Below are 72,089 nucleotides of genomic sequence, written 5' to 3'. Positions count from 1 at the left end.
ATCGTCTGCTCTACCAAGGTGATTTATTAAGGATAATGAAGCATATGATTTAATAGCTGCCACAAATCCTTTTTCAAGTAGGATGGGTATAAATAATACAAAAAGATGGTCCAATAATAGCCAAATCCCAACCTAAGAACTATTCTGTATGCTAGGTCACAGGAAATTACATGAACTCAATTAACTGCAGAGCAAAGTGAAAAGTGGCTGTGCCCATAGCTAAAGATCTAACTACTCTCTCCTATCCCAGTAATCATCACTATTATTATTACTTAGAGGGACTTATGAGCTCTACTAGCATGGTGGAATCTGAGTAGTTTTCCACATGACAACACAAAGCTCTCCAATTGAGAATGAAAATTATACCAGCATGCATTTTCCAAAAAATCCAGATCTCTGAAATTTGCCAATGCAAACTGCAATTGGCAGTGCTCTGCTCATCCTTACATCCACACAGCACCTTGAATCCAACAGTGTTGACTGTAATGAATGTTTAGTGGGGGAGCAGGTGAATGAGTAAAATAAGGCCTCTGAAATCCATGCAGGAAAAAAAAATGACAGATTATATATATATCTCACAGTCCTGGGTTCCTATGCAATATTTGTATTACTAGTTGTCAAGAGGTTATTTCCTTTGGTAGCAAAGCTTTCCTTGGGTGTACTTCCATGAAGCATGAAAACAAAGTCACAAAATCATATGCACCATTTGAATGCAGTATCCAGACATTAGCTCTTGTTTGAAAACTGACAAGCTCTTCTCGTGTCTCTCTCTGCAAATAGTCAGGTCTTCACAGGGCCTTATGTAACCAGTGAGGCACATTTTTAACAACAGGAAATACGAGCAGTCTTACATGCCAGCTGTTTAGCATGATCAGACTGCCTGGCTGTGCCTTAGAGGCATGGCACAGTCATTCATTGATAAGCTGGCACAGCCAGTCCTGTCCCCAGGCCACCCAGTGAGTCCATCTAAAATAAGATTAGATGCTGCAAATTCTAGTGTTCAAGTAACACCGGGATTCAGAAATGTCCAAGGCTCAACATAAACAAGGGGCTGATGTGTGGGACATATGTTGCCTTCTCAAAAATGCATGTTTCACCAGATGCATTTACCATCAACCAGCATATTTCCACACTGCAGTTCCTACTGCTCTTGCTCTTGTGAGCCTGGCTTGCCAGAACTGAGATCAATTTTATTAGATACCATTAGTCTCTGTTAGGGCGGTCATTTGAATAACAACAGATTGGCAAGTATAAAACTAAGGCACCTGTTGTACATTTGGCAGCCTGGATGAGGCCCCTTAAAACGAAAACAAATAAGAGCTACAATCATGCCAGGCAATGGCTTTTGGTTCAATAATGACCATGTGTCAGAATTAAGTGCATCTGGGAATTCCTACCACAGCCAGATGTAAAGGCAGATTTGTCTTGTCTGGTGGCATATGAGTAGATATACACAGTCTACTCAGATTTGGCTTTGTCTTGGTTTGGTAAGAAACTAGGTAAGTGGAACTTAGGCTCAAATAAAATTAAATTAATTACTCAAGAGAATCTGATGATAGCATCATAAACTGTAGTGCTTAAAAATGTATGGGGTGTAAGATTTGGGCCATGAACTAACCACCTGACTCTCCTGGGTATGCTGACTCCTTCACAGAACACTCAACTGCATTATCCCAAAATTACTATTAGGTGGATCCAGGCCATGAACTAAGGGCTGGAGATAACACTGTAAATAAGACATTGACCTTGGCCTCAAGTACTTGTAATGAAACAGACCATAAATAAGCGACTGCAATACACTATAACACATGCTATGTGTAGATGTGTAGAATTCATTCAGTGCTCTTTTTGCACACAATGTAGGATATCTGGACCCTGGACAAAGGAAAGGTTTCCTAGAAGAGTTGTCGGCTGTCCTGCAACCTGAAAGAAGAGAAGTCAGGCAGAAATGGAAAACAAGGGGACATTCTCCTGAAAGGACAAGAAACTAGAGAGGTGCATCTGAGAAACAACAAATGTTTTAGTGTGGCTCTAACAGATGTCTGTTGGGTGGGGGAAGATGAATGAGAATGGTAAGGTGGCTAGAGGCACAACAGGAGACAGGACAAGGGTCGGGTGTCCCATGCTAAGGAATAGTTCATGCTCTATACAGAGAGGAGTGGGGAGCCATTGGAATATTGTGAAAATCAAATTCAGTTTCGGTTTGGATAATAATAAAAATGAGATTCAGGGCTGGGGGTATGGCTCAGTGGCAGACAGCTTGCCTCACACATGTGAGGCACTGGGTTCGATCCTCAGCACCACATAAAAGTAAACAAACAAAATAAAGATACTGTGTCCATGTATAACCCTCCAAAAGTTAGATTCAAATAAATTTAAGCAGTATGTGACTATGCACAGCAGCATTTATTAAATCGGTCATTCTTAATTTACAGGTATCATTATTTAAAAGCATTTAGTAAGAACCTGTGAAAGAGTCCTCAAGACAACATGACCCACAGAAGGTAGCATATCCCGCTCCATGCTTCTAGGAGATTATAGTGAGAACTCAGCTTGTAGAAAAGTATGTGGCTAAATAGGCCAGCGTTTGCATGTGAGAAATATTTTAGAAAAATGGAAAATGGGGGGGGGGGGTTAAATGATAATATAAGTGCCATAAAAGAAAAAAACTTTTTCCATGTACCTTTATTTTATGTACCATGTCTGATTTAAAACTTCAGGGTGCCTTATTGTTGGAGAAAAGATAATTTTCCAATTCATCAAACAAATATAACATCCTGTATTTTATTATTTATAAAACCATAATTAATCAGAAAGAGTCCTCTAAGACCTTAACAACAACAACAACAAAAAATAGGTTAAATGAAGAAAAAAAATTAATCAAATCCCACATCTGCTATTGATAATGAAATTATCAGGTAAACAAAATATTTTGGAAGACATGATAATGGACAAAAGTTTCCCAGATAAAACTGCATAGGGCAGGCTGCCAATAAGTAGGATGCATATATTTCAGTCACTTGGCATGATTTCATTTATTTGATGAGTAGGCACTCTTCAGATATTCCTGCTGGATCTATGTTTCTCTTTTAAAAAATGCTTTTGATTTCTTACCTGTTGGATAACTAGAAAACACAAGCCTTTGAGATCTTAAAGAATGTTTTTGGTGGAAATACTCATTTTAACCCCTTTTGTTCCAAGACTGACCAGAGCTCAGCCAGTTGTATCACTGACCTGAAAACATAAAAAGTTAGCGCTGGAAAGCAACTGCAAAAAAAAGAATCATCTAGTCCAAGCCCCTTTGGTAAAAAGATGCATTTCAGTGCCTCAAGTTCCAAACAGAGAAAGGAAAAGAAGAAACTTCAGAAATGATCAGTGCCTCAAGTTCCAAACAGAGAAAGGAAAAGAAGAAACTTCAGAAATGATCAAAAGACAACCTACATAATGCTTAAAATTTCTCCTAAATTTGTGCCAAGAAAACTACATGCCATTGAGTATATTTGTCTAGTATATGTGAAATACACTTAAAAAAATTTGGGTGTTTTTTTTTTGTTGTTGTTTGTTTGTTTGTTTTTGGTTTTGTTTTTTTGTCAGACAAAAGAATGAGGAGGTTCAGAAGAGAGACGATAAAAATTGGGGTGCTAGCCAGGCAAAGTGGCACTTGCCTGTGATCCCATGGACTCTGGAAACTGTGGCAATAAGATCACAAGTTGAAGGTCAGCCCCAGCAACTTAGCAAGAGCTTGTCTCAAAAAATAATGATAATAATAATAATAATCAAAAAAGGGGTGGAGATGTAGCTCAGTGTTAATGTCTCCCTTGGTTCAAACCCCAGTACCAAAAAAAGGCTGGGAATGTAGCTCAGTAGTAGAGTGTTTGCCTAGCATATGGAAAGCCCTGGATTCAATCCCCAGCACTGCAAAAATAAATAAAATAAAAGTTAGGATGTTAATATTGCTTAAAATCTTCACCCTAAGTCCCAACTTTATTTATTACATCTATATATTCAATAAGACATTTTCAATGTACGCAAGGTTGATAAAGAGAAAAAGGGAAATCAACAGTCATGGTAGAACCAAAGAGATGACCAAGAGCAGACAGACTCCTCAGTGATAGCACAGAATGCAATACTGCACAATCACAGAATGAGAAGGCTGATCAGGCAAATTAGGGTTGGGCTGAAAGGGTTGAAACTGAGGGGCTGGGTATTAAGCACTCAATTATGTAGTTTTGACAAAATCTGCAATACAGAAAGCAGGTTTTTAATAAGAATGAAAGAGAAGAAATAAGAAACACAAAGATCACACAGGAAGCTATACAAGGAGTGCTGAGCATCTAAACACAGAGTAAAGTTAGAAAGGGAGAGGAAGTGATAAAGTGAAGAGATTACAGGAATACAGCCTACAAAACCAGAGCGGAGTGAAAGGAAGGAAAGAGAAAGACAGGACACCAGGGATTCTAGTTAAGGGATAAGTTACATACTGAGGCAGGAAGAAGGGGGAAGTAGACCTGACTATGGATGCTGCACAACATTTTGGATTTACAAATACAAAGCAAACTCTGAAATGGAGAGTTTGCCATACAGAAGAGTCTTCTACTTCTCAATCATCTAACAAGCTGATAGCATTTCAGGTCTGGAACTCCAGAGAGATGCCAGGAAACTCATTTTGGGGGTCCTCTATGGAGACATTATTAGCTCTATGATAAGTGGCTAGGACTATCCCAGCAGACAGTACAGGCAGAGACTAGCAGAAGGCTACAAACACAACCATAATGGAAGAGTCTAGAAAGAAGATGGAGACCTAGAAGTCAAAACAACACAGGAAATGGGAATTCAATATTGATGAAGAGTCGAAGAATGAAGTTAGAAGGATCAACTTGCATCCATGGGATATTTCCAAAGGAAGATGCTTCCAATATATTACTCTTCTAGAGAAATACAACTCTTTCCAACCCCCCAGGGAAAAAAACAATTACATGACAAATGAGTACTCAGAATATTTAAGATTTTCCAATAGATTATTACTGCCAGCTAGCCTAATAATCTCAATAGACCCAACTAAAATAAAATATAGAATCACGAATCTAAAGAATCGCACTAAACTATTTCAACCAGAGAAGTGTGAATTGGTAGCTATTGTTTGATTTTCTTTTACAATTCTTTAATAATTTTTCAATTAAGTTCCTACTACAGTAGTTGGAATATGTTTTCATGAGAAGTCCAGCCTCTACTTGTACAGTAAGAAACAATTAGCATGTGTTCAATATGTCCCTTTCATTGGGATGGGCTTCAGAAAGGGGATAAAGAAAAACTTTATTTTAAACATTGAAAACAAATGTCTTTGGGACCTATAATGGGATACTGGGTCAGCACTGAGGTGTGTAGTTTAATTTCTTCCTGTGATATTGTACTGGCGGGTCTTAGGGAGAGACAGAAGGCAGTAAATTCCTATCCTCCATCAATACATTTGACCTCAGAGCAAACCCCACAACTGGCCACAGGCACCCACCGTCCATCATTGCTCTTGAAACCTGATCCTTCAGGAAAGGACAGCTGCACTGGGCAAAGGGCTAAGCAGCTTTCTAAGATGCACTATCAGTGAAGGGCCAGGGAAGGTACTTCTTTCTGCTTCAATATTTTCATTAACTGCTTTTCTAAACATTTCTTCCCCCAAATTGCATCTTCACATCACATCAACTGTTTTCAGGAATCTATGAATACATTCCTGACTTCTAAAAGAAATTCTGTGTACATTCTAGGTAAAATCATTTCTAGCTCTTACTTTGAACACTGTCTGAGATAAGCAGTGTACTGTGGCATGCTAACATGCACAGACTTCAATAAACACGTTGGGCTAGAAAAGATTGTTCCAGAATCTGTAGTAATTATAGCAAGTATAAAACAGAGTGCCAGTAAGTAAGTATACACAAGCACCCATATCCAACAAATATTAATTTTAAATCAGGTGGCAGTAATTTAGAGCCAATAGTTGAAGACAGCAGATCTTCATTATAGAGACCAGTGTTTCGAATATAGTATGTCCACCACAGACTACTACTATGTTTGGAAAGCTTTTAAAATTTAAAATACAAAAGAAGACAAATTCTTATCATCTAATTTAATCTTCACCCCATGTACAGTTATTCTCTCCATTTCACAGATGATAAAACTGAGGCTCTAAAATATGCTATCACAAGAAATAATAAGGTGAACATACAGATCTTCTTTCAGCAAATTTATATTCTTTTCACTGAAGCATAAAAAGAAAATTGGCCGATATTGTACAAAAGAAGTTCATCCACTAAAGCTTAAAAAAGAAGTTTCTTGTTACCTGTGACCCAATGATTACAGATGATCTTTGTATACATCTTAAAGTACAATTTCTCCAAATCCCAAAGCCATCCTGAGAAACACTGTTTTCTAAACACAATTCACAAATCTCAATTTAGGTAGCTACTGCTACATTAAAAAGCTCAAAGGCCATTAAAAAAAAAAAAAAAGACAATTAAGAATTTATAAATTTAATCAATCTCATGAAACTGACAGATTTACGAAGGTTAAATCCAGTAAATAGCAATGTGGTAAAGGTCACAATGCTCCTGACATTGTTATCTGAATGTCAAAGAAGAACCAAAGTTAAGTAGCATTTCTGTTTAGTGAATTCAAAGAAGTCAAAGAAAGCCTGGGCTCAGATGGTGCTCTGGCTCTTACATTTTGTTTGGAAATGCTAAAGGAGCCAGAGGGGCCTGCCATATAAATGCAACCATTTTACAAAGGAAAGCAAGGTTTGTCTGCTGCAGGTGGAAAGGGAGGAAAATCCAAGTTGCCTCAATTACTATTCGCCTACCGATACCCTTGACCTACCAGCTTACAGACAGCACAAACTTCCTTACCTTTCCAAATATTCAGCTCTTTCATTTAACTTATTGTCTATAACATGTAAGAATTTGATCTGGACAACAGAAGAGGTTAAAAAGCCATAAAAAGGCTTTTTTTTTTTTTTTTTTTTTTTTTAGTTTTCAAAAGGCTGTACACCAATTGACTAGATTTGATATAGTCCTATTAAATATATATAAGCATCAAACAGAAAATAATGAACAGAAAGCTACTGAATTAATTATTTTGAAAGGGAAGTGGAGGAACATTGTAGTTGTTAATTTAGTCCTTTTTCCCACTATGAGTTTTTTAACCCTTCTAGGAGTGTGGTAGTATTCATAAACATAATATTTTAACATCTAAGTATTAAAGATATTTTATAAGTAAAATATTAAAAGAAGAAAATGCAAAGTGATTGTTGATTATAGGAAAGCATAAGTAATTTATTAAAGGTGAAAAGAGAGACATAAGGTTTAAATTTAATTTTATGAAATATGTGTTGTAAGAATGCCGTATCATTAATGCTTCAGCCTCAGAGTGTTGTCACAACATTAATATTTAGGTTACATTAGGTCAGAGATTACTGTAACATATAAGCATTTATTCTTTGACCTTTCCAAGACTTATGACACAAAGGAAGTACTGAACTTTTACATCTGAGGCTATGATTTCATATAATGAACAATCAGTGAGCACACGTCATATATTCTTCTAGCTCTTATTCTTAAGGGCTTTGATTGTGGAGAGCTAGAATGCACTTCTATTTATATTTTAAAAAGGGAGATTCTGGACACTTTCATTGTCAAAACAAATGTAAGCCAAGGATGGCATTTTAGTAAGTGTGACCAACTCATGATTAGAAGCAAATGAGATTATCCATATAGAAAATATCTGCAAACAAACCTGTCCTTTGGTAGAAATGTCACTGTGCTACAAAATTACAGCTTCTTAAACAAGTGATGCTTGTTGGAATACAATTTACTGACAAATCCCTTCTAAGCAATCTTCTTCCACATTATCAGATTTCTTCAGTTGATGTGCTATATGGGAATCCTCAATCTTTGAGTTCAGAGAGAGAACTTTTCTCTTTGCTCTTTCTTGGCAAAACACTGATAATATAAAACAGAATGTTTTTAAACACTGATTTTGCTCCAGGCTGTAATTTGCCTCTATACCATCACACAAGTAAGTAGCTTTCTTCAAAGATTTTCTCAAAGAAACTACACAGTACCAAATTTAAGCAAAGAAAAGCGATGAAACTCCACAAGGCAATAAGAGATTCACAGTAAGACAGGCTTAACACATTAACTCATTTGCTCAGGCTCACCTTCAAGCAAAAACTACTGTCCCTTTAAGAAAATAGGAAAAGATAAAGCATTATTTGAGTAGTCTGGGTAAACTTAACAACTGTATTTTTATATTTAGCACTTTATATATCTGAACTTGTAACACAAATCCTAAAACTATATTTTTTGTTCACTAAACTAAATACACTATATCAAAGGCAAAGTGCATTTTCAAGATTCCCAGAAACTTTAGGAAATTAAAAGGTACCATAACCAAAGGTTATATGTACAGCTTTTGAAGATATTAACCTTAAGTCTGATGCTCTCAGGATCACAAATTAAGAGTCTAGAGGCTTCAACTCTGAACTACTCCCAAACATACAATGAAACTAGCAAAGGATGATTTTAAAATAAAATCACCTTGAGGAATTCATCTCTCTTTAAGTGGAACTTTACATATATAATCATGCTAATGAATTCTTATTTATCCATAGAATCTTCTTAAATACAGAATTGTTCAGTGGCTTGATATATCAAGTTTGGCCTGAAGGAAATCCAATATGCAAATACTTTTAGTGTGCTCTTACAAATAGTCACCTTGTCAGTTTGAAAAACTGAAAATCAACAAAAGAACATTGTAAGTATACTTGACCTTATTGCCCAATGTCTATCAAGATTGGCACAGCTGGTCGATTTCAAATTTGTGAAACTGACACTTAAAAATGTATAGTGCATCTTCGGTCCAGGTCCCTCAAGTGCTGACTAAACTGTAGTCACAGTGTCAGATTCTCCTTCCCTACAAACTTGCACAGCACTTACAAAGCTAGTTTAATCACACCATCAATCTATGACTAGATTTCCCTTAAAGTAATCTTGCTTCATTTATCTTTTAAACCCTACATTATGCAAATAACACCGTTATCAATCCAATAAGGAAAAGTTATTAATGCTCTTTCTTACCATACACTGAGAAACTGGGGTCACATAAGAATCGCACAAATAACTCTTCTGTTTTACCCTGTCTATGACAAATCCCCCTTGAACCACCATAGTGTCTGAGAAGCCTTAAATAATATTCTTGAAATATCCTTCAGTTTCTATGACTGAGATCAGAGCAGGAGTTCATGTATTAAAAAGAAAACAACAAAAACTTGAGGGATGGTCTACTTGAAAATTTTTTTAAATATCTCTCTAGGAAGGGTTTGCATTTGCCATACCAGGATACCTCCTGGATATAAGAACAGTTATACAGGCCCCTAGTGGCTTACCAAATAGCAGCAGATGAGGGAATTCCAATTGAGTTCTCCACTTTGAGATATTTTGGTTCTAAATGAGTGTCAATCTTAAAAAGCAAACCAAAGCATTGCATTTAATACTTCAAACAGCTTTACATCTGTAGTTATCTGTCATAATACATAAATATTAAAATATATTGCCACATTTCATTACTTTACTAACTATACAATTGCTCTGGCCCAAGTAGAATTTGTGTTACATAACGTCCACAATAAAATGATTAATCCCTCTACCTCTTTACATGTCATTTTATTATAAAAGCAATACATTACTCAAGTATATTAAAATATATTAAAGAGAGACATTTTTTCTATTTAATTGCATTCCTATCAAACCATTATTACTGCAGGCTTTATGCTAGTGTTCACTCTTTACAATGAGATATAGATAAAAACTAAATGCCACTTTTACAGTGGTAGAAACCTAAATGTATTTCCCAAAAAGAGCCAGTGATAAAACTCATTTTGTAGTGTACCTATTTTAAAAGATATACAATTATTAACACCCCTAAAGGCCCCCATCTTCTCGCTGTCTTTCCTTCACAAAAGAAAATTTCAGGCAGGCACATTTACAGCTTTTAGCAATTTTTAACTGGACACAATCTGACAGCTGAATTCATGAAACTGACCAGCTTGTCAATTTCACACTTTGAAAGTACAATAATAGCTGATAGCATGAGGGTGAATTTAAGAAATCTGTCACAGAATTGCTGGCTCCATTGAAAAGCAAAGTACAGTACATAATTATGGGAGGTGGGAGGTAGGGAAAATTGTATTGTCCATTTAGGATATCTGTTTCAAGAATTCCGACCTGAGGCACTGAAAATCTGTTCTCTCTTTGCTATAATAACTGTCTGAGGCATCTAATAGAATTTGTTTTGAAAATAAATACAATATCTACTAAGCATGTTCCTGATCATCATCATATTACTTATAACATAATCTTTAAATTGGTATCATGGAAAGATTCCTTTAAATCAAAAGGTTGTATCTTGGTACATCACCCTGGTTTTTACTCAAGTTGAGTGGCTGGTGGATACACTTTGAAACAGAAAGAATAGTCCAAATGGTTGTTCAGAACTATCTATGGTGGAACTAACTCCCCATAGGTGAGCTACAAGATGGTTATAAAGAATACACCAAAGGGTAAAGTCCACATTAGTAACTCTTTAAATCCAACAGCCAATGTGTCTCAAAGTACTAGCAGTTACTAGTTACTAAGAGCTCAAAATGTGTGAGCTGCCCTTTAAGTAACTGGCACTGTGTCTCTGACATGTATAAGAAATAATAATAATAACAACAACAACTTTAAGAGGAAATACAGGGAGAGCAATCTCTCAGGGATCTTCCTAGGTACTTAAGATGCAAACTGTAGACTGGGCTGGGGGATCACTCTAGTAAATTTAGAAAACAGAGGAGACATTTGACAAGTAGTGTACAGGGAGGTGAACTGGAAACAATACAACCGGATTGTGATACTCCCGGTTTTGAAGAATAGAATTACTATCTGGAATCCTGGAACACCCAATTAATGAAAGCCAAGCTCACAGTTAGTGTTCAAGATTCTTTTTAAGCATAAGAAAACTGATTTCACTTGTTAGTGTTTTTAAATTAGAATAAATGTCGAAGAGAAGCAAGTTTTCTACATGCCTATGTAAAAGCTACAATAAATCTAAAGGAAGCAAAAAAAAAAATTATTTGGTTTGTTTGTGGCTTTCTTTTCAAATTGTTTCCTACAACTTTAGCTCTTCATTATAAATTAAGCGTCCCCTTCCTTGTGAAATAAGTGTATGTCTAAGTACACCAGATTCCCGTGGCAGAACTACAATCTTTGATTCTGCCATGGAAAGGTCTCCAAAACAATCCCCCTCCTCTACGGCAGCCGCGTAGACTTTAATTCCTGCTATTTCTCCTTCTCCCCACTAGTTCAGAGGAAAGAAAGAAAAAGAAATCGCCCCCTCACCATAATCAGCCCTCCTTAAAACAGTAATCTCCGCCTTTAAAAAATTATATATCTAATATGCGGTGGCAAAATCCCTGAGTAAGGTCGGAATGCCCCACCGCTCCCCGTTTTCCCCCAATACTACGCCCACCCTGGGAGGAGAGGAGGAGGGTCGCACAAATACACGTACCCGGACACCCCTATTCTCTAGAATCGCCTCTTTCTGGAGTCTGAGGTTTAAGGCGAGAAGTGAACCATGCAGGGGAGGACCTCTGCCCGAGGAGGTTCAGGAGAAGAGCAAACTGTGTGCGCTCGGGTGCCCGGGCGCGGGGCTCGTGGACGCGGGAGCATGTCGCTCCGGCCGGGGAGGCGCCGGCAGCCCGGGCTGGGCGCAGGGCGATCCCGGCGCGGCTAGAAGGGAAGACACAGAGGGGCGGACTGGTCAGGCAGGGGACTTACCTGGTCATGTTGGCTCCGGGCAGCCGCCGCCACCGCCTCCCGCGCCGCCACCAGCACTTTGCTCCAGCGCCTTCGCGCCCCGCCACGGCCGCGCAGCCTGCGCCTGCCCGCGCCGCCGCCTCCGGGCGGCCAATTTAATCCCGCCGAGCAGCGGCCGCCGCCGCGGGAGCCCCCCTGATCGCCGCCGCAGCCCAGTCCTGGTGCGGCCAGCCCAGTCCAGAGCGAGGAAGTGGAGGAGAGTCAGCGAGTGAGTCCAAAATCCCGAAATCCAGCATCCAAGGGAGCGCGTCCCCCCGCCCTCCCTCCACCCCTACCCCTTCTCCTCCTCCTCCGCCTCCTCCTCCTGTTCCCGGGCCGTCCTCCTGGCCCTTCAGAGCCCGCGGCTTCGCGGCGGTTTCTCCTCCTCCCGCTCCTCCTGCTCGCCCTGCGCCCGCTTCTCCGGCTGCCGCTGCCTCCGCTGTGTGGCTCCTCTCCCTCCTCCTCCTCCTTCTCCTCCTCTTCCTCCTCCTCCCGCTCCTCGATGCTCCGCCGCTCGCGGCTGGGGGGTCCGGGGCCGCGTCTCCTCTCCTCCCTCCGCCTCTCCTGTTTCCTCCTTCCTGCTGCTGCTTCTTTTAAAGCAGATTCTTTGGCCACAAATAGCAACTCGACTGCCCCCCTCAGCGCCTCCCCTCCCTTCTTCTCTTCTTCCCCCCAAAAGTGAAGCGCACGCGAGGTAACCAGAAACTGAGGCCCACAGGGGGAAAGGGGAGGCGGGGAGAGGGGCCTCGGCGACGCCTGGAGGAGAGCCGGAGCGAGCGGAGTCCAGGGCCAAGAGGTGGGATGGCCAGCCCAGCCCAGACCTTGGACCCGGCGTGAACCTAGTGGTTACTGTTGCAAGCGAGGTGGTTTGGTGGGGAAATTAAATGAAAAAGCTCAGGAAAGTAATTGGAAAGGCTTCTCTCTTTGTTTCCTTGAATGGGTGATTTCTAAAATCCTCATAACGTGCTGGGGATCCCACGGAATCGTTGTGCCCCAGCGCTAGGGTGTTGTGTGCGCCCGTTGCCTGCGCGAGAGTGTGAGTGTGGGTGCGTCCGGGCGCAGGGAGAGCCAGGCCCGCTGCGCCCGCTGGCGAATCCCTGAATCTGGATCAGTGACCCACTGAGAGGGCCAGAGGGCTGGACGAAGGAGGGGCAGGCAGGAGTGCTGGGCGAAGGAGGCACCATACCACACACACACACACACACACACCTCCCTCTCTCTCTCTCTCTCTCTCTCTCTCTCTCTCTCTCTCTCTCTCTCTCTCTCTCTCTCTCTCTCTCTCTCTCTCTCTCTCTCTCTCTCTCTCTCTCTCTCGAGGAGGGGGCGGGGTGACGTCACTCTTCAGTATCCATCCACCCGGTCAGAAAAGACCCTCTCTCATAGATTCACTCATCTCCTAGAGAGGCACACCCGGGCGCTTCCTACTCTGCGTCCTGGCGCACCGGAGGAAAAAATTCTGGTCGCACCCTGTTCAGAGCTTTGATAATAATATAAGGAGCGCGCGTTGATGAGACACAGTTTGTGTCCGCCCCAGTTCACCTTGGCAGCCTCGTTCGGGGATGCTTGTAGGATCCACTTTGGCGGCAGAGAAGGAGAATGGGAAGCACTGAATACAAATCCTGGTGTAACAACTCTTGTTTTGCTTTCATGCTATTTGCTTTTATGATATTGGAAGTGCAGTGCTCCCCAGCTTCTGTGAAGGACAATATAAAACCCTCTCCCCAGACAGGAGCCCAGTTGTTGGCATACACATTCTTTATCCACAGAACGCAAGGGTGGCTAAGGTGCCCTGTGTGGATTGATAAGTAAGGGATCTCCATAGGATCTCCAGCCCCGTGGAGAAAGTCAGCAGCTGGAAGCCACCGTTGGCAATTGACCCGTCAAATTTCGTTAGAAACTTGGTCAGAAAGGTTAAATAAAGTAAAGCCAGGGCCTCCATCCACCTCCATTGCTCATCCTGTGTTCAGGCTAGCACATACAAACAATACTTACTCCTGCAGACTCCAAGCTGTCTTCAAAAGAGCAAAGGTAAGCAGACCTCCTTATATTCAACCTAATGATCCTGTTTCCTGACTGTTGTCTCAAGCCACCCATGTGTTTCTACCATCTGCATGCTGTGCTCCTGAAAAACGCTGAAGGATTGGTCAGTAATCCTCTGCCTCCTGTGTGTTCTAAAAAGAAGGCACATAGTTTTGGAGTCTTCAATTAAATGAAGTTTAGTTTTCCAACAAGTTAGGGGTGAAGGAAGAGGATCCTAGCATGACTCTTTTTCGTTTTTCCTTTTTAATGGTTAGCCTCATAGTGAAAATCAGGAAGATTTTCACCTTCCAGTCAGGTATACCCTCCAGTCTGTCTGATGATACAAGCTGAAAGACTGAGCAGGTATGATGAACTTCTGCTCCTTGTGCCCTTAAGATAGATTTGGAAATCTGAGCCCCCTGATAAATGATTCTCATCTAAGATATAAACTCCACCATGGCTTTCTCATTGCCACATCCTCTCCCATCCCACTTTCTTCATCCAAAGTAGAATATTAGAGGAATAAACATTTAAAATCCTACTACTCTACTTCTCTGCTGTTATCTTGGGTGGAGCAACTCACAACCCACTGCCTGCACATCTGACTTCATTTGAGAATAATGCATCTAAGAAGACTGACTGCTCTCTGGGAGCGTAGTCTAGGAAATATCATTCCTCTGGTAGCAAGATAGACTAGCTATAGAAATCAGCAATTATTTTTTACCAAGGTGAGCAACAGCAGGTAAAAAAGGGACCCAGACATCAAGGAAACACAGGAGAGTATAAGTAAAGGACACAAGCCCAACTTTTCTGTCACCACGAGGTCCTCAATGTTCATTTCCCTACTACAACTGAACATCTGAGACAAAGAGGTAAGGATCTAGGGCAGCAGCTAGAGAGTGTGAGCTATTATTATACAAAAGAGACTGAGAATTATTCAGGGTGATGCTGCTGAGGAAGGCGAGATAGACAAATAGAGAGCCAAACTTTCTCTGCACATCCGAGTAAAAGTGGGAGGAAGACTGCAGCCAGATACACATATATTAATACAGACTTGTAACCAAAGAGCACCGTGATGCTGTAGCAACTTATGTAACTATTTACCCTTAGGAAATTTTAAATCAAAGAACACCAGAAGTAGATTAATCATCTGTTGAAATTTTCTCGTTTTTATAGGTAAGGAACCTGAGTCCCTGAGGTCACCCTCCTCTTTGGTGACAGAAGTAGAGTAAAAACTCAGATATCATGACTCAGTTTCTCCTATCACATAAACTATTCCTTATCACTTCTAAGCTCTGGATCAAAGAAACCATTTTTTTCCAACTTATCAATGAGCAATAAATATAAAATGCCTTAAAACTATAAATACACGGAGGAAAAAGAAGCAATAGGACTAGGCATTTTCTTAGCTCCCTTCCAGCCTTAACATTTTGTGATGAATAGCACACAGGAGCTTTGCTATAGCACAACCCCCTCTAGTGCATAATTCAGCATACGATGAGTATGAGTCTGTTTTGGACCCCATCCAAGGGAGTTAGTTCCTAGAAGTACTCGAAAGATTTCATTCTCATTTATCATGAAGCATCGTAAAAGAAGACTAAATATAGTCATGATGACAATAATAGTAATCAATTGTTCCAGTTACATTATGTGCTAAGCATGTTATCCTGCTTTTTTTTTTTTTTTAAGACACATTGTGACCTTTATTGGCTCACAAATCTAGTGGGTTATGAACAATTTTTGGAAAGAAATGGTTTTGGTCATATGGCTAGTGATTAAAGGAGAAAGTTTGAAAGCCACTGCCTCCTCTCAGTCTTTACAATGCCTTGCTAGTTAAGTATCATTAGTTCCATTGTGTAAGTGAGGAAGGAGATCAGAGAGGATATTTTGGTCAACCTGGCAACAAGCAAGTGACCAAACTAGAATTGAACTTAGATCCATTTAACTTCAAACTCTTGTGTTTTTACTTCTGTAATGATGATAAATTATGAACTGAGGGATGGAATAAATTGTTGTTCATCATATTTTCTTTGTGAGGAGTATAGCGGTTTTTATTAAATTCAGCTAGAATAGAGAAACACAGAACAGATCCAAATGACATGTTCTGAAGATAGTGAGTGGCGTCTTAAGGTAATGAAACTCATATCTGAGACCCTCTCTTGCAGGTGCTAGGTGGTACTTAACATTCTTCTTTAATTTGCTGCTAAATGTAGAAATGAAATAATAGTGGTTTGAATAAATCTTTACCTCTTAAAGTGTTAAAATGTTTGAGTTTTAAAAATTAATTCACACAAAGACACTCCCTACACTGAACAATATTTTGCTTACTTGAGTGACATAAGATACATGCATATAAAGATGCACAGAAATAAAGTAATCACTATAATTCCACCTACATTACAAAGAAGAAAGGAGGATCCAAGAACTCAGGCACCATGCTAGCTTTTTTGACTCATATAGTCCTTTGAATCCTACCTATAACATTGTACATTTTGGTGTATAATTCCCGTTCTTCAGATTTGAAAGCTCAAACTCAGCTCCAGGAGATGACTGAAATGAGTGTCTAATCCTGGTCTTTCTGATTTTAGTATCCAATATAAACAGGTGGACTTCCAGGTGTTTAGAGGTTTGGAGACTGGCTCTGCAAACATTCACACTTTTCTGCATATGAAAGAAGTGCAGTTTCTTTTTCTCCAGAGCAGCATCTCTTTTTGCTGACAGGCAACACTATTCTCTTTAAGAAAAGATATCCCTATCTTTCTCTAAGTAAAGGCCTAGAGAAGCCAAGCCCTCTCTCTTGACTGCTCAGTTTGGCCTGCTGCATTTCACCCTCACCTGCAGTGTATAGAGGACATTATGGTACGATGCTATTTTCCATTGGCTCTGCTACTGGAGATTACAGCATGCGACTGTGACAAATGGATATTTCCATTAAATTCTTTAGTAGAGTGGGGCATTCCATTAACCATTGGCACCATCCCAACCCAAGTGAAACATTGGGTCATTTTTTTCTTGTGAGCAATAAGTGAAGGGAGAAAACAAAGGATATACTCTAATTACCTTTCCTATTTTTTTTTTTGTTGCATGCATTATGATAGCCGTATATTACAATTATTTATAATTAATATATGACAAGCTGTCAGCTAAAATTTAACAGGTGATTTGTCAAGAAGCCCCATTAATACATGCATTAACTATTGGCTTTCAGTGTTTCCTAACAATAAAATTGTGTCTTTTTTTTTTTTTAATCTATACAGTTTAGACATCAGATTCACATATCTTTATATATTTGCAGCATCTTTTTTCAAGCACAACTATTTCTAACCTAAATGAGTGTGTTGTTATTAATGTCAGGTATAAGCATTTTTTATCGCTTTGTTTTAAGTGTCAATGTTTTAACTGAGAAAACCAAGGGCTTCTTGTTTGTTTTATTCCTTCATGATTTTAAATACATTGTTAACTGATATCCTTGAAAGAAAAGGCAAAGCTGAGTGGAAGGAAAGTAAGTAACTGTACTCTGTATTTGTATCTTAACATTAGAGAACTTTGAAATGAAGAAATATTTTAAAATACAGAAAAAGATTAAGAAGTCACCAAAAAGCTAGTAATTAATCAACTGAATAAAGGAAAAGTCAACAGAGACGAAAAACTGATGAAGTAGGCTGCGTTTTGCTGAGTGATACAAGAATGGGGCACACAGTGGAAATGAATTACAGATAGTTCCTGGGACAGGGAACAAGAGTCTTTGAAAGTAGGAATATCTTGGTTTCAGTATCTGTAAGACTGTCCAAGACATAGGACATAACCTGAGATGAAGTTAAATTTTATACTACAATTTCATTAGTGGCTCCACAGCCAAGCAAAGCTTGCACTTCTTAAGAGAATGATAGAAAAGTAAAGCAGCATTTGTTTAAAATTTCATTTGCACAAGCCTGACTCTTATCTTTTAAGACTAGGACATGCTGCCAGCTTTTAATGACTAGCAATCAACTACTGTAGAGGGTGCTGAACCTCCTTAATGAACAAATGTGCTTCAAGATTCAATGGTTAGGAAGAGAGAAAAAACAAGAGTCAAATCCAAAGCACAGCAGCTTTTCAAGCTAATAAGACTTCTGTGCCCACCAACCAAGTGCAGGTTTCATGTTTTTAGCAAGAAAGCACTTATACAGAGCTGTGAAATTTTTATTTTATTTATTTAGGTACCAGGGATTGAACCCAGAGGCTCTTAACCACTGAGCCCTATTCCCAGCCCATTTTTATCTTTTAATTTGAGACAGGGTCTTGCTTAGTTGCTGATGCTAGCTTTGAACTTGTGATTTTCCTGCCTCAACCTAACATATTTAGTGTAGTGTTCTCTCAGCCACTGGGATTACAGGCATGTGCCATCTGGCCTGGCCTGTGAAATTATTTTTAAAGACTTTTTCTAATAAAGTTTCAGAAAATGCTTTTCAGACACTCAGAAGCAAAATACCACCAGTTAGTCTCCATGTAGCAAGAAGTGTATCTCCATGAAGTCTGGGAATTATAGATGACTAGTGAGAAACTAGTCATTATATCCTGAGTTACCTTATCTCACCTTGTTTTCCATATGCAACACTGTCAGCATCTATAGCTGTGGACAGTTCCCCATGCATTCAAGAGCAGTTATCAAAACAGTGAATACCAGCAAAGATATCAAGAATACTATCTTCCAGCCACCTTTTCTCGATCTTGGTCTTATATTTGTATACTTGTCTTATACTTCAGTTATGCCACTTAATTTCTCCTTGGTGTACATACATGTAGTGTTCTCTCAGCCGTTTTCTCAGAGTAGGATTCATGTCTGATTGGAACTAAAAGCACCTATCAAAGTGCTTTAAGCATTCTAAGTACTTCATAAATATTTGAGAAAATAAAGGAAGGGAAGGATGGAGACAGGAAGAAAAAAAAAAGGAAATGAATTTGTTGTTAATTGCCTATTTCATGTGAAATATCACATTCTTTACAAAGCTTCCTGCAGTCCATTAAATAGAATAAATTTGCGGTGTCTCTGGGTTCTCATTCTCTTCTTTTTTCTTTTATTTCCTATCTCTCTGTAATTTTATTGTATATGTGTGCACCCGATTAAACTCTGAGCATCTCCACACTCTTTATATCACCATGGCTGTAAGAAGATATCAAAAAATGTCTATTGAATGAATCAATGAGTGGTAACATGTGCCTGGATACCACTGTGGCTGGTTAGATATCACTTTCCTATCACCTCTCACTGTGACCACACTGAAAGTCACAATTACCTATAGTTTGGTCAGAGTTAGGTCTCACCAGTCATAACAAACACCAAAATGTCACAAAGAATAATAAAATATGAACAGGAGTGTGTGGATTCACAGCTCCAGAGATATCTGGATGAGAGTAATTAGAAAGTTTCATGTATTCCTATAAGATGTCAAAATAATTGTTCCGTCTGGGGCAGGGGGTCAGGGGAATCCTTCACATGGCTAATGGTATTTGTAAACAATGTTTTCTATCTGATCATATGTTACCACAGGTCATCCTGACTTTCCAAATTCATTGGCCACATCTCCAAAATCACTAGTGACATTAAACAAGCCTAGAGAGATTTTAAAATGAGAATCAAAGACTATTTTTTCCCACTAGTATGATTACCTCAAATACTCTATTCAAGTCAGGGCATATTTTAAACATGGACGAGTACCCAACCTGCTCAGTTATTTGTATTCAGTTCTTTAAGACCATGTTTAGTCACCTTTTCATACCACAGAAAGTTCGTTTTTATAATACAAATAGTCTTGACTCTATCCTGGACTGCTACAGTAATAAATTTTTGCATGTTCTGCTGCTCCCAATCCTCTCCCTACTGGCATCAATCCATTCCCCACTATGCTGTCCAATTAACTTTAATAAATCTCAAGTTTGATTATATAACTCCCATGCTCAAAAAAATTCAGTGGATCATGATTAAGTACATTCTGCACAACTAATCACAAATGTTCTACCAACATTCAAGACACACCACAAATGGAATGCCGCCTGAGCCCATTATTCCATTCTGTATTTCAAACCTTTACTGCCAATATCCTAAACTCCAGCATTGTCAAAATAGAATTGTATGGGTTTTTTGTTTGTTTGTTTGTTTTGTTTTGTTTTGTTTTCCTTAGCAGTTCCCCTATGACAACTTGAGGCTGACTACCCCCACCATTCCTAAAGAATCATTTCACTGAATACTCTTTCTGATGCCTCTACCCACATATGAATGATACTTTGAAACTTCTTACAATCTCTATCATGCTAAACATTCTACTGAAATTGACTAAAAGCTCATAGAAAACACACCACTAAGGTGTGTTTCATGGCTAGTGTTATTGGTTTAGATCCACTAATTGGAATGGCAAAATGCTACAATTGTACACACACACTGGATGGAGTTAGTGGGAATTTATGCAAACATTTATGTAATAATATCTTGTAGAGATATCTTAGTTTACTCATGCCTTTGAAAGTTCTTGTGCCGGGTTACAATGTTTGTGAGGAGAACAAAGAAATTCTAAAAATTCTGAGTTGAGACCAATATGAAGAGCAACTGACAATGTGAACTTTTAACAATTTTTTTCTTCTCTCTCTCTCTCTCTCTCTCTCTCTCTCTCTTTTTTATTCCTAACTCAACTATGCTCATTATCAATGCAAGAGATGAACTGACCTGGGACTATTAACAGTCTTTGACCTTGAGAAGCACAAAAGCCAATCAAGTCAGGCAGATTTTCTTTTCTGCTTTTCCTTAGGCAAAGACACCAGGGCCCAGGTACCTGGGACAAGTCCTGATAAGGGCTGGTGTTCATGTTTACTTTTTTCCTCTCCTTCAGAGGGATCTCCTGAAGAGGAATATTTTTAGGTAGTTCTGAAAACCACCTTGATAATTCAGATTGTCAAACCCTGGAATGGTGGTTCACAATCCTAACTGTGCATCATCATTTATTGAGAACCAAACTCTAAGAAATATCCTACTTGCCCCAATACCACTTGCCTATGTTATTCTTCCTTTTTATCCCTGCACACCCCTTTCCCCCAAAATAAAATAAAACAGGCTGGATGTCAAAACTGCTAAGTAGAGATAAGAAATTAGAGCAAGTGCTGAAAGCTAGAATATTTTGTGAGATTCAGTCCTATCTGTACCATTCATAACACATTAAAGTTATACTTGTTTTTCTCTTCCTATACCTCTGCTACCGGCCAACCCCTCTGCCCATGTTTATTTCTAGATTGCAAGGCTGTAAGGTCTTGATCAGAAGGACAGGGTCTTACTATTCTTTATGTTCCTTGTCTACCTGCACAATGTCCTGTCCTAAGAGTGCATAATAGAACTTTGTACTATTGAGTTTTTTTGGAACGCAGTGTTTTCTTTGAAATTAATGAAAACTCTATAGGGCAGGAGCTTATCACAGTTTTCCCAGTTTAATAAATTCTATCATGTTGTCTCCAGGATCATACTCATATGTATCAAATCATGAGTCCAAATGTTTGGATTGTCAAACCCCTGGAATGGTGGTTCACAGTTCTAACTGTGCATCATTATACATACAAATTTTTTAAATGTATGTCTATGGCCCACTCATACTAGCTAAATTAGATTCTCTGGGAGAGGGGCTCTCATATCTTTACTTTTAAAAGCTTCTCAATGGATTAATCTGGTTAGCCAAGGTGGAGCAAACTTAACTTTACAGCTGTAGGAAACACAATTCAAAAATCACTGGGCTAGATTATTTCTAAATTTTTCTTTTTCCCCCCCAGCGGTAGGATTCTTTGTGAAAGTGCTTTTATTTTTTATCAGTGAAAAAACACATGACCCTTTGACCGAATTCCATTTTTAAGTAGTAATTGCAAGTGAAATGCAGCCCAAATTTCTTACAGTCCTGCAGGGTTTTCAGCATTTGTTACTACTTAGTTTTCACGCATGCCCATTTGCCTACTGCTCATTCTTCAGACCTCCACTGTGTGCAAGGTATGTGAACTATGCACTATCAAGCCTTGCTAGAATGTGTGCTGTGAGCAGGACACACATGCCAGGGAAAACCCTTTTATCCAAATACAATAAAAACATCCCCTGATGATTTTCATTCTCTGCAGTTCAATTAAAAGAGGAAACCGTGCCATCAAAATAGCTTAAATTCCAGCCCACCCCCAAATGAGTCTGTGATTACAACAAGAAAGGAGGAAAAAAAATAGAATGAGGGGGAAAGATTAAAATCCCTTCCTTGGAAGCAAATTGGAACTAGTCTAAATACCTGCGAGTTATTTTCAGAGTTAAGTCAGGAACAACAAAACTACTACTTCTGAGAGAGAAAGATGTTGCTCCCAATTTTTGCCTTAAGGAATTCATTTTCTTGAGAAGGAAATATTCTCGATGAACTCTAATAATAGAAACTATCAATATGCAACTAGAACGGACTTCTTATTCCGAGACTTCCTAGCAATGTCTAACAAATACAGGGAACACTATCTACACTTTATTAAACATTAACACATATGTGGCACTTTATGGTTTACAGAGAACATAAAGGACCTGTCTTTTTAATGCCTCAAATAATTTTGTAAGTGGCAAACACCTATTTAACCCAGGGGCCAGACTTATTAATTTTCCCAGATCTACAAATCAGAAAGTTGTTGGGAGTTGTTGGGAGTCAGAATTCTTGGCAAGCTTTTTAGGTAGTTCTGAAAACCACCTTGATAACTCAGTTCAAGTCCAGTTCAAATTCATTAATATGTACTTTTATTCTTTCTTTCTTTTTTTTTTTTAATCCCAGGAAAATAACTCAGTGTCTCTGAGTGGATTTCAGCATTTCCTAAGAGGCTAGTTGTCTTTTTCCAGGACTTGCCTTTTTCTTTCCTCTATTCTCTTTACAGGTGGGGGAATCACCAGTGGTACTATTTTACCTAAATCTACAAGCTTTTTAATTCTGCTCTGCACAGCTGGCTTATTCTAACAGTGGTCTGTACTCTGAAGGATGCTTCTAGCTGCTAGCACTAGTTGGCAGTTGGGGGGTAGGATTGAATCCTACCTACTACCCTTCCAACCATAACTAAGGTCGTAAGAGCCTGCAGATACCTCAAGCCTTCTTCAGCAGGAAGCTGTAATTATAGGAAATTTAGTGGACATTGAAGTGCAAACGTAGTAGCCTGCTGGGACATTTCAGTGGACTTCAACATTCTGTTTAGGATGCTTCTAGTTCTAGCTATTTTACTCGGAATTGGCCATCAACTATTTGTGTTGCTGTCTGTCTTTTCCTGTCAGTTTTTAGAAAAGCTTTAAAAGATACACACTTAGCTTGCTTGCCCCCCCCCCAAAAAAAATTTTATTACAACAGCATGAAATAACCACCCTGGAAATACCATCTCATATATCACAAGAAAAACAAAAACAACAAACAGATCTCTCAACAAACAAACAAAACAAAAAACAACAACAACAAAACCTTCTTAGAATAAAGCTGCACATTTCAAGGGAGGAGACAATGTTATTTTTATCTTGGAATTAGTCCTAATCCATGCACAGAATGGAGAGAAGAGGATTTTTTCTATATCTGGGATGAAATACACTTGACTGAAATTGAAGATGCAAGGGAAAAAGAAAAAAAAAAAAACCTCAAGAATTAAAGGAAAAAGAAAGTGTGTGTCAACCACCCCAATCTTCGTGATTCTCAAACTCTCCAAATTCTTTTGGTTCACCACTCTGATCTTAGTAATGCCCTCGTGGGTAACAACCCTCCAGCTCTTCTGGTTACCATTTCTGGGAAACTTGTCTGTCAAAAGGAGAGGTTCCAAAGAGTTTGGCTTTTTCCCTTTTACGCAAAAGAAAGCAATAAGGGTTAGAAGACACAGGCGTGAACACACACTCTCTCCAGGAGTTCAACACCCTGGGATGTGCTGGCCTTTTTGACTTTGAGAGAAACTTTGCAGGAAGAGGAAGAGGAATGGTGCAGCTGCCCCATCACCTGACATTAATGACCACTCTGCCTGCTTCAGGACTTTACCCTCATTCCTGATAGTGCCTGCAAGGGAAAAGATACTGGGAAAGTACACAAGGCAGTTTGCCATATCTTTGGGTAGCCAAAAGGGTAGAAAGTCTTTATGCTTTTTATTTCCTGCCTGCTAAATATTTAAAGCAGGCATCCAGTGAGAGGCTACCAGGTGCCCCCCCTCCTGCCCTTAAACTATCAAATAAGTACACATGTTGCTAGGTTCATAATTAAAGTTGTTGGCAATGCCTGTTCACTTGCTTTCAATTTCATTTGTACAAATGTTCCCATCACTCTCTTTAAAAGCCCTGGGCACATGTTCAAAGCATACAACCCAAACAAATAAACTGTATAACCTAAGCCAAACCCACAAACAACTGGAACATCCTTCCTATTTGGAAAGGCCACCCTGCAAAACTACTTAATTGCAGTATATTCTCAGAATCAAAGTTCACAGTGCTGAAAAAAAAAATGGAAGTTTTTATGTTAGCATCTTATCACCAAAGAAAGGTGGGACACATATATAAGCTACAGAATCAGCTATTTAAGATTCAGTGAAGCAAATTTTACATTGTGTGATGTCTTTAGAAAATACATTAGGGAACAGCAGAGTTCCTGTGGGGAATTTTAGGGTAGAGTTAGACTTTAGCAGAATTTACTACTCACAGTGTTGAGGAAGAGGTTATATTTAGAACTAAGTTCTCAATCTTATGTTCTCAATCTTATCCAGTGATTGACTCTTCATGGCCTTTGGAAGTAACTTTGATAGCAATATTCCTGTTTGTCATTTACCTGTAAAGCTGACATGATCATCCCAAATGATCAATCACAAGAGCCAAAAGTTTTTGCTTCCACTTTCCTGACAGAACATATGGCTCGAACACAGCTCTAATGTCCACTCATAGCTCCTCCATCAAAAACTAAAAAAGTTTAGAACAAGTGGTACCACCTGTGCTTATGTCTCAGCCTAGCCAAGATAATTTCCTGCCCTGATCTAGCTATGGCAGTGGGCGAGGAATTGACAGTGAGAATGCCAGGAGGAAGAAAGTTCCAACGTGGGCCTGTAAGGCCAGTGGAATATCTTTACCTGTGCTAGCACAGAGATCAGCAAGTCTGTTGCCCCTGCTCTGGAGAAACTATGTGTGACCTGATCTCCCACCCGCTACCAAAAAGTCCCTACCTTCAGAAAACAAAACTGCTCTGTTCAGTGTTGTAACCCAAATGATTGAGTTCTCTTGTTAACAATGTTACATTATTACAACTTTTGTAAAACTGAGGATATGGAGTTCCTATTAAAAACACAATGAAGAAAATAGCTTGCTTACACTAGCTAGTATTTTGACCATAATTATACTTTTCTCTGTATTCTTGATGAATAATGAAATTTTGAGCCAGGTATCTGCACAAAGCACTATAGAAGTGGGACAGACTGGGACATCACCCAGGATGTGACCTATTCCTTGTAAAACTTGTTGATATAAAGTTCTGTTATCACTTTTTATTTTTTTAAAAAGTCTATTATTCTTTAATTTTAATGAAAACCATCTAGGGACAGTCCAAATTTTTTCAGAAAGAACAAATTTTTCAGTACAGGAGGCAGCATTTGCCAGTACAACAAGAAACCAGCCAAGTTGCTTTGGAGGAGCTAAGCATGTACATTTCAATAAGGACCCAAACAAGCCTTGGCAACCAATTGAAAAAACAAGTCATAGTTGCATTAAGGAAGCCCTCAAATATGAGTGCTGTCGGTGGAAAATAGAGTTACTCACCAACTGAAAATGTTTACTTGAAGTCAGAATTATTTTATGGAAACCACTGTGAGTTTTGGAATACTTACAATCTGTTCAAATTGGTCACTGTGTACAATGTTACTGCAGCAATATGCCCTAAGACTTCTAATCTGTCTGCCTAATGGAGCAGGTGGCGAGATCCTCCAGTGAGCTGTCGGCTGCTGGAGGGCAGGGCCATGTCTTATTCATCTTATAGCCCACACAGGACCCAACACTTCAAAGGAAGTCAATAAATATTGAATGAAGGAATCTTTATATATATGGCCACACTCCCTGACCCCTAGCATATCACCACCCCTTCCTGCCAGTCCTTTTATCCTGTTTAATTTTTCTTTTGAATGATTATTGCCAGATGTCATGGTACATGTGATTCTTTTTATTAGTTATTATTTTTATTTCTCCACTAGCATATAAGCTTCCTGAGGGTAAGAATCAAACAGGTTTTATTTTCTCTGTAACTCTAGTTCCTAGTATGGTACCTTGCACATAATGGGCCAATTATAAATATGTGTCAATATTTCTAAATTTTTTTTAGTAGTAGATGGACACAATACCTTTATTTTATGTATTTTATTTTTATGTGGTGCTGAGGATTGAACCCAGTGCCTCACACATGCTAGGCAAGTACTCTACCACTAAACTACAATCCCAATGTGTTGATTTTTTAATGAGGGAATGAGTGATGAATGAATGGTAATTTCGGTCTCTTTAATTTTCTTCCTTCTCATCCTCACCTATTTGATCTTAATGAGGACTTGAAATTATACTCTGAACTTTAGTCAATAATATCAAAAGGAGGATTTCTTTATAAGTGGTGGTTTCTAAAGCATAGAAAAATTAGAGTCTAGCTCTTTCTAGTGCCAGGCACATGGATCTATATCAGCGAAGAGAAATGTAAGTGGCAAGAAATAAAAAGGAGGAGGCAAGACAAAATATGATCTGCTAGAGGACATCAGTCCTAGACTCCATATGAACTGACAGGCTGCCCCATGTGAGTACTTGTGAGCCATCTTCTAGTTTTGTAAGTACATTTCGTTATTAAAACATAACACTGGGTCTTTATCATGCTGAGCAGTCTTCATACACTTCTAGGATTTGAGGGTGACAACTGAACGTATCTTTTTAAAATATTTATTTAGTTGTAGATGAACACACAGTATCTTTATTAATTTTTATTTGGTGCTGAGGATCGAACACAGTGCCTCACACATGCAAGGCGAGTGCTTTACTACTGAGCCACAGCCACAGCCCCAACTGTACCTATCTTGAGTACTCACAATATGTAACTTGTGAATGTAGGATAAAATTTTGATAAAATTATTCAACACTTGCTTCCCTTGGGCATTTCTGTATTGTCTTTGTGAACCGATGACAATTCACAATCCAGCGAGAAGTTTTCATTTTACTGCCCATATTTCATGGTTGATGACTGTGGATCAGTGAGTTGCCCATGACTTGCGTGGTGATCCTGCCAAATAGAAAACCTTCATTGGTAAACTCAAATGTTCTTTCTTTTCAAGCCAACACAGCAAGAAGCTCTTTATTCCTTGTGGAGGTGTATAAGATGTAATGACAGTTGAACAGACTTGTTTTTGCAATTTCCCTACTTGGGTATCACCAAAAGATTCTGGGATAAATAAGAATATGGCCTAACTGCAGAATCTGACTCTGGAAAAAACAAACAAAGAATCTCTCACTGGCCTTCCTGCTCTTGTCCCTTCTGTCCGCCCTGTGCCTCACTTGAGCAGCTCATGCTCTCCACCCTGATCCCAATCCCTTCAGAGCATCTGTCCAGAGCAACACTGGGTTACCTTGTTCTCCCAATGACTCTTATCTCCCTCTTAATTTATCACAGTGGAAATTGCACTGGAGTTGAGAACATAATTCCTAGCTCAGTTAAGAGTTGTGTGTCACAGGGTGAGCTGTTAAAAGCCCCAGGGTTCTCGTTTCTTTATCTGTATAACAGAGATAATGATATTTATTTCATAGGGTTGTTGTACAGACTACATAAAATTGTGTCCTTGAAACTGCCATGAAGAGCTTAGCTCTTACGAAACATTGATAAATGTTTAGGACACAACGTCTGGAGATTTTTCTGACCTACATGGGTAATGCTAATGAAACTTTTAAAACAAAAAATGAAGAACATTTTTTTCTAGGGGGTGGTGAGGGGATTCCCTCAGGTGGAGTATAAGTAACATGGGGGGAGGGGAAGTGGACTATTTAGAGCTCTGATATACAGTGGAGCAACCTTTAACCCCTACAACCATATATCGTTGCACTCAAAAAAGAGTCATCTATTTGTGAAATGGAGATAAAAATAATTTATTTTTAAGATTTTTTTTAGGATGGTTACATTAAACAATAGATGGCCAATCACTTATATATTAAAGTTGATTATGATAAATAACATAATTGCTAATCCAGCCGGCTCTTTGTACTGGTCATGAGAACGTTCTCTAAAAATTCTAGTATAATCACAATAAACATAACTCAAAGCTAGCAGAATGACTTTAGCAACTTTCATTCAATTCATATTATCTCTAAGAGTTTATGACCAAGGACTGGGGTTGTAGCTCAGTGGTAGAGGGCTTTCCTTGAATGTGTGAGGCACTGGGTTCCATCCTCAGCACCACATAAACATAAATAAACAAAATAAAGGTATTGTGTCCATCTACAACTAAAAAAAATATTAAAAATAATAGTGTCTAATCATTGACAACCCTATTTCACGCCTAAGGTAAACATCTCAAGGTGTACTTACAGAATTATGTAGCAGAGACAGGGAATTGACAGTTATGAAATAAGCAGATCCAGTTGTAGGACTGCTTGTGTACATTGCTACACTTAATAGTAGGCATTATCTCATTTCCTTAGGTAGTGAATCTATAGTGTATCTACATTTACCATATTTCATGATGTTAGAACATTAGGGCAACAAGCTTTAGATCCAAAGTGGCCCAAATTCTGCTAGGCCACTTAACTGAGTGACTATATGCATAAGCCGTAGCCTCTCCGAGTTCCACTTTCCTTGGAAAAGGAGGAAATCATAGGCCCACTTCTTACGATTTTATGGAACATCCAGAAAGATGTTTTGATGTTAAACCACTAAATTAACCAATCCCGCTGTCCTGTGCCTGGGTTTATTATGAAATAGTAAGTGTCCTTATTGTTTAAATAACACTCTTATTGGATTTGACTCTTACTTGGATCTCACAGTGTCCTAACTGGCCCATCCCTTCATCTTAATACTTTAGCAAACGGGTGTATAGAACAAAGCACTGAACTGTCTGTCCACTTCTGCTGTAAAGCTCTCTACCAAACTAAAATAAAGCAAGAGAGCCCATTGGTGCATGCATGCTGAAAAAATCAACTCAGACTGGTCTTATCTGTACTACTCTTGGGGTGTGTCTTGGGGAACCGTCATCAGGCCAGACTAGCTGATGAAAAGCTTGTGGCCAAATGCCATCAGTTCACTGTTCCCTCTAAACTCTGGCAATAGACCAGGAACCTGGTTTTCTGTGGGAAAAAATATTCTGAGTCCTGAAAATTCCTTGCACCTATGCGTGGCCTTTGTAATGCTCATGCAGTATAATATTACAGGATAATCACTTTACTACAATATCCTCAGAAGAATTTGGAGCTTCATCATTTCCTGGTTAAAGATTTCAGTATTTTCTCCCTGCAGAAACCTAGTCAGAAAGAATTCATTAGTTTATAATTCTCAGTTAATACACTCTGACCATTTTAATCTAGGAAATTTACTTGCAAAAATAACTCAGCGCATTTGGTGTTCTTTAGAATTGCAGTAAAACTTTACCCAGTGACCTGGTACCCTCTACAAACAGGAAGTAGTTTTTAATTATTGAAAGAAAAATGCAAGTATGTTTGTAAACATCTTTAAAAGTTACAAAGTTCAAGGTCATGGCCCAATACCATGCTGAGGACAGAGTGTTTTAAAAGGGCACTGGTTGGCCCTTTCCTTTACTATGCTGTTTCACACTTAAATAATTTGTACTAGCCAAATAAAAAGAAGAAACATAATCTGGGCCTTGTTCCAAGGAGTCAAACATGAATAACCCAGGGTAACGTCTATGTCAAATTAATGATTCATTAGACATCACTTAATCTACCTAAATAGGTAAACATCTCATTTTTCACTGTTTTTAGAACTTTATTAGACACTGACAACCTGGGGTCTTTCACAGTGGTAGTTTATTTCTCCTACTGTAAAGGATTTCAGAGCCACAATAAATTAGCTTATTAAATAGATTTACATATTTTAATGAGCATATTGTCTTTAATTATTTTGGTCTTTTGGTGTTTCTTTTTTTTCTGACAATAGGTCAAAAAAAAATTCACATTTGCATCTATTTACAGAATGATAGAAGTTTATCAGGAAAAAAATGAAAAAGAACTTTCAGGTCTCAGTTAAACTTAACATATTTTTTAGCAATATTTAAAAAAAAAATACTAGCCCTTGCTGACATTTTGCATTTATGAATGAGACAGGTGAATGGACAATGTTTCCAAGGGTCATCATTTCCTTCTTCTCCCCTTTCCCAGGTAAACCCTGCAAACAAGGGTCACTACGTTTTCTCAGATAATGAAATTCTTGTTTTCTTTAATAGGAAGCCAAGAAGGATGCTGGGTAGAAATAAATGTACTTACTGATATAACTCTATGGGAGTGTGCTCATTATCCACCAGAAATGAAATTGGAAAAAAAAAGGGTCAAATACTTAATCAGCTCTTTTCACTCCTTTGTACATTTTTTTTTAGTTTACTTTCTTGTTTTATTTTATTTTTAGTTTTTATTTATTTATTGGTGCTGGGAATGGAACCCAGGGCTTCACACATGCCAGGCAAGTACTATACCACAAGCTAATCCCCAGGGCCCCACCCTCACTCTTAAGGGAAGTTGTGAAGATATTTACCAGTGTACAGTTTATATACTTGACTTTGAACATGAAATGTTTTACAGCCATTAGAAGTGGCATATATTAATCACACTCAAAGAGAACAGTTAGCTTACATTGCCGGATATTACTGAAGGAACTTTATGAAACATTGTGTCTTCATGTTCCCAATCAGCTGGATCCTTGGTAGGAGACTGGAAAGCAGTGGAATTGGAACACATGTCCTTCTTTGCAATTCTTCATTCCAGGCACAGACAATACTTGGAAGGAAATAAAATGACTACTGTACCTATTGTGCTGTCAGCTGCCTCTGTAACCAGCCAAATTGAAAGACACAGGGCCAGTGTGTGGGACCAGGGTGGGGGATGGTGGAGAACAAAGAATGAAGAAGAAATGTAAATAAGGAGGGTTGTGTATGCTTGAGAGGAAAAGCTAAGTGCTCTAAATTCATTGTCTGGACCTTTAATCCCCTTGGGGTACATAGCACAAGAAAGAATAGCCACAGCTGTGCCCTTGGTGACTGTGGGCAAATGCCAATCCTGCACCTCCCCAGGCTGCTCTTGGTTATGCTTCTGTGTTCACCAGGCTCTCCTGGCCAGTAATGTGGAACATTTATTTTACCCTGGGTTAGGGTGGAATAGAGAGCATTCAGACTTCCTTAAAACAACACATCATTCTATTTTCCAGAGAATAGCTCAGATCCCCAAGTATCTTTAAGCAGGTGTTTTCCCTTCTTGGGCCCATTATAAGATCTGTTAGCCCTGAGATGGGTGGTGAGCAGGAGTGGGGAACCTGCTTCAAAGGTGTCCTGAATATTCCTGTTTCCTGGTTTTACAGAAAATAAACCTTCTGGGCATCGTGGGGGCGAGAAGGTAATGAGTAGGGAGCACACGGTATGGCACACGGTATGACTGGGCCAGTTGGCTTTGTTCTTGCATTCTCTCATTCAAACCTTCTTTCAAGCAATTGTTCAAACATCTACCGAGGTTCAGGTATTCTGCAAACACCAGGGTACAATGCTAAACCAGTACCAGACAAAATAGGGTCACAAGTTCATGATAGAAGAGTGCCAGGGCAGTCAGCCCTGGTTATTATTTCAGTTTTTGAGGTCCCTTTATGATTAGTGTCCATCTCCCAATTATGAATTATAGACTAAATTATTTTAAACTTTTGGGAGAAAGGGATAGTATTTAATTTTAATGATTGGAAATAGAATCCTGGATCTTGGAGTTCCTGCTAACTGCTTTTAATTTGGCAGGATGACTTTCCAGCCTTGAAGCTCATTAGACTTTCCTTCAAATTTAGACAGAAACACAGACAAAGAGGAATTGGACTACATCTGGAAGCCTAGTCTCTGGTCATCCCTCTCCTGAGACTGCTCCAAATACCCTCCGCGTGTACCTAAGCACAGAGAAATGTACAGTTAAAGGAGAGTGACCTTCTAAATAACAAAGCATGAGCCTTTTTTGGTCTCACTAAGTCTGAATTTTCAATGCAAGCATTTTTCACCCTGTACAGTAACACTGTTTACAGGGGAAATACACCCTCTGTACTGCAGGATCTGAAATGTACCCTTCCAGATGCTGGCAGCAGGGATTGCTGGGTGAAAAGCAGTCAGACTATAGGGAACAGAAGACAGTAATTTTTCTTAGTCTACCCTTGAGAAATCCCACAGCACATTCTGCCAGCAATTTACCTGGTGATATTTGATATAAGCTGGGATGGTAGCCACGTTTATCATCACTGAATAGACAGCATATTAATGGCAACTGTCTGAGAGATAAGGAGGGATTTTAGATCCTCTCTCTATTTGGGATTTCTGAGCAAGGCTTCAATTCTAGGTCTGGCTCATCCCCATTTGGTGTTATCTGTAGAAATCACCAGTCATCTGCTTCTGCCTTTCCCTTTCATAAAGATGATGATGTGGCACAGCACACAATCCGCTCCTATGCACAAGTTTTAATATCATTATTTTTATTGAGCAAAGTCCTAACTGCTCAGAGTGATAACTCTTTAATCTGACGGTGCATATTAGAAGTATGTCATCACTGAGAAGACAAGCAGGAGGCCAATAATCCAGGTACACTGCACCTTTCCCTCCACCAACACACACTGCTGTTCTTTGTCTTAAAGCACTAACAGGAAGTGATTATTCTTATGAGCAACAACACATTCACCCAAAAAGAAAATACAGAGTATTAAAATATTGTAGTATATTTTGTTTCATTAGCCTACAATATTATTTCTTAGGTCTTTTGTGGTAAGCAGCAGGTATTAATAACACACAGTGCTCCTTCATTTTAATAATAGTTCAAATTCTTCGCTCATTCATTCTTTCATTTACTCATTCCTTTGATGTATTTATTAAGCACTTACTATGTGCCAGGCACTGGGAATGCAATGGAAAAGAAATCAAATATGATCCTTGCTCTCATGGAGCTAAGAGTCTGGTGGGAGAAATTATTCCTATAAAAGCTGTACATTCATAAAATCTTTATAAATTCATATTAAAATCCAATAGGGTGGTTTCATTTTTTAAAAAGTTCTCCATGAATATTTTTGTAAGGTGAAGAACTGATTCCCAATGTACCAGTTTGGTTAGGCCAGATGTCTCAGGTCTTATTAAAGCCAGGCATAATTTCCCTCTTGAACATGAAAATGCCTTGCTTCTGCTGGGTTCAGCCAGTGATTATGATATAGCTCTTGGTCCTTTCAGTCTAAGACAGTGGGAGAGCTTTTAGTATACATCACAATGCACTGGTTATATTTATAGTGATATAAGCTTAAATAAAGGGCTGACATTGACAACTAACCACACACCAGTGTATGTGCTTTTATAGAATGTGAGAGGTTAGCATAGCAAGGAATGAGAGGTAGGCCACTGGAGACTGCATTTTAAAAAGTTCCCAGGGCATGTACTTTAGGGACAAATACATTTCATGAGAAAAAGGAAGAAATAGCAAGAAAAAAAGGAATACATTTACATGGAGCTAAAGATCTATCCAACCATAGTTTTTCCCATTGTCTGGTCACTTGTCCCATAGGGAGAGAACCAAAGTTAGTTTTCTAGACATTCTCCAAGACTCCGAGTGGGCTCCTGCCTGTCCTCTTACTCAGAGGAAGAAGGACTCTAGAAGGAAGGCTCCATTTAGCTTTTACAACAGGAACCATGTTATATCCTGCAGGATGGGGTTGGGCTATGGTTAAGCAGGCTGGTAGAAAAAGGGGGGTGCCGGGGGGGGGGGAAAGAGACAGGCTTGGGCATCCTCAGGACCATGTCCCAGAGGTCAATTAGGGTGCAAATACATGCAGTCTGAGAAAGGAGCATTGGGGAAAGAATCAACAGGGTGTTCTATTTTTTCCCTTTCTTTATATCAAGAAGGACAAACAATCAAGGAAATACTATGAACTCATTGATTCAAGACAGAAAATTGTCCTTCATATTATTTCTCCTTGATTACATTTATTTTTAGGTTTATTTTTACAGTATCTCATCTTAAACTTATACTTCTGGAAAGGAACTTAAAATGATCCGATCCAATCTCCTTGTTTTATAGATTAGAAAATTACAGATCAGAGTGGTGAGATAATTTGCTCAAGATCATGCTTTTTTAGAAGGGACATTGAGACCAGAAACCAGATCTTCTGATCCCCACCCACTCCTCACCCAATAGAGGGTGATTTAGAGTTCTTTAAACGTGGCTTAATTAAATCTGTGGTTTTAATTACATCTGTCTGTTTCCTTTACATAATGGAAATAATAACACTTTGCAGGGAAGTTGTGAAAAATAGATGAGAAAATGTACAAAAAGCATTCTAGCAGGTACCAGTATCTTCATGGGTACTTGCTTCTGTAACACCTTCCTCTCCTTTTTACCCAATAGAAGCCATTACAAGTGTCTGTGACCAAGATATGTTAGATCATGATTTCTGAAGTTAGTCTGAAACAGTAAGCACAGCTAAAGAAGATACACATGAGAATTTATTGAAATCATACAGTCACACTTGCATGTACATACAGACACACACATACACACAAACATGCATTATTTTCCCACAGTTGAAGGTTGACCTGATGTTTGAAATTCCTGGTAAATATCTTCATAATACTGGTCATATTAATAATGAATACCATTAACTGAGCACCTACTATGTCAGGTATCATGCCACTTAAATTTCCAGGTACTAATTCTATCCTCACAGCAGTCCTGCTGAGCTCTTCACAGATGATGTCGCCAATGGGTATCAAGGTTATGTTACCCAGGTCCAGCAACTAGTTATGAAGATTTAGACAAAAACTTTGGAGAATTTTCAACTCTCAGATTTTTTCCATGTGAATTGAATAGAGAGGTGTTTTCTTTCATAACATCCTTTCCAGCGCAAATGCCTAGATGCTTAAACCAGCAGCTGTTCTCCTTGGACATTCAATAGGCTATATTGCTCAGCTTAATCAGAAAGGACCATAAACTTGGGTAATTTAAAAATTGAACAAAGGACATAGATGATGATTTCTTCCAAGCACACACCTGCTGGGAGCTATGAGTAACTATCCCTAAGGTCAGATTTAATTGGATCTAGATCTAGATGAACTCTGACATGTTGATTATTCAGTGCTTGAAAGTGGAAAGAAGAAAAATGCTAAGGTGAGAGGTCAGGAGTGTACGCTTTCCTCTTTCTCCCCTGTGGTTATGAAAAGTCCCCATTGAGGATTTTCTTTTATATATAAGTCTCGTATTTTCTTTTTAGTGCGACTTGTGCCACCTAAATGTTTTTTCCCTAACTCTACCTAACTCTACAGATCTTCTAACAACTCTAGAAGTTGGACTCTCTACAACTTCTAGAATCAGTTCACTAATGAATATGAAGATCCTACTAAAACCAAAACAAAGTACTTGGGAATATATAGCCAAGAATTCTCACTTCTCTTTTCTCTATATAATTTTAGTAAAGAGAAGTAGGCAACCTTAAGGAATGATGGGAGTATAAGAATACATGGGAGTGAATTCACAGACAAGCTTTATATATGTTAGTTACTACATTCAATTCCCATAATGACTATCCCTATTTTATCACAAGTACAACTCTTATCCTCATTGTATCAAAGGACTAATCAAGGCTCAGGAGAGTGAAAACATCCCTTGAATGCCATGCTGTAGTGAATAGCAGAGTTGATATTTAAAACCCAGCTCCGTCTGGTTCTGGCGGTCAACACTCTGAGAGTCTGGCTGGGCTGGGGCTGTCCTGGTAGGTTAGATATTGGGTGGGACCCCACCAGGAGAAATTTCTGGAGAAAGTGCATCTTGACTGGAAAGACAGAGAGCAAAAAAAAATGTGGCTTGATTGTCTTTGCCCTTTGTGTCTGACCTCTGAAACAGCAGGCAGTGTGAGAGGTGAGAACAGGGGCATGACTTGGTTGAATTAGAAGGCATAGGAAATAAGTAACCCTGAGACAGAATAAGGTGAAGAGAGGGATCTGAAAGATTCAAGAGGATGTTCTTTGAGTTTGGAGCTGGACGAAGTGATGAGGCTAGATATGGCTAGTAGACATTTCAACATAGCAAGGAGAACCAAGAGGCTGGAGAACCAAGAGGCTGGAGAACCAAGAAGCAATATGGAGGCCAGAGAGTGGGAAAGGGAAGACTAGGTATACTGGGAAGTTTTTGTTCAGGAAAAGTAATATACTCTTGACTCCTAAAAGATACTGAACAATAATCCTGCAGTAAGTAAAGTGCAATCAATAATAGAAAAGTTGAGTTTATTGAAAAGAGAACAGCTGCCACCTTATATTCACCCCGTGTGTTTGCCAGAGCTCACCTGTGGGTTTTCTACTTGTTGATAATGAACTATTCTTTCATTTCACAAGTATTTGTTGAAGGCCAACTGTGTTTCACTGTGGGGTCTGGAAGTTCCACACTGTACATCTCAACAATTGCAGTATATCAGGTCTGCATGGCAGGAAACAAAAAGTTATCTATTGGATTCCAGCAAGGATGAGGGAAAGCTCATGACCATGAAGTGGAGAATACAGTGTAAAGATGTAGGTGTTTTGAGAATGTGGTGGGATCAATTAGAGTAACTATCACAGTGCAAGTTAAGTGTTGATTGTGTTGAATAAAATGGAAACAGATGAGTCTATGCTCTGAGAGGAGACAGAATAGGACACGTGGGTGAGATTTATAATGATGATAATAGTTCCCACTTGGGGATGTTGTTCTTGGCTGTGCTGGATGCTTTCCTCGTTTTCCATTCTGCAGTACAACTCAGTGAGGAAGTTACTACTACACTCATCTTGTGGATGAGGATGAGGGTGACCAATCTTTTGTTTGCTTGGGACTGAGGGATTCCTAGGGACTGATACCCCCAATTTTCTGACACCTGTGTCTTTCCATTATAGCACCCTGCCTCAGTCTTTAAAAATAAATAAATAAATAAATAAATAAATAAATAAATAAATAAATAAATAAACAAACCTTACCAATACCATTTTGAGTACTCTCTATAAACATGAAGATTTTATTTCTTGGACCAAATAACTTCTGTGCTTTCTCTCCTGTTACATTTTTCATTGCTACTCTCTTGACTACAAACATCCATGTCTGACCTAGCAGATGTTCGACCAACAGCACCCTTCCACAGCAGACACATTTCATGGTAAGCTTTTCATTTTTCATTAATTCACTTATAATCCCAAAGTAAGTGGAAAGAAAGAACCCCAAAAGAGGTTGTGCCTACAAGAGACTAACATTTGGAAAACAATGAAATGAAAACCATAAGTCCGGCTGTTTTGTCCATAAGCCAGTCCCAGGAATATTGGGGGCCATCTGCAGAGTTGATTGAACTTTTTGATATTCATACAGATGTTGAGTGTCATACAGACACAGTCATAACTACACATGGAAAGATAAGCATAATAGCATTTCACTGACTACGTAATTGCCACAGGGAACCCTTTCCTAATGCTAATGTCTGTGAACAGAATGAAGACTCACCTTATTGGCCTATGCTGCTCTATCAATTATATTTTATAGCATATGGTTATTATGTTCCAGGACATATATTTTGACCCAGATAACCATGTTGTGATGTAGAAGTTATGAGTTTTGAAATTAGTTACCTTATAATCTTTTTTATTTTTTTTTTTTGTTTTAAGTTCTAGTTGGTTAATGCAATCGGGAAGAGCATGAGGCATTTACTCAATTCCCCAGGTTTTCTTAAATAATAAAGTTATTTAAAACACATGATTCAAATAATTCAAAATTTTAAAATGATGTCACATTCTAACTAAATATAGTCCCAGGGCTCAATTTACTCTGTAATCAGCACACTCCCCTGTTTGACTGTTGTGTGAAGCAGCTGCATTATCTGCATTTTGCCAAGTAAACAAACTCGGCATCACGCAATGGTGTTTGTTGTTTGCTAATGTGCTAGTGGTTAGAGACTGCTTAAAAACTCTAATTATACATTTTCATATAATGCAGAGGCAGTAGGGGGGTGTGCTTCATTACTTGAAGATATACACATGCAAACTACATTTGTATTTTGTTTGGTTCATAGTAGTTATTCAATGTGTTTTATAAATGATCAAAAAAATAATAGCAAGCCTTATCTGATTACTTATTATGCACTGGACACTGAACTTAGCACTTAAATGGTATAACATTATTCAATCCACAAAATAATCTTCTGAAGTGGCTTTTTTATCCCCACTTTACATGTGATTTACCTGAGGTGCTCAAGGGTTTAGTGATTTGCCCAAGATCAAAAATCCAGCATATTGCTACACTGGTTTTGAATCCAAGTTTGTCTCACTCCAAAACCCATACTCTTGTGAGGGAGTTTGGGGGTACCAGGAATTAACTCAAGGGCACTTGGCCACTGAGCCACATCCCTAGCCTTATTTTTTTGTATTGTATTTAGAGACAGGGTCTCACTGAATTGCCTAGCACTTTGTTTTTGCTGAGGCTGGCTTTGAACTCATGATCCTCCTGCCTCAGCCTCCTGAGCCACTGGGATTACAGGTGTGTGTCACCATGTTGGGCCCAAAACTCATACTCTTAACCGTTATTTTCTGCTGCCTCTTTTTAAAGTGATTATCTCATGATGGAGATGCAGCTTTGTTGAGGCCCCTACAAAGTGGTTTAAACCACTGAAACACAGTCGTATACAGATTGTTTCATCTCTATTTTGTTAAAAATCATCAAGGCTCCTGAACATGAATGGGAGAAGCATACAGTTACAACACAACCAACCCCACCTTGCCACATCTAAAATGATCCAGTACTGAATGAGCAAAGGTTGTTTTAAACCAATGACACCTGTAAAAGAAAGTTATGTCACGGCTCTTTCTTTTTAAATCTGAGCTTCTTACTTACTGGCCTGGTCGGTTGCAAACATTGATGTGTCATAAAGAATACGTTGCCTTATAAATCACATCTCTGCTGTAGGAGATTACAACATTTTTTATTGGCCATCTGAAGCTCTTGAAGCTTTGTTTCTTCAAAACCTATTCCAGTTACAAAGAGATGAGTTTTTACTTCAAAGGAAACAGTTGTGAAATCTACACTTGCAGAACACAAAACTACCTCTTTCGGTCTTTTCAATGGCTGATAGTCTCACTGACTTCTGAAATTGCTATTTCAAATTTCACAATACACCAATGTACCCACCTTCTATGATTATTCCACCACTAACTTCAACAATGCATGCAAACACATCAGCCCTTTGATCTTGTGTCTTATCTTTTCTCACTGGAACTTACTGGAAGAGATATCAGTTTTGGTTTGGATCTGGAGTGTTCCCCAAAGGCTCTAATGCTTGGTCCTCAATTCAGCAATGTTCAGAGTGGGACTTGTGGGAAATGACTGAATTGTGAGGGCTCTGACGGCATCACTAAGTTCATCTACTAATTGATTAGTAATTCAATGGCATTATTTGGAGATGGTGAAAAGATAGGAGGGTGAACCTAATTGGGGGCAGTAGGTCGCTGGGGGTGTGCCGTAGAAGGAAAGGCATTTTTTGTGTCTGGCCCATTCCTCTTTTTCTGTGTTTCCTGGCTGTCATGAATCAGCTTTCCTTTGCCACACCACTCTGCCATGATGTTCTGCCTCACTGGAGGCCCAGAGCAATGGAGCCAGTTGACCAAGGAAATCACAAGCTCAAAATAAATCTTTCCTCCTCTAAGTTGTTCTTGTTGGGTATTTTGGTCACAGTGCCGAAAAACTGACCAACACACCGTCTTAATTCTTAGAAAACTATAGCTTCTGGTGAATTTAATTTTCAGTACACTAAGAATTTCATTACACATATCCTCAGAATTGGACATTTTAAATCAAACAGTTGTATTTCCTATTATGAAAATTTAAAGGGAAGAAAATAATTCTGCCACTCATAGAATAATCAAGTGGCAATAGTTATGTTGTTTCTTTTGTTTTCTTTAAAGAGTGCTCATCAAATACTAAACAAACAATTATGTTTACCTAGGGACATAATAATACCTCTCATTTCTATGTCCATTTATAGTTTACACAGTGCTTTCACATTTATTATATGATTGGGTGGTGTGATTTGGATACTTGAAATGAGACCCAAGATATAGTCCTCAACTGCTTTCTTACCACTAAATTTAAGGTAAATAGACTTTCAGGGCACTACCGTGACAGAAAAGGTAACAAAATAGTACTAGTCTAGCCCCAAAGAGATTTCAGACAAAGAAGACAAAAAGATGAAAAACATCTCACCAAGTGAAACTAAAATTTACAAAAAGGCTTTTGTTAAAGAGTTTCCCAACTGTACCAGATGACAGTCTGACAATTCATTCTTCTAAGATTAAGTGCTTCACCTTGAGGCTTTTTTTTTTTATGGTTCCTCCTAACTGGTGCTTCACCTTAAGCATAAAATATCACCTCAGAGAGACGAGCTAATGGTGTGTGTGAAGAGGTCTCTACTGGGAACCTTCATGAGGAAATGCAATGTTGGATGCAAAGCGTGAGGCAGAATGCAGAGAACATGGCCTTTGATGCCATACTATGTTGCACGTGAACCCAGGTTAGTCCACTTACAAACTCAAGGGCATTGGGCAGCTGATGTCACCTCCCTGAGCCACAGTTTTCTTATCTCAGTAATGGAGATGAGAATATCCTGTCCTGTAAAGTTATTGGGAAGATCAACTGTAATATTTAATGCAAATAACACATTCATTTGGTGCTCAAGATATTAAAGAAGTAGTAGATACTTTGCACATCCATTATGAGACCTGTGTCCTTGTGATTTCAGTTTGCCAGGCAGACATCCAACAGAGTATGGACTAAGGAACAACAGAATGTGCAATAGGATGAAAAGGAGTAAAATGCTTTTGTCTATTATAGCTCCCCAGATTTTTATTGTTTGTTTGAGACAAAATCTCAATGTTGCCCAGGCTGGCCTCACACGAATGGTCCTTTTGTTTTGGCCACCCTAGGAGCTGGGATTACAGGAGTGTGTCACCACTCCTCAGCTCAGATACCTGGATTTTGATGGGAGCATCAAATATGTTCATGATGATATTAAACAAAGCCAGAAATAGAGATGGTGTTGAGTGAGAATAAGAAAGAAAATAAAGAGGGAGGAAGTAGAGAGGGACAGTTTTATTGCATAATGCCTTATTCACCCTGGAATCCCCAGCTCCTAACAAGGTTTCTGGCACATAGTAGGCAATGTAACAGGTACGTGTTGAAATAATGAGCAAAGAATAAATGAGCAACTCATACATTGAGGTCACCCTGTCTAATTCAGTGCCAACATCTGATCTAGATGCATGATCAATACCTCAGTTAATATTTTTATCAAAAATACATAAATATCTAATCTGGAATTTATGTCTTTTATCAAGGGAGAGGACAAAAGACTTTCATAGCATTTCAAATCAACTGTATTGTGACTAAAAAATACAAAGGGACGGTATTACCCCAACAGATCAGCAAATTATTCTTTCTACAAAGGAGTAGCATCTTACCAGACTAAGGATAGCATCTCACGTTCTTATGTAGATGTAGATAAGTCTAAGAAGTTATTGGAATCTGGCAGACACCTTGCCAACCTTCATAAGTCCGTAACTCTTCCCCTTGTCTCTACCTCAACACTCACAAATGACACAGATCACTCCTTAGCTAAAGTTGATGTCTTAGGTCAGACCAAATCAGTGTTGCAGCGTGATTTAAAAAAAAAAAAAAAATGTGTTAAACAAAAGGTGACTTGGACTTTTGTGTGGAAAGATCTTCACTTGAACGTACGTGTTAGGCATCTATTTTCACATACCCTTAAATATCTCTTTTCCTAGAGCAATCTCCCTCCTCATTTTGTGCTAAATTTTACTTCCCTTTCCTTTCAGAGTCTTATCTTCCATACCACTGTAGGCAAGTAGATAATCTATCTGCTATTTATACAGTACAGACATTTTTCCAGGAACATTGGGCTGTAGGAGGCAAGGTTGCTATTATAGTGCCTATTTTCATTTGTTATTTTATTGTGAAACAGTCTAAAATGAGGGTACAAGGAGGCCACATTCGACAGTTGCCCATCGAAATGAGGAAATGGGAAAAAGAGGCTTTTTCAGTCATAGATCAGGTTCAAGAGCCTTTTAGGATTACTGATGAGGTGAACTTTATCATTTTAAAGTGTAAATATTTCACCAGTGTTTTACAGGCAGTGAATTGAGTTAAAAATAAAGATCAAGGTCTTTGGGCCATCAATTAGTCCTTGTATTTGAACAGATGGGGGCTGCACACCTCTCTCAGAACCTTTGTGCTTTGAATCAAGCTAATATTTCTTTCTTTCTTTCTTTTTTTTTAAGGTAAGCACTCTAACATACAGAAAAGAGGGATCTTTACAAAACAACGTGAATACATAAAAGAGTCATTTGTTGTATGTATGAGTTGGCAACACACAACTTAATACAAAATTAGCAACTAATGATTTTGGAAAACAGCAATTTCTTCTTACTAATGAAGGCACACAATGGCCTGAATTCTGTCCCCTGCTGCTTACACATAGTGATGGAAGCAGTATGTGCTCATGTATTTCACACGGTGAGACTGGTCCCAAGGAATGTGTTAATGGAGGCTTTTGCCATGAGAGAGGCCCTGGAAACACTTATTAGGAATGGCCACAGGGTTCTAGGAACAGCCTGAGGTAAAATGTAGTCATTTTGTGACCCCTTAAAACCACCTTGGGATCTAGCAGCCCTGAGGCTGGACAGATATAGGTAATCTAAATCAAAGTCTGTGTCTCCTATAGAAGATTTAATTTTATGCCTGCCTTTCTGAGTGGGCTAAGCCCCTCGTGATTCCCTTCACCTACTTGACATCCTCTGTGAACTCTTGTTTTCTTCTCATTATTCATTCGTGTCTCTCTTCTTTCCTCTCCCTCACCTCCTATTTTTTCCTTTTCTTACTGTTTGGGAATTGGGGGATGGATGAGAAGGAATGGAATTCCACTCTGGGTTTCATCTGGTCCTCTGGAGGCCCAAGTTCTCTGGGCCTGACTGTTGTTTCTCAACTTGTAACAGAACCTTTGTGCAGACCAACGTCGAACCCCCTGCATTTTGGCAAATGACTTCTCCAGCAGGAGAAGGGCCATCAGTGCAAATGCATAAGGTGAGGCAGCACAGGGAGAAAGAGGCCCCTTTTCATCCCCGCAGACTCTGCACTAGTGTGTTAGAACTAGAAGGACCCTGGAGAAACAGCAAATAATTTATTGACTCATTCTCCAAACATTTACTAAGACTCTGAGTTAAGCACAGTGAGTACAGAAATGTAAATCTTTCTGACTCTCTTATCACAAATGGTTGTAATTAAAATGAAGGGTTGCAAATTACATAAATAATAAATGGTGGAAAGTTTCCATGGAAGCTCAGAGGAAAGAACCACAAGTTCTGAGGCTGGGATGAGAGGAATTCTTACCAGGTAGTGGACACACAAGTAGAAATAAAAGGAGACAGATTAGTCAATCAAAGAAGGAAGGGTGGAGGAATAAGCATGATGTCCAAAGAAATGAAGTAAGATTGAGGACGACAAAGTTAGCCATGGAATTTAAGATGCCATTGATAATCTTGAAGCCCATGTCAGTGGAATATGACATGAGTACCATGAGACGGGAGAGTATGAGAACCGAGACTGTGTCTTCCAAGAGAGTTTAAGTGGGTAGGAGATGAATGGCTTAGACTTTTGATTAGAAAGCTACATCTCTTCTACATGGAGGGTAGAAGAGACTTGAAGTTGTTCATTTTCAAACAGGAAAGGGTCAAGAGAGAAGAAAATTGCTGGTGCAAGAGAGGATAAAATAAAACCATGGACCAGAAGCAAGTTCTGAGAAATGACAAAGAGAATAGGTTGACAGATAAGCCTTGGGTGGATCAGCCTTGTTAATTAACCAGAGAGAGAAAGAAAAAAAAAAAAAAATCTGTATTGTCACCTGCAAAATCTGCTGGCAGAGTAGAAAAGGGAGCTGGGTATAGGAAAGCAAATGGTTTGTAGAGAAACAGAAAGATATGACAAGAAATGACATGCTGTTCAACATGACCAGTAATCAGTGATATGCCATTACGCTCTCAACAAACTGTCAGAACCCAACCCACCCCATGCAAACAGACATCTAAAAAGTCCAAGTGTTTGCCTGTGTCTAGAGCAGTGTGAGCTCTCCTAGCTTTCCACTACCCCTGCTTTGAGAAGGGTGCAATTCAGCACTGTCCAGCAGAGATGAGAGTATGTACACTTGGGCCAGCAGTTACATTTTCAAGTATGCACTGGAGGACTTCTTGGGGCATGTGCCAAGGGGGACAGGCCCTATCTGGCCATCAATAGTACATAGATTTTTTTAAACACAGTACATTCCATGGACCACTATTCAGGAGTTAGAATGGACTAGAAATATTTGTATTAAAGTAGACAATACATCTATAACCTAATGTTGAGAGAAGAAAAGCAGTTGTAAAATGGGTATAGGGACAGGCATTATTTAGTTAAATTCAGAACACACAGAATGGTTTTAGGTGTCATTAATGGATACAATTGGATGGATAGAAAAGTTTAAAAAAAAACAATAGAAAGGATACAGAGTTCAAACTTATTGTATCTTATAGCTCTGTTACTTTACATTTAAAATTCATCAGAGAACATGCATACAATGGAATATACAGCAATGAGAACAAAAGATCTACAACTACAAGCAGTTGTATGGATGAATCTCCCAAATGTGAGGTTGAGAAATGAAATAAAATATCTAAGAACACATACTGTGTGATTTATATAAAAACAAAAGTCAAGTTCTCCCGCTAGGAGCTGGAGCTAAGGTTAAAGACCCGAAGAGGATACAGATGGATTGTCCGTGGCAATGGTACAGATTTTTTTCTTGATCTATTGTTTGGCTTCACAGGTGTTTTCAATTTATGAAGAGTCATTTAACTGTCCCCTAAATAGATGTTTACTTTTCTGAGTGTATGCTACACTACAATAAAATCTGGAAAAGGGAAAGAAAATTCTAAGGTAAAATGAAATATTAATATAAATTTACTCTTGGCCGATGAATTCATAGTTATTTTTGTGGGATTTCCTGTGCTTTGCTGTTCATTTGTAATATTTCATTATACAGGAAACACAGAAACCAACTTAAGTTAGGAATTACAAATAGGAGATGATGCCAATCAGCAGAGACAATAGCACAGAAGGAGCTGAGGCCCCAACAGCACAAGAGGTCTGCTGCTGGAAAACCAAATGTGAACGTAGTCTTCTTGCTTCTCTCTCCAGTTTGGTGTTGTCTTCTTGCATATGTTATCACAACATTGCTATTTTGGAAATCAATTCAGCTTTGACCTTTAGCCTTGCTGTGGTTCCCTTAGTCTATGTCAGTAACTATACTAATCACAAAGTAAAGAACTTCCCAACCCTTCTAGCTGCTGTTGATATTTTAAAACCTGGAGATCTGAGGTCAGAGAAAGGATGACAGTGTTTCCTTCTCTGCTCTTCAGACTTTCCCAAACAAGGGAGTATAGGCCACCCCAGTTCTCTAGGAGGTACTATTCTATACCATGCATCAGTAAAGATCAAAGCCCTGTGACGAGGGTCTGGGATTCTCTCTTCTTTTTCATCCTCAAAATAAAAATATAAGTCAGATTCAACACTATTAATGGGCGATATGTTTTCACTTTCTCTGCCCTTTTGAAAAACACACTATGAATTTTAGTTGGGCAATTCAGCGATAGCCAGTTGGATTTTAAATATACCAAATATTTGGAAACCATCTCTCAGATAATGGAACCTCCAAACAGTGTGGGATCTATTTCAGGAAAGTCCACCAGTACTCAATGCATTCTGAGTAAATGAACCAGAAAGAAGAAAATGCTCTTTGTACACACTGTTGGACGCACGTGTGAGCAGTTCCTGGGCCGCTGAACTCACTGCAGAGTTCAGATGATGCCAGGTTTTTAATCCATGTCACTTCAGCACATTACACTTGTATGCAAAATTTGAAGAAGACAATGAACCCTGCTGAATGTGAGAGCTCCCTTGTGGATTGCGGCACACAGTGCAAAGACAAGTGGAAAAAGCCTTCAAGATTTAACTTTTATATATCTTCAAACTAAGGAATAAGAAGATGATCCATTTCACACTGAAGTTCTGCAATTCTCATCAGAGAGAGGTTGAGCAGCCCAGCATTTGTTAATTTTGAGGTTCGGCATAATCCCAAGAGTCTGTTAATATTTGCTGCCCCCTGTAGTTAGCTCTTGTAAAAATTCTAAAAAAATCAAGAGAGCTATTTAAAACTGCAGTTGCTCTTCTAAATCCTAAGCACTTGTGGAATGTCATTCCCTATCTCTGTTCAATCCAGTTCCACGCATCACAGTGCTGACATGGGGCGAGGCAGGAATCATGCTTCTATGAACAGTACTGATTTCATTTCAGTGAATAAACTTGGGGAAATGATTGCCTTTTAAGCATGCAGATTGTATTATATGGAGAAAGCCTGCTCAAATAAATATGATTTTCTTTAAAAAGGAAAAGGAAGCATCTGTTTATTAAACCACTTTCTCAATTTCCTATTGCCTTCAGAATTGGCTGTGGGACATGATTGCCATTGTCTCCAAGCACAATAGCTTCTAATAACATTAAGCTTAAAATAATATAGTAGAACAGTACGGACTTGTGGTTTGTTCGTTTGCTGAAACTAATATAGATGGCAGAAATTTTACCCAAGCTTTAAGTAGCTTAAAATAGCACAAAGAACACTAGAAATTTAACACTGGCTCAGTGATGAATGAAATTTCATTATAAAGAATCACAATCTAATATCTAACTTTTGTAAAAATTTTGGAACTGGTTATCACCATGAACAAATGCCAGGGCAGAAGGTAATAAAATTGTTTACTTTGGCAATAGATTAATGAAGAGTAGATGATCCTAAGATAATATCATCCCATAGACTGTGTGACTTGAATAGCTTTGGGTTTAATTTCATGATTCAATTGCTTGCGAATATGTAACTCCCAGAAAGATTACAGAAGGGTGCTATTAATTTGTACACTGCTAACGCTTCCCTCTGGCACATAAAACACCTCCTAAAATTACTTTAGAATATACATTATAGACTCAAGTTTATTTTTGTTCAGAAGTGGATCAAAAATTGGTCATTCCAAAATGGTAAAAAGAGATATACCTGTGATTGTTTTAATATCAAGAAATTGAATTTTAGGATAGGTCTGATTTTATGTAGTTAACTGAAGTGAATTAGACAATACAATTTCTAAACAGATAAAAATGAAGAGAAAAATTTTAGTAGAATCTTCAATATATAAAAACCTTTTAATGCATGAATATAAGTCACATTTGCTGATTATCATTTTTATTATGAAACTCACAGTAATAACCTTAACATTTCATTTTGAGCTACAAAGGCCAAAGTCTAACCATCAAAGAATATTTGTTAAATGCTCATGGGCCAGCTGAAGGGAATCTAAAGGGAGCTCAGGAGGTAGTTGCCCACCCCAGGGTGTGAGCAGACAAAAGATATGATGAGACAAAAGGGTGAACAAGTGAACACACTAAGGATTAGAGAAGTTCAGAAAAGGAAGATAGTTTTGTGGGTTTTTTTTTCCTTAGAATGTTCAGAAAGGCCTACCCTGAGCTGCGCTGGGATTTAGACAGGAAGACAAGTGCTCCAACTGAAGGGATCACCAATTACTTCCAAGGTTCAAAACATGAGGTAAAAAACCTTAGAGGAGTTGCAATATATTGATGGTGTCTGCTTCCAGAGAACATCCAAAAGAGTTTGGACCTGGCCCTACAGATTTCTGATATTCCCAAAGGGATCCTTGGCCATGAGCTATACTGCTGACACAATCATACTGGAGACATACTTCACGGTGGACCCAGAACTCAATATTTAGCTGAATAATGCCTTGAGGGAGACCTGGTGAAAAGCACTGGCCAGAAGGAAAGAGACTTCTGGGAACTGAGTAGAGAGGTCGGCTACCTGAGAGGGTCACACTGCTGGAGAGGATGCTGAGTTGGGTGACCGAATCCTTGATTCCTTCTCTCTTTCTTAATGCGTGAAATTTGGGTTTGGTACAGATTTCTCTGGTTCTAAACTCCTTTGCTTACAATATAAGGATTAGTAACACATACCCCTCTGCTTAATATTTATTTTCTACAACAAATACTTTCAAGTCATTGAGTATGTAATACATAAGACTTAGGCAAGGATAACGTTTCAATGCATTTTTTTAATGCATTTTTTTTTTAATCTTCAGAAATGAGATGAGTCCCCCCCCCCACTGATGACATATATTATTCAATTATTACTAACACTGGTATGATGAGACAAAATCTGGAAACCATCCATATCAGATAGACAAGTCATCTTAAAGGTCACAGTAAGGAGGAAATAAAGTGCTTGATTTTCATATTTAACAAGACACATTTGTTTTATATTTAAGAAAACTACTTTCAGGTTCCAATCAATTCATTTTAAAAAAAGCAAAATATAACTAGGAATAATGTAGCACAATGTTTTAATAAAAGTGACTTTGTGAAAATTCGTTGTTTTGGATTATCTGCATCAGTGATCCAACTATCAAATATATCCCTTCATAAATTTCTGTGTCAAATTATTTTATCTTCTTCTCCAAGAGTGTTATAGAGCTAGGTAAAATGGGAAAGATTGCTTCTACTGAGCAGAATCATCTGGCATATACTTTGAGGAGTCTAATCTAGGAGCACCTTAATTATCATTCTGAACCTGGGTCCCTCTAGCCCTGTTTTCTTTTAACTGACAACATTTAAAACTAAAGGTAATGTACCCTCTTCCAGGAAAGTAAGTTGAACATAATGGACTCCGCATTTCTGAGATTTAAAAATCGTGCTCTCAAACATTCATACAAGCCGTTTCACAACTCAAGGAACAGGACCTGGGCATCCACATTTTTGTTTGTGGTGTTGTTCAAATAAAGATCAGCACAATGACCCCAGCCCCACCCTATGTGTGGACAGACAATCACTGCAGGTGATCCTTGAATGGTGGCTTTAAGGTCTCAAAGCAGAAAGTTACTGAAGAAAACCTTGCAAAACAGATTGTTTCCATTTTTGCTACCCCTATCCTGCAAGTGGCGGCTGTTTTATGGCACGAGGCAGTTGTGGGAAGGTTGTTGCGGGTTCTTGCAAGAGAAACAGCCTGTGTTTAGATTGGAGTAGATGCTGAAACCTACAAACGTGAGCGTTTCTCCTTTCACTTGCACTCACGATGTGTCACAATGGGGACTGCTGAATCTAACAGATGCCAGTGTGTGCATGTTTTCTGTGTCCTTGTGGGTGAGTGCCTGTCAGTGGACATCGTGCCTTAGATTGTAAAACGGAGGAAGCTTGTCCTCTTAAAATCTAGGCATTTAAGAGCAACAAGTATTTGTAAAGTTTTTAGAATGGGAGCAAATTAAAGATTTTGAAAACACAAAGTTTTGAAAAACATATCCGGATGATTAGAAACACATTTGAGCCATTTTTCTTTCTGAGTGCATTTTTATTCTGAGATGTTTTATGAAAACCTTTAGTGAATGTAGATGTGTATCAAAACATTATTAAGCTGGGCATTGGATTATTTTATTCAACAGTTGTTGTTTATTTCCAATGCAGTGAGTGGACTTACATGACATTACTATATAAATAATTGGCTAACAATGTCATTTCAGTTAAATAATTATATTCAAGGGTATTATTATGCAGAAAAATAATCTTTAGAAGGTAAGAAAGAAATAGCTCTTTTATTGCAACAAAATTATATTCTTTAAGGTGGCAGTAGGTTACCCTACTATTAAAGTGTTTGTGCAATGGAATAGAGATGTTGACATTTATAGAATACGACGACAAAAGTACATGTTGGATTTTGTGTAGAATTCTCAAGATTCCTTATTGCCTATCTGAAAACAGTATAATTTTTAAAAAGCAGAAGCAGAACAAACCCAAATTTCATGGTATAAATTGTTAGTGGTACAAACACCATTTTGATAGTTATGCCATTGTTAATTTTAGAATGATCAGTCCTCAGGTCAGGTAACTATTGGCCAGAGTTTGACCTTGAATAGTATCTCTCCAACAATTTTCAGTTATGATTATACTGACATATATAAGTAGATCAGGGTTGATAATGATGATGAGAAAATAGCATAATATGCAGTAAAACTTGTCTGAAAATCTTCAAAATGTTGGCAGAAAACAGTCAGCACTGAATGCATATTAAAAATGGGGAAAATAGTCCCAAAGAATTCATCATTGAATTGAATTGCAGTCGAACAACAAATGCTCGGTTTAGTGTAAGATTTCAGCAATGCCGTTCACTAGCTATATTGGCATAACTTTTTTTTTAAATTTTTAGCCATGAAAGCTGAAACTGGCAGTTTTATAAAACTTGTGAGTCTGATTTTTTTTTTATTTTTTAGAAATGGAGTTTTACTTAGTCATAAAGAAAATGAAATTATGTCATTTGTAGGAAAATGGATGGAACTGGAGAGTACCAAGTGAAGTAAGCCAGACCCAGAAAGTCAAGGGTCATGTGTTTTTCTCTCATATGTGGAAGCTAAAGTGAGGGAAAGGTTTCTCATGAAAATAGAATGGAGACCAGTAGAGCAGAAGACAGGAATCAGGGAGAGGGAAGAGAGGGAAGAAAAGGGAAGGTACTGTGCAGTAAAATTAACTGAATCATGTTATGTGCATATATGAATATATCACAATGAATCCCATTATTTTGTGTAATTATAATGAACCAACAAATAAAAAATTGAAATAATAAATATGATATTGACATGAATAAGAAAGTGGAATTAGCATTGATGTCAGTAGAATCCAATTGGAAAAGGTAATAGAAAAAAAGGAGGAAAAGAACAAAATTAGAAGGCATGAAAGGATGGAATTAGAACAGATACTAAAAACAAAAAACAAACAAACAAACAAAAAAAAAAAACATCAGCTAGAAGGAGTAGGAAGAAGAGAAGCTAAAGAAGTTTCCAGTGAGCTTGATGGCTCCACTGCAAACTCAGTCACTCTGTATGTCCCAGAGTGTTTACTATGATAAGAAGCTGACACTTGTATTTTCTGCAAACTCTCTGTCTGTGGTAGGTAAAGAGTGACAGCTGAGATGGTCACTAAACTAGCCAGGGGAAAGTTTCAGAAGACGGAGAAACAAGTTGATGCTAAGTTGCCTTTTCTCAATGCCATGAAGACAGACAGAAAGGACATTATTCATAAACATTAATGCTAATGTAAAATCAGTGGTACATTGTAGAGCACTGTTAATTTTGCACATCTGCTTAACATCTATTGCCTCACAAGGGCAGCATGTGGTAAGTAGGGCAGCACTTCTTATCTCCACTTTACAGATGAAAAACAAATTGCCTCAGGAAGTTTAAGTAACTTTTCTAAGCTCCAACTAGCAAAACAGTGGCAAAGTTCAGGCTGGAACTCAGGTCTCAACAATTAGTTCTTTCTCTTATTTCTCTGGCTACTCTACATTAATAAGCCACACTAGTAAATCTCAAATTAGGAAATAAATCAGTTGGAACTTTTTTGTAATTGCATCACTGTATTTATCATTTCAAATTAGCATACTTGCCTTGATCTTACTACTGCCTTTGGTCTAACTTTATAGTTCCTCTTTATTCTCTCCCCAAAATACTCATACTCCTGATTTTCATATTCATGGAAAAGATTAGGTAGACTGGCCCTGAAATCATAGTTGGAGGCATAGGTACAAATACTAATTCTATGGCTTCATATTGACAATTCTGGGTAGGTCTACAAAATTGCCTGGATCTCAATGTTCTTATCTGAGAACATCTACTGTTCCAATTAGCTTTTCTCTGTGTAATCACCCACACAAACGAGACTTCCATACCCATATTCCCCACTCATGTATTCTATGCATCTAACTTATTTGTTGATATATTAGTTACTAATATATTATTTATTAACATTAGTTACAAATGTTAATTCCATTTGCCTTCCACCTGTGTTTCTAAATACATGTGTATTTGTGATATTGTCATGTGCCAGAGCTCTTGCTACTCAAAGTATTGTTGGTGGACCAGCAACATCACCTGGAAGGTTGTTAGAAATGCAGCATCTCAGAAGCCAGACCTATTGAACCAGAATCTGCATTTTTAGCAAGATTCATGGTGACTCTGACTTTGAAGTCAGAGAAACACTGCCATAGATCATAGGCTTCAAGGAAGCAGAAGAACAGAACTTGGTAAGTCTGTCCACATGATACATTATAGATAGTGGTTTCAAAATCCACCTGAGTCTTCAAGATGCCTACTGAAGTCTCTAAAATTTGAGTCTTCAAAATTACCATTTGAAGACAAGTGTAATTTGCATTTCTATTAGGATTTTTGGAAAAGGAATAGTATGAAAGCATCAGATTTTTACTGTGTGTTTTCTGATTGTGGTTGTTTCATGGAGGCTTCACAAGTTTTGGGGGCTGAGGTAAAACTAAATCTAGAATGAGGATAAGAAACTGATTTTGTCCTAATTGTATTGAATAAAGAAACATCAAATAATAAAGTCTCAGATTGATTATAACAATTGCCTAAGGTAATACAGTTAGTAAGAGGTTTAGGAGTGAGATTCCTGAACATAGTCACATTCTATCAAACTGGTAACTGACCTATAGAGAAAGGTAACACCAGGAACAGGTCCAAGAAAAAGGCCTATTTAACGTTACCTTAAAAAACGTGGAGCCAAATTTTAGTCATCCATTATCATTAGCATCCTTTCTTTAAAGTGTCACCAGCCATGCTAATATTTATTTGTCCAAGTTTCGCATCTTCCTGGCAATTTGGACCATATTGACATATCAATAACTTTTCAGTGGCTTCAAATTAGTGATTTTTGCCGGGTGCATGGTGCACACCTGTAATCCCCACTGTCAGGAGGCTGAGGCAGGAGGATTCCGAGTTCAAAGCCAGCCTCAGCAATTTAGCGAGGCCCTTAGCAACCTAGCTAGACCCTGTATCTAAATAAAATTTTTAAAAAGGCTGGAGATGTGGTTTAGTGGCTAAGTGCCCAGGTTAAATCCCCAGTACTCACCACCAAAACAAAAAAATTAGTGAGTTTGCAAAAAATTTCAAAGAACAGCAAGGATAAATGTTGGAGCATAACAATTCCGACATTAAGCAACTCAAACATTGTAGAATATTTTGCAAATATTCTTAAAAACAAACATAGAAAAAGACTTCAATGATGTATATTATTGAATTATAATGAATAATTACTTCTGTGGTTCTTAGTTTCCTTATCAGTAGAAATAGCATGAATTTTTATGATTGTCTACCTTTAAAAAACTCTGGGATAGTTGGTTGCTATTTAAAAGACTAATATACGTTGCAATATACTACAGGTAAATCAGGTGAACTTCATAGGAATAATGTTTGACCTAAAGCTTGTTTTCTGCTCTAATTTTATATATTTATATTCTACTTTTCACAAAAATGATTCATGGCAATTTGTAGAAGTAAAATTTTAAAGAAATAAACCTAGACTTGTTCATTTACATGTGGTTAAATTACTTATTTTTCTTTCAAGATTTTTATTTTGAAAATATTCAAACCCACAGAAAAGTTCCAAGACTACAAAGAACTCTCCTGTACACTGACTGTAGTTTGCAACATGCACTTTTTTTTTAATGAATCATTTGTGAGTTAACTGCAGTCATCGTGACATGTACCCTTAAATAATTCAGCATGTGTCTCGCAAGAATGAGGACATTCTTCCATGTAACCACAGTTAACTTATAAAACTCAGGAAGTTTAACATAAATAGGATGTAGTTTTGTTATATATATATATATATATCCACATTCAAATTTTCTATAAGGAATTTTATAACTGCTTATTTCTTGGATTCAATCAAGGTTCACACATTATTTAGTTGGTTGTGATAAGTATTATTTTCGCAAAAAAATAATATGCATTTTTCTGATCTTTTGTCATTTTTCCTAAGAGTAAATGCACTTGAAGGAAAATTCGCATATTTAATTGCATATTCAGTGTATATATTTTCATAAAATCGAGGTAAAAATGAACTTAACTGAAATTTTCTCTCATATATAAACACATACACATTTTTCCACTGAAATGAGCATGTTTGGAAATTTTGGTGTGCATACATGCTAAAATTGGCTGAAGATATAAACTTGAAACTTGGCAAGATTATAAGAAAATGAAGCCAGAGTTAGACGAAAAACTCCTCAAGATTTAAATGACATAAATGATTAAAATTACGATAGACAAAAGTGAAATCAAATATTGTCTGCCTTTAAGGTCATCCTTACTAGTCATTTCTGATTGGGTGGCCCAAGGTCAAGATGAAGTAAAATGACTTAATGTATCATGCAAATCAATCCAATGTTTGTGATTAAAATAAATCCAGCAGTTCCAAAGTAAAGAATTCGGCAGTGATTTTAATTTGGCTATGGTTTGCATTTCTGTTCCTGTTTTCATAGATATGTATAAACTTGGCCTTTCCCTTGGCCTTCCTCCCATGAGTTCTCTGGTTGCCCTTGGAAGGACCATTCTTTCTGAATTCATTTTGGCCCTCCAGATACACTGCATTTCCTCTGAATGTGTAAAAAAGATGGGGGGCTATGAACGCACTTCAGAGAATAAAAAATAAGCCCACCCTTCTTCCTTCCTGGGCTAGACTGAGATAGTTTGTTTTGACACAGGATATTGCCCAACGCAATGGATTTATTCACAATGACCCTAAGGAAACAAATCAAGTTTGTGTTGCTAACTTAACTACATATTATCGAATGCAAAAATAAATATTACTCTAGCCCAGCTCAATTGAAATGCCAAAGTTTAAGTTTTCACATGTGTAGACAAATCTGTATGTTCAAAGCTCAAAGAGACACATAGCAAACAGTTCCTGAGTGCAATGAATGTATCTTGAACATGATGAATTAAATATATTTTTTAAGAAACTACTCCCTGAGTTTGGATGTTTTCCTGATCAGATGATGATTTTTATCTTTTGAAATGCCATTGAAACAAACATTTTATTTTTTCATTAAAATTATGACATAATAGTTTAAGGGTTTGAATGGTGAGACTAAGCCCTCCCCTTTTCTTGGCACTTGTTGAAATAAAGAAACTACGTTGTCCTGACTTTTTGTATTAATTTGAATAAATTAAGAATAAAATGCACTGCAGACAGATTCTAGCTCTGCCATTTTCCAGCAAGGTAATTTTGGGGTAGGTACTTGATCTTTATGTAGCTCAGTGTCCTTATCTGTAAAAGAGAATTAAAATCTCTCTCAAAAGATGATCAATAAAATAAATGAGATAATACTATATCAAACCAACAGAGTATAAGAGATAAATAAATGGTAGTGATTATTATTATTTTTATCAGTATTACCTGGAGCTGGAATATTTCCCCAAATCTCATGTACTGAAGGCGTGGTCCCCAATTCAGCAATGTCTGAAGGTAGGGTTATTGGGCAGTGATTGGATCATGAGGGCTCTGAACTCATTAGTGGATTAATCTATTGTTCACTGAATCCACTAACTGTAGGCAGGTGGGGCATGGTTAGAGGCTGCAGGTCACTGGGGACATGCCCTTGGGACTGTATCTTGTCCTTGATCCCTTCCTCTCTCTCTGCTTTCTTGCTACCATGAACTGAGTAGTTTTTCTGTGCCTCATCCTTTGACCATGATGTTCTGCCTTCCAAAGCATGGAGCCAACCAACTGTAGACTGAAAACTCTGAAACCCTGAACCTGGGGTTCCTCCTATTTATCCAGCCTCCCTGCTAGCCCCAACTTGTCAGTATGATAATTCTATTATGTTGGGGTTGTCTGTTAATATCTGTAGCCTCCCTTGTCTTGAAATACCCAGGACTAACAGCTTTAGGTTTTTTTAGGCTGCTTTAAAGTAGTCCTTATAAATATGTTCAAAGAATAAAAGCATGTTTAAAGAATCAAAGGGAAATAAAACATTGAATCAACTAATGGAGAATATAGATTAGGGAACTAAACAGAAACAGATGGAAATTTTTGTGTAAAAAAGTAAAATAACAGAGATGAGAAATTTACTACATGGACTTAACAGGAAATGTGAGAGGGAAGAAGGAAGAATCAGTGATTCTAAATATACACCAATAGAAAACTTTCCAACTGGAGAACAGAGAACAAAAAAAGGTCAAATAGAAACAAGAACAGCTCTAGAAACCTGTGAGATAATACGAATTGTATATATCTGTATGAATTCCAGAAGGAAAAGAATAAAAGCAGCAGGAAAAATTGAAAAATTATGATTGAAAGCTTTCTGATTTTTGGAAAACCCACCAATCAAGAAACGTAAGTATCCACAAGTATAACAAACATCAAGAAAGCCTCATATAGAAACAACATTGTCACATAGCTGAAATCCAAAGATGAAATGAAAATCCTAAAGCAGGAAGACAAAAATGACCTCACACACAGGAAAGAAAAAGGAGATCAGAAAACATTTTTAGATGAATGAAAATATAATCACAACATACCAAAGCTTATAGGAAGCAGTGAACATAGTGTTTTTAAAGTTGAGTTGCAGCTCTGAACACATTTTAAAAAGAAGAGTCTCAAATTAATACACTAAGTGCCCATCTTAAACTGAAACAAGAACAAATTAAACTTAAAAAGCATCAGAAAGAAAATGATAAAGATCAGTGGGAAAAATCAGTGAAACAGAAAATAGAAAACAAGAAAATTAATGAAACCAAAGTTGGTTCTTTGGAAACATTGAGAAAATTAAACTTTAAGAAGACTGACTAAGGAAAAAGTGAGAGGATTACTATTATTATCAAAACTGAAAGAAGGCCTATCTTTATTGACCCTATAGAAATTAAAAGTCTTTTAATTTGACATAAGTATAGCAGCTATAAATCATATATAATATGATAATACTATGTATAATTATATAAAATGCAAAATATATAATTATAAACATTTTGAGAATAAATTACATAATTTAGATGAAAAAGATAAACTTAAAGATATACAGTGCCAAAAAATGACTCATGATGAAAGAGAAAATCTGAAAAACTCAAAATTGAGCAGATAATTAAAAATCTCTCAAAGAGAAATCTAGTAACAGATTGTTTTACTGATGAATTTCATCAATTCATAACTTTTACATTAACTCTTGGAGAAAACAGAGGGAGAGAGAAGACTCCACAGCTCATTTTAAGATGCTGGTATTATCCTGATACCAGTAGCAAGCAAAGATATCCCAAGAAAATAAATCTGTTGGATAACAGGATTTTGAACACAAATAGAAAACATTTTGACAAATGTTAGCAACCTAAACTCACACACATATAAAATGGGTCTTACAACTTGACCAAGTGGAATTTTACCCAGGCATAAAAGGTTCATTTATTTTCCCATATTCAATTAATGAAATAAGCTATATTAGAAAAAAATAAAATTGTATGATCATCTGAATAAGTACATAAAAATTTCAGCAAATTGAACACCCATTCCAGATTAAAAATTTTCAACGATCTAGGCAAAGAGGGACTTCTTCAATCTGAAACAGAGCAACCACAATAAATAAACAAACAAATAAATAAAAATAGAAAGGCATAATCTACGGAAAAAAAGGAGAAAATTTAAAAAAATAAACCCCTATCTATATTTAATGAAAAACACTGATTGCTTTTTTCCTTGGGTGAGAACTAAAGTGAAGATGTCAGTTATTTCTGCCTCTATTCAACATTATTCTGGAGGTTAATGACAATGTACTAAGGTGAGAAGGGCAAAGAGGGTAAAAATAAAAATAAAATAAAGGATAAAGTGAAGCCATTTTTATTCATAAATGACATGAGCAGCATGTAAAATAGCCTAAGAAATTTATGAAAAAAATGACCTGTACTAGAATATGAATTTAGTAGGATTATGTGATACAAAATCAATATACAAAAATCCATTATATTTTTATGTATTAGCAATGAATAATCAAATTTGAAGTTACATAAAAATTCTGTTCACAGTAGTATAAAAAGAATAAAATATGAATAAAATGAACATAAAAAATGTAAAGTTTTGCACACAGAAAATTACAAAACTTTGCTTAGAGATATTAAAGAATATACTAATTGGAGAGGATGTCCATATTTTTGGACTGGAAGACAACATTATTACATTATTAAGATGACAGTTCTCTCCCAAATTGATCTATCGGCTCAATACAATTTCAGGAAAAATTCTAGTGGGCTTTTTTTTTTTTGGTAGAAATATTAACATTTCTATGAATGCAAAGGATGGAAATAACTGAAAATTTTTAGAAAATGAGCAATGAAATTCTTTTTATTGTCTGCTTAAGAATTTGCTATAAAGAATGTGGTATTTTCCTGAAAACAGTGATACAGACAATTGGAACAGAAGCCAGACTCCAGAAATAACTTTCAAGTTTATGGTCAATATGGTTATAAATGTATCTCACTGTGGTTATGGATACACAAAATTGTATTTATAATAGTTGGTTTGTATGGTTTGTGAATTATACCCCAATAAATCTATTAAAAATCAGAGGAAATGTCTTGTTAAAAAAATAGAAAAAAACAATTAATTCAGGCAAAGTGTTATTTCTTAAGAATTATGTTTATTATTTAGTAAAATAAAATTAGTAATATTAATTATGGAACTAAATGAACTGAGTTTAATTTTTGGCCCAATGAATTTCTGTAGAGCTCTGGTTAAGTAATCATGATTAATGCTTAGTTTCCTAATTGATGAAAACAGAGATGGTAATACCTGTGTCCCTACCCGAAATCACTATTGTGCAGCTCCAATGAGATATGAAGGTGATTTGTAAGGCATAAAACACTACACAAATGTTAATTATAATGATGATGATGCTGCCTATTAAACCATCTGTTTTGAACAGTCTGTTTTGTTCTTAAGCTTAAAGTCCTTGTGGTGTTCGCACCGCCAAAACAAAAATCTAAATAGTATCATCTTTGTAATGCATTTCCCTCCTCTTCAAAATAAATACTACAGAATTTTTTTTAAAAAGTATAGATAATGAACATCATTTGATCATTATACATTTGATCATTATACAGTACAGGTAGTATAACTATGTATGTGGTTGCAAGTAATTGGCAAAAGGATGAATGTGAAAATACCATGTATTTCATATATACATATATGTAAGATAAGATGTGAGTATTCTTTGCCTTTGGAGTCATTGCTATTCTTAGCACACACCCTTGTAAGACATAACGCTGAAGGCATCCCTCTGGTGGATGTTCACAAATACATCAAAGGTCAAAAACTAAATGAAAAAATAAACAAAGCATTTTGCAACATCAATTTGTTTATATAAAAACCTTGAAAATCAAACAAAGTATATTATTTACACATGAGAGGTTCTATTCTAAGTCTGCATACATCTGGCATAGCTCATATTTTCCCTTAATTTAAACGAATAAGTGGTATAATGAGTGCCTTCTATTTAATTGCTCTACATTGGTAAGCTTCTGCCCCAAATTTAGGAATGTGTTTAGCAAGAAGGAGATTCTCATTAAGGCATACACATTTCCTGTCCCATTCCCTAGTTGGTTCACTTTCCTTTCCTGTTCTTTCAAATGAACTGAGTAAAGAAAACATTAAAAAATTGTTGTTACTAATGTTCTGCAGATAAATGTGCATGTATTGGTGGGCAGTGAGGAGGGGAAGGTGAAAGTTAGTGGGCTAGAGCAGACTTTCGAGCTGGAGAGACTTGGATAGAATCCTGGCCCTTCTAAGAATTACTTGTTCATTCATTCATTCAACACACATTTATTAAGTACCCACTTCATGAGAGAATTGTGCTGTCTGATGCAAAAGCAATGGTGATGAAAGGTACATGGTGCTCTTATTCTCAGAGAAAGGTCAGTTTGTTCAGGGATTCAGATATTAATTATATAATCAGACTAATGAATATGGAAAGTGTATACTTTGAAGAAAAGAATCATGTTTCATGTAGTGGCACACTTAGAGACTTGACATATGGAATTAATCATTTTCAACACCTCTCTTGTCCACATGACAAACCTATTTTCAGTAATATTGATGTAATAACTATTGATGATGATGATTTTACTCTTTAATTTTAAAGTAAACAGAAAGAAAACATTTTAATTTTGAAGAAATTACTTAAATTAAGCAAAACTATCTTTACAAACTAAAAATTTGTTCCTCCCATCCAAAAATATGACCCTTGGCTGCTTGTGGTATTTTGCCATTTGAACTTTGTTTTCACATTTTTTTTTAAATTTGTTCATTATAGTTATCCATGATGGTTGGATTTGTTTTTATATATTTGCGCTTGAACTTTTAAACAGAAATAAAAGTCCAAATGTTCATAAAGGATCATAAATCAAAAGCAACTCGAATGGTCTCTTTTATTTACAAAAACTGTGTTATTATTACTTATTTGGAATTTACTCTTTAACTTCAGAAACATGTCGTGTGACAGGGTTTGAGACAAACCTGTTCCTGAAGCACACTGTAATGAGTGTGAACTATTATTATAGACTAATGTTTAAACAAAAGTATGCAGCTGAGCCTGTATCAAGGGCTGCCAATATAACTGGGAGTTCTCCAAATTAACTTCTAAATAGAATATAATACTTAGGGAAGAATACCTTTCAAAATACCAAGTTTAAGCATACATAAATATTTAAATTCATTAGTAATTGTATCAATTGTTTTGAATTTAGATCTGCATAAAATTTATTCAGAAAAACTTTGTTAAGAATCAGAGGCCAGGTACTGATAAGAAGCAGACATGCAGAGGGTCTTGTTATTGCTTTTAAATCCCATACAGACAATGCACCCCTTTATTGCTTGCGCCCAATGCACCCCTTTATTGCTTGCTTCTACCACCCAATCCTGGGTACAGCACAGATATAATGACAGCTTATAAATAACAGAAGGAACTGAATCACAAAGCATGTGCCAGACCCATCTGAGAACACATGTTCAAGGAACTGTAATATATCTCGTGTGGTCAGTGCTAAAAAAGCAAGAGAGAGAGAGTGAGCGAGAGAGAGAGAGAGAGAGAGAGAGAGAGAGAGTAATGTAACTGTAGGTTGGAGAAATATGTATATGGAACTATGTAGAGCTTCATATATCATATAAGAAGCAGACATGCAGTGGGTTTTGTTATCATATTCGGGATTCTGATCTTTATTCTAAAACAACATTATTTTACTTTTAATGATACATTATTTTACTTTTAATGATACTGGATGAAAACCAGTATCAATGAAGATTCAAGATTCTACAGCAGTACTGTATGTAAAAGATCAGACTCATTTGGTGAAAACAAAGTTGAGGAAGGTGATGACAAGAGGCATTAATGGAAGTAAGATCAACAGTGATTAATGATACACCAGATGTAATAAATGGGGTTCTTCAGAGGAACAGAGCCAATGGGATGTGTGTGTCTGCAATATATATATGAGTGTGTGTGTGCATATATATATATATATATATATATATATATATATATATATATAAATAAAGATTTACTATATATAAGGAATTGGCTCATGTATTATGGAGGTCAGTAAATCTCAGGATTCACAGTTAGCAAGCTGAAGACACAGGAGAGCCAATGGTACAATTCCAGTCTAAATGCCGACAGATTCAGACCAAGGAAGAGCTGATGTCTCAGTTTGACTCCAAAGGCAAGAAAAAGCTGATATCCCAGCTAAAGACAGTCAAGAATGAGGACATTCTTTCTTAGTTTTAGCAGTGTCAGTCTTTTTGTTCTATTTTGGGGCCTTTAACTGATTAGATAAAACCCACTCTCATTAGGCAGGGCAATCTGCTTTACTTAATCTATCAATTCAAATGTAGTGTCATCCCCAAATACCTTGAGAGACATACTCAGAATCCTATTTGACCATATATGTGGGCATCTTGGAGCCCACTCAGGTTGACACATCTAATTCATCATCACACTAAATATGGGGATGAGGGAGAAAGAGGTGTTAGAAAGATCCCTATGTTTCTGGTTTGGATAATTTGGTTTTAGTGGTTGCATTTACTCAACTAAAGAAAATTAGAAGAACACCAGATTTTAGATCATCATTTTATCCTGAACTTTTTGAGCTAGAGGCAACTTGGTGACATCTAAATGGATATATCAATGGACATATACTCTGGAACTCAGAAGCGAAGTTTGATTTAGAAAGAATAACATTAGGAGTCAATAATATAGAGATGTCAATGGAAGCCACCAACACAGGCAGAGAAGGAAAGGAAAAGAGGTCAATACAGAATAGAGAGAGAAGAAAGTCACAAAGTCAGTCCCTTTGGGAATTATGACATTTAATGACAGGCTCAGGAAGATGACCCTGAAAAAAATCAGACAGGCAGTAGGCACATGGTGGAGAATATTGGGTAATGGAGTTTCAGTGAGGATGGGGACCTGTGGCCCTGCAGTGGGTTTGCTGCTCTCTGGAATACACACCATGGCTGGGAGGTAAATGAGCAGCAAGAGACTGAAGACAGTGTAAACTCTCAGAAGAGTTCCATTATGAGAGAGAGATTAAGGTCATAGATTACAAAATTCCTAGTGATATACTTGTAAAATTATCCTTGCTTACTCTACCCAGGAAGATCAACCACCTAATATAATAAGAAAGTAGCAAAGTACCTTACATGGTGCCCAATAAATATGTGTGGAATAAATGCATCCAAAGCAGCTGACACCGTTTCCTCTGCAAAGCCATTCACCACTCATGACTTTACTTTTCTTTAAAATTGGAAACAATATGCTATAAAACACAATTTATTAAATATAATTAATTATAATAAATATTTATTATATATATCAATGCATGTAGCACTCTATTAAACCCTTCTCTTAAAATATCCCATGGTTATCAAATATCCAAAGCAAGCTGTACACATAAACCACAGAGTTCAGGCAAGTTCTGCATATAATCATGTTCCTTTTTTTGTTTGCTTGTTTAATGAGGCTTCCTGGGATAAATACCTCTCTTTTCTCTGCACAAGGAAGAGACTTGTTTTTATTTCCTAGTTGATGGGAATTGCATAACTTATTGTATATCCCTTTTTGCTATGGGCAAGGAGGCACAGGGCTGAGCTGCAGTCTACCAGTAACACCCAGAAACAGGAATCTCAGAGCATGATTTTGTCCACATTTCTCACTCCCGGGGTTTTATTTTTAAATTTTTCCCACTTTCATTTTTTTTCCCTCATTCTGATTTTCTTAATCTAAGAAATCTTGTCATGCCCTAGGTACTTTTGTAATACTCTAATTTTTTGGAATATAATAGGGTATAAACAATAAACAATCCCAGCAGTTTATACAATTCAAAAGGATATACCTATAAATGTGTTGCACTGCTTTATTCCAGAACCTGTTTAAATGGAACATTTGGCAAAATGGCATGATTCAGACTTCAAGGTTTACTGCTAGAGAGGATTTGATGGAAAGGCAGAAAAGAATTTGCAGCTTTGCTTTAAAGGTTGATTTTGCATGTGTGCGCCTGTGCATGCCCACTCTCCGGCCACACATGTGTAATTGTTAAGTAAGCTTCTCTTTTTGAGGATGGGAGGCGTATTTTTAACAAGCAAGGGACATTAAAGGGAATTTGGGACCTCTCAGAATCAACAGCATCACAACAAGCTTTCAATTAAGGGGACATCTGTTGGGAATACAGGGGAATCTCTACCCAAAGTCAGTTGCTAATCACATTCACCTGCCCAAGCAGCCAGACAGCCCTAGCGCTGGGAAAGGTTGCTTATTTCCTCCATGCTCAATCACACGGCATTAAGTGGCCACCTGGGTAATGTGTTAGTGCACACCTGCTGACCTACCCAGTCTAACAAAACGTACTGAAATCAAACTCCTAAAACAGACAGAAAGCAGATCCTCCCTTGGCCTAAAAAGGGAAACAGAAAAGCAAGGAAGAAAAAGCCCAAGATTGGAAAGTACATAATGAATTGTCAGGAAATCAGCATTAACTTTGGGACTTTTTGTTAGCATGTTCTGCTGTTCTTTAAACAGCAGATTTAAGGGATTTTTACCCTAGGGAAAAAAATTCAGCCTTTTCACTTTCAGAACAATAGCATTTAAATAGAATCAGATCAAGGAACAGCCTGATCTGTAGAGGGTGATATTGAGCAGCATTGAAGATATATAATATGCTATATATAATTATATAAAGTACATAAATAAATATATATTTAATATAAAATATATATCTTGGGGGATTAACTGTAGTCTATATTACAAAATGTACTGTACCCTTTCTTACTCTGAATGCATAATTGCATTCTTTTTAAAACATGATTTCACTCAATTAGATGCCAATTGTTGCAAAAGAATATTTCATATTTCATGTATTTTAAAATTATCAAAGTATTACCCAATATTGTGTACCACACTTTTTCCTTTTTATTTATTTATTTAATTTATTTATTTAATATGGTGCTGAGAATCGAACCCAGTGCCTCACCCATGCTCAGCATGTACTCTACCACACCCTAGACCCATGGACCATACTTTTTCTAACTTGATGGATTGCATTGCTGAGGCCACTTGCACCGACTTTTTTTTTTGGGGGGGGTCTAGTATAAATCATTTTATTGTTCTTTTCTTTTTCTTTCTTTCTGTTTTAATCAGGCAGTCAGTTGACCAGCTTCATAACACCAAAGAAGTTTGTCCAAGGAAAGACAACACAACTAGGAAACATAAGGTTTTCTAAACACATAGGTACATGCATGGAGGCAATTCCTATCACTTTATTGTCTTCTTCTCTAGTCCAGTCAAGAGAAGATGAGACCAGTTATCTAGGAAAAAGCAGATGGAAAGAAATTTTATTCAAAGTTATCCAAATTCTTTTGGCCAATGCCACCTATTAATAGTTCACTTTTCCAGCTTACTTTGCCTGTTAGACACAGATGTGCTGTGTCAAGTTTTCATTTTGGAAAACTGGCATAATAAAATCTGATTAAAGAGAGCACTGTGTGCACAAAAGTCCATGTCATAGAAACCTCTTGCTTTGCACAGGTTTTCATGTATAGATTAAAAAGTGCATTTATAGTGTTTTATAATTATTGTTATGTGTGTGTATATCTAGATAGATAGATATATAATTTTAACAAGACAATATTTCCCTTAAATATTAATAATATAATGTATTTAAAATGGAAAAAAAACATTAAAATATTTGACTTGGTCATATTTTTGTAGTTTAATCAAAATGATTAATAACAAAACCCAGTAATTCCTGTAAGCACTTATATGCAATTGATACATTGTAATATAAAAGCACTAAAATATGCCACAACAGAGTATATAATTGCCAACGAGCCTCTCTGTTTTCTGATGGAGATAATCAGTAAGTAGATCTCCAAGGCATCTATTAATCACTGTCAATTTTGACTAAGTGGAGGTTCTGATTGGCTGCTCAGGAATGGCCAGTTGCTAAAGGAAAACAGAATCTGCAAAAACAAAATCTTTTTTCTTTCACTGAAATAACTACAAATTAAACATACAAACAGCTTTAAATGAAAAGCGAAAGGAAATAAATCTAAAGAAATAAATGTGTAGATTCACCAGCTGAGATATTAGCTTCTAAGCATTAGTAACATTAATGTATTGTGGCTTTTTTGAATAATGAAAAGGAATCTGAAGGAAGAAAATTTACATATGTAATAATACAATATTTCACAGCACAATAAATCCATAGAACTTTGGTTATATTTACTCATGTAAATTTCTACTCAAATACTCACTTAATTTTGGTGTTAGCCCAAGAATTTTGAAGGTTAGTGTCTATCTTGGAAGCCAGGGCAGAAATATCAGCTAAGAGTAACATACTTTTGATTGTTGCTCTAGAGTTCTTAACTATAGCTACCTGACAATATTAATAGCTTTCCATGCTTAGCTATCTAGGTATTAAATTTTGTTTTTTGTTTTTTGTTTTTTTTTGAGACAGGGTTTCACTATGTTACCCAGGCTGGGGTCAGACTTGGGATCCTCCTGCTGGGATTAGAAGCATGTGCCACTGTGCCTGGCTTTACGTATTAAATTTTATGTTCTACCTACCTAAAAAGTGGTTTAATTTCCTGCTAAATTTAGTACCAAAGAACTGGGAGCTTTGAACTAAGAAGAAACTTTGGAGCAAAGATATTGCTCTTAATATTCAAGTGATGCCAGTAACTCCCTTTTGCATTCATTCATTCTATTCCTTGTCTATATCTCTCTCCTAAAAAAGAAAACCATGGTGTTCCCTTCTGAAAACATGCTCTGCCACTTGGTTGATGTGAAGTTGTTCACCATGTCTTTGATCTCAGTAACAAATACAGCTGCTGCAACCTAATTTTCCCAGTTATTTGGGACTTTAGCACAGCAATTCTGGTCTATCTCTATGTTTGAACTGAAGAGATATTAGGTACCTATCATGTATACAGAGAAAGGAAAAACTGCCAGTGAGCTATAGACAGAGTGGAATAAGGAACCCTGTGGTCCCAGAATGAGAAATAGAAATAGAAAAAGAAAATATCTAACTTGGAATCTGCAAACAACTTTCAGGTCTTTGCATGGTCTCTTGCATAGCCTGCATATTTCCTGTACTCTTCTGTCATGAAATTCTCTTGACTGTTTTCAAGAAATTCTTTTTTTGCTGCTCCTTGGGCTAATTAACTGTACTTGTATTACCCTCATCCAAATGCTCCATCCTAGGACCCTTAAGATATTTGAAATTAATACCAAGTTATTTATTTGTTCTTATGCACTCTTTATTTTTAATGATAATAGCTCTCTCTCTGAAAATAAAAATTACTTTGTTCACGTTTGTTTAGTTGATGCTTATTTTACATGCGATGTTATAATTCGCAGGTCACGGTTTGGGAAACTAACAGCAAACCTCTTTTTGTTACCATAGAATAGACTAACCTCATTCACTGCAGTGTTTGCACTCAGTGTGCATGTGCATGTGCAGGGGTGGACGGGAGTGACAGCATGCTCCTTGAGCAAAAGAAGGACGCAATTGGGATAAGGAGTAGGGGTTGTCTTTTGGAAAATACTCAACCTGGAAGTTATTCTTTTCCTTCTCAAAATAAGATCTAAAAGAACCTGCCACTGGAACTTCTGAGCCATTCATTATTACCATAGAAGAGTTTCACAATTCCAAGTAGAAACAGAATATTAAGTACACTAGAAACACAGATTCTGTGTGAGATAGTGATTGTCTTTGTGTTAAAGACTGAACAGGCATGCACATATATGCGTTCGCACACACACATTCATACACACACAACTGTTCAATGTCTATTCTGCATGTCTGCCCATCAGATTTACTTGAGAGACTATTAAAACTGCTGATTCCCAGTTCTTCTTTCTGTGACTATTGAATCTGAGGATGTGGGTGTGGAGCTTAAAAATTTTATCCCTTAGAATTTTAATATAGTCATCCAACAGAGCCTTGGGAAATCACTATTTTTTTTTTTTTGCATTTAATATATCAGCTTTGGTAAAGCTAAATAAAGTGAATTGGAATGGACAAGAGTAAGATGTGGAAAAGAAGGCATTATCACCACCTAAAAGGGAACACTGGCCAAAAAACAAGTCAAGAGAGTAGCACAGTTTCTCTTTGACATGAGGAAGTTGCTGTGCTAGGGAAATGGAATTAGTAGTTGACATCAGATTCATACTGTTAACCGGCAAATAATTTGTGTTGTTGAACTCTTTTTAATCCTCATGTTAACACTCATTTAAAATGATATATTCTGCTACTGCTTGTGTGTGTGTATACACACACGCACATGCACATGCAGTGTTATAGAATGAACCCAGGGGCATTCTATCACTGAGGTACCACCCCGGCCCCTTTTACTTTTTATAGAACAGTTACCCAGGCTGACCTTGATTTTGAGATCTTCCTACCTCAGCCTCCCAGTTGCTAGGATTACAGGCATGTGTCACTACACTTGGCTTGCTATTGTATTCATATCAACTAATTTTCTTCTCTGTTTATAAAGTCCAATATATAGGTGCATTTTTTGTTAATGTTACAATCTTTCTGAAATGGATAGATCCAATGCATAATTTTTATCAATAGCAAGCATTTCAGGAAAGATAAATCAATAGAATGTTCGTTATGAGATCATCCCTGAATAAGGAATGTTTTTTTATGCTTTTATTTTACACAGATACACACACACACACACACACACACACACACACATATGCACATACCACAATAAACAAGTCATTACTTTTTGCTTATATCATATATTTTATTTATTTATTTAAATTTTTGGTACCAGGGATTGAACCCAGAGGTGCTGAACCACTGAGCAACTTCTCCAGCTCTTTTTATTTTTTATTTTGAGACAAGGTCTCATTAAGATGCGTAGGATCTCCCTAAGTTTCTGAGACTGGCCTTGAACTTGTGATCCTCCCACCTCAGGCTCCAGAGTCTCTGGTAAACAGGCATGTACCTCTATACCTTGCTCATATCATTTATTTTTGATGAATGTGAGAATAGAAAGGTCATCAGGGAAGTTAAAACATTTAACAATAGCTAAAATAACATTCAGTGTTCTAGACAGCTCTCACTTATTATTTTTGCTTCTATCTGCATAGGAACTGATTCAGAGACCTAATAAGAAAGGATGAGAGTTTGGTTTAAATGGACCATTTCTGTATGGCTCTTCAATTTCCAGACACTTTTTTCATTTTAGAAATTTCTTATAGTTATTTAAAAATAATAACATAGCTTATTAGCCTTTAGTCTCTTTGTCACAATAATAAAACATAGGCAAGTTCTCCCAATGCTGTCAATTTCTTTGGTAGTTTGTTCCTAAATACACGAGATCTGTGAGGAGTGATGAATACCACCAGCTCGTGTGAATCCACCTACCAGATGGAGGTGACACCCTTCTCCTGTGGTTGCTTTGAAATAATGTACGATGCTGAGCACAGTGGCGCGCATCTGCAATCCTGAAGACTTAGGAGGCTGAGGCAGGAGGATTGCATATTTAAGGGCAGCCTCAGCAACTTAGAGAGACCCTGTCTCAATATTAAAAATAAATAAATAAAAGGACTGAAGGCATAGCTCAGTGGTAGAGTACCACCAGGTTCAATTCCCAAGTACCCACCGCCCCACCCCCCTCAAACATAGTGAATGATATGGGATTTTTCAGTCCCTTGTTTTGGAGCACAACATTGTAAAAACTGGAAGATGCTATCTCTGTGAGTCCTCCAAATGTTTTAATTAAAAAATCCTTTAAACTGTATTATACCATTTACATAGCTAAAAAGACTGAACTGTTTGCAAGCCATTATCATTTACCAAAAGAAGACAGTCACTTTCTAAATTCGGAACACTAGAAATATTTTAATTTTATTATTATGTCTACTGTTTGTCTTCATAAGGCGCAGTCCCAGGGGCCTAAGCTACTATTAAATCCAGCACTCTGTCACTCTTGTGATGCAGTGCTTCCGAGACAGGGAGCTTCTTAAGTAAGTCTACAGTACTGAAAGAGAATCAACACTGGCAAACCAAGATCAAAAAAAAATCTAAATCTTTCAAAACGCAAAATAATGTTCTTGATTTTTTTTTCTTCTAAGAAGCACTGATTCAATCAGGTATTCATGGTGGCTTTGCTCTCTGCTTGGTGCAAGGGGAGGGAGGAAAAAAAATACAAAACTTAGTCCTAAATGGGTTAGAAAGTGGAACTCTTTGTTGAGTACTTCCCATGTGTCAAGGTCACCATGAGGTACTTTCAGCACATTGCATCCATTTGTGGAATTAGAGTTTATATGGGGAGGCAGATACACTTCTTGTACCAATCAGGAGATCAAAGAGTTACTTGAATTTCACTGAACTCCTCAACCCCTTTCTCTTGTCTTAACCTCTCACCACCTCACCTCCTGGACAGATGGGTCTGTTGAGGGTTCTCTGTCACTAGCAAACTCACCAACTCCTCACTTCTACCTGCAAAACTGATCCTGTCTGTGGAGGAAAATTGTAAATGACTGCAGTTCTCTGCTTCCTCATCCTCACCCCACCGATTTCAGACTACGCAGTAGGGCTTGGCATGAGTCACTCACCCAGATGTGAAGTATGATAGAACATGCATTTGTTGAAATGTTTCTGTGATTTTTCTCTTTTTGAAATGTGGCACTGCTTAGCATTCATTAAATTTCAAAAAGCTGGGTAATCTGAATGAGCCTATGAAGCCATCCTTTATGACAAGGTTGCTACTTGCGTCTGTTGGTTGGATTAGAGAGAACATGAGCATTATGACTTGCTACCTCCCATGTGTTATATTCCCTAAATACTTTAAGAAGTCCTGGGAGTTCAGGAAATAAAACGGCAGCAATTCTTCCTGCCTGGTATTTTTATGACCATTTAAATGCTGGTACTCTCCAGGGTTTCTTTCCTTTGTATACCCTTCTTATACTACATTTCCTCTGTGCAATCTAATCTACTCCCTGATCTAATTACTCCCCACATGATGACACAGCCAAAGTCTTTAACAGCAGCCTAAGGATCCTCCCATCCGTATATACATCTACTTATTGGTCATTTCCCTACATAGAAAGGTGCTCTCATAGGCAAGGTTGGTATAGGATGGCTTTGTGGCAGGAGTCATTGGGCAAGGTGCATTATGTTCTCCCTAGTCTCCCAGGTTAAAAATAAAATACAATGATCAGAAAGGTGAAAAAGTCAAAAGTGCATAAATCCACCTACATCCTCTCTAGAACATAAGACATTTCTCTATTTGTCCTGACAGAGGAAAACAGTTTCATTCAATGAAACAGAAAATGAAACAAAACAACAACAAAGCACCTATCACTACCATGTTTAGGTAGTCTGCTCTCCAAGATGTTTTTCATGTCATGAAGATGGTCACCTCTATGTGGATATCCACAGTGACCACAAACTTGGCACAACAAGAAAAGCTCATTGCTTGGATGTCATTGTCATCTGTTCCATTACTCCACACCTAGTTGTCAAGATCTACTCTTTCTACCCTTAAAGACCTCTTGTATCTCCTCCCTCCCTCCATTCTCACTAGAAAACTACTGCACTTAGTTCAAGGAGGGCTTAGTTCAAGTCCTCCTGTGTAATCTGAATTAGCTCAACAGTTTTCTTACTGATCACTAGCATGCAAGTTCTCCTGTACTGAATCAATTTCCACACTGGGATTGTAGTGATAATTCTCCTGTTTAGAACCTTTTAAAAATTGTGTTCATTATAAGTCAAAACCCAGGCTTCTTAGAATGACGTAAGAGGGGTGTTAAGTCTACTCTTGGTACAGACTCACTGTGCCACCTCTTGCCATGCCTCACCTCACCATGTCTAGTCACTCCCAAGCTTTTTGTAGATCCTGTAACGTGATGCACCCTCTATCACTATGTTCTTCTCACACTGCATCCTTTGTCTAGAAAGCTTCTCCTTGTCCCTGCTACACAGGTGTCATCAATCACCTTCTACTTGTTCTTCAAAACTTATTTCAAGGGCTGGGATTGTGGCTCAGTGATAGAGTGCTTGCCTAGCATGTATGAGGCACTGGGCTCCATCCTCAGCATCACATAAAAATAAAATAAAAATATTGTGTCCATCTACAACTAAAAAAATAAAAATAAAAAAAATTCATTTCAAATGTTGCTTCCTCTGTGAAGCTCTCCTTGGTTAACCCAATCTGTATCAATATTGATTGCCCCTTCCACAACCAGTTACAGTATCTTATGCTAACCTCAATAAAATATAACAATAGTAAAATCTACTGTTTTTAGGTGACTTCTGGGTCCCCCGACTGTGTGATAGAATTTTTATCAACTTCACCTCATAGAGTTTCTAATAGTTTATAGTAAACATCTATCAAATTGATGGTTCCTCCTAGAGCCTCTAAACTCTTAAACAGGAATGTTCTGT

Source organism: Callospermophilus lateralis, chromosome 2 (assembly GCF_048772815.1).
Source record: "Callospermophilus lateralis isolate mCalLat2 chromosome 2, mCalLat2.hap1, whole genome shotgun sequence".
Lineage (NCBI taxonomy): Eukaryota > Metazoa > Chordata > Mammalia > Rodentia > Sciuridae > Callospermophilus > Callospermophilus lateralis.
Note: the sequence above shows the minus strand (reverse complement) of the source record.